Here is a 70268-nt window from a genome sequence, read left to right as displayed (position 1 = left end):
CACCTACGAGCTCCGCAAATCTCCAGCCAGCCACCTGCGAGCCCCGCAAACCCCACTGCATGCCGCCTGAGAGCCGCTGCTCCTGCAACCTGCGACCTGCCTTCCCTGCGAACAACCTGCCCTGCAAACAGCCTGCAACCCACCTGCGAGCCACCTGAGATCCCCCTTCAAGCTGTCAGAGAGCCACCTGTTCTGCCAAATGTAATCCCCACTGGCAAAAGATGAAAATCTTGGCAAGGATGGACATGATAACACTGTTGAATCTATCTATTTGACTGTCGCGAAGTTGTCTACCTTTTTTCATGCATTTCAGAAAACCTAAATGTGATTCCCACCATCTAATGCTTTTGTTCCATCTGTAGGGGGCACTAGTGCACTTGTTGCTCTGAATCCACAAATCTAAATTAAGTCTTGTCCAGTACATAAGGGAAAGGAAATGGCAAGCAAAGTGCAGAACGAGTGCGTGAGTGATTGCGCAATACGTGTGACAAGGTTGTGGTTTGTCCATAGTGACGTCATGTTGACATTGGGGTGGTGGTCACGGCTGCAGCGTGCAAAAAAGGGCATAGGTCTGATGGACTTTTCTGATCAGGAGTATCTGAAGAACATGTAAAAAAATTTTCATGCATTTCAAAGAAAGTAATGCGGTGGACCTCCATACAAAATTGCAGTTTCTTCTGTAGGGGGCGCTATTGCAGCAATCGCCATTGTTTCTCCACTTATGGATTCAGTGTAGGGGTGTTCATAAATGATTCCATTTTGGGGCAGATCGGGCAAAGCACGTGCGATTGATGGCAGGAAAGAGGACAGAAATTTTTGGTCAAACGAACGCCAAATTCAGGGGCCTCGTGTGACAAGCCCGTTGAATTGAATACGAAGCCTTCGATAACTTTGGATGCCCCATGTCTCTAGATAATGCTGAGCCATTTTGGGTTTAGTGGGTCAAATGCCCTAGGAGAAGTTCGCGCAAATACGAGGTGTCCAACAGTGCAAAATTGGCAAAAACAGAATTTCAAGCCAAGCTAGCGGATTTCCTGTGGGAATGTGGACATGGGTGTCATTGACTTTTTTGATCGTGCTGGGGTAAAGAATGTTTGTCTCGAATTGCATGCATGTCTGAGAAAGTAAATTGTTGGCTCCCCATATAAACGCAACGCACATTTGCGGTGTGGTGGCGCGTGTGGCGTGCAAAATTGGGCATAGGTCTGATTGCCTTTTCTGACCAGGAGGATCTGAGGATTGTGTACAAAAATTTTCATGCATACCAGAGAAACTAATTTTGTGGACCCCCATACAAATTTTCATTTTGTTCTGTAGGGGGCGCTATGGCATCAATCGACGTGGTTTCTGCACTTATGGATTCAGTGTAGGTGTGTTCATAAATGATTCCATTTTGGGGCAGATCGGGCAAAGCATGTGCGATTGATGGCAGGAAAGAGGACCGGAATTATTGGTCAAACGAAGGCCAACTTCAGGGGCCTAGTGTGACAAGACAATTGAAATGAATACGAAGCCTTCGATAACTTTAGATGCCCTATGTCTCTAAATGATGCTGAGCCATTTTGGTGTTTGTGGGTCAAATGCTGTAGGAGAAGTTCGCGCAAATACAAGGTGAGCGAAATTGCTGACTCGGCAAAAGCCAAATTTCAAGTGAACCTGGTGGATTTCCTGTGGGTCATGCAGGGGTGCCTCAAGAGGATTTTTTGTTTGTCCTGACATGATCTATGTGTGACGAGAATTTCATGAATCTAGGGCAAACTTGAATTTGGCCTCTCCCATAGGGGCCCGAAAAATGAAAATTCCAGGGGGCGCAGTGTAGCCGTGTTTTTGAGTTAGTTTGTGGCGACATTAAAATACGTAATTTTTCGCCAGACCTGACCACCATGCAAAAAATGGTGACTTTTCGCGCATGTTCAGGGGGTCAAAATTGGGTTCAAAGAGAGAGAAAGTATAATAATAATAAAGAAAAATAATAATAAAGAATTAAAGCCGCAAGCGGCGTTTTACGGCCCTCGCTGCCTGCGCGACCGCCAAACCCAGCGCGAGCCGCCAGTGAGCCCCCGCGAACCCCCAGCGAGCCACCTACGAGCTCCGCAAATCTCCAGCCAGCCACCTGCGAGCCCCGCAAACCCCACTGCATGCTGCCTGAGAGCCGCTGCTCCTGCAACCTGCGACCTGCCTTCCCTGCGAACAACCTGCCCTGCAAACAGCCTGCAACCCACCTGCGAGCCACCTGAGATCCCCCTTCAAGCTGTCAGAGAGCCACCTGTTCTGCCAAATGTAATCCCCACTGGCAAAAGATGAAAATCTTGGCAAGGATGGACATGATAACACTGTTGAATCTATCTATTTGACTGTCGCGAAGTTGTCTACCTTTTTTCATGCATTTCAGAAAACCTAAATGTGATTCCCACCATCTAATGCTTTTGTTCCATCTGTAGGGGGCACTAGTGCACTTGTTGCTCTGAATCCACAAATCTAAATTAAGTCTTGTCCAGTACATAAGGGAAAGGAAATGGCAAGCAAAGTGCAGAAAGAGTGCGTGAGTGATTGTGCAATACGTGTGACAAGGTTGTGGTTTCTCCATAGTGACGTCATGTTGACATTGGGGTGGTGGTCACGGCTGCAGCGTGCAAAAAAGGGCATAGGTCTGATTGACTTTTCTGATCAGGAGTATCTGAAGAACATGTAAAAAAATTTTCATGCATTTCAAAGAAAGTAATGCGGTGGACCTCCATACAAAATTGCAGTTTCTTCTGTAGGGGGCGCTATTGCAGCAATCGCCATTGTTTCTCCACTTATGGATTCAGTGTAGGTGTGTTCATAAATGATTCCATTTTGGGGGACATCGGGCAAAGCACGTGCGATTGATGGCAGGAAAGAGGACAGAAATTTTTGGTCAAACGAACGCCAAATTCAGGGGCCTCGTGTGACAAGCCCGTTGAATTGAATACGAAGCCTTCGATAACTTTGGATGCCCCATGTCTCTAGATAATGCTGAGCCATTTTGGGTTTAGTGGGTCAAATGCCCTAGGAGAAGTTCGCGCAAATACGAGGTGTCCAACAGTGCAAAATTGGCAAAAACAGAATTTCAAGCCAAGCTAGCGGATTTCCTGTGGGAATGTGGACATGGGTGTCATTGACTTTTTTGATCGTGCTGGGGTAAAGAATGTTTGTCTCGAATTGCATGCATGTCTGAGAAAGTAAATTGTTGGCTCCCCATATAAACGCAACGCACATTTGCGGTGTGGTGGCGCGTGTGGCGTGCAAAATTGGGCATAGGTCTGATTGCCTTTTCTGACCAGGAGGATCTGAGGATTGTGTACAAAAATTTTCATGCATACCAGAGAAACTAATTTTGTGGACCCCCATACAAATTTTCATTTTGTTCTGTAGGGGGCGCTATGGCATCAATCGACGTGGTTTCTGCACTTATGGATTCAGTGTAGGTGTGTTCATAAATGATTCCATTTTGGGGCAGATCGGGCAAAGCATGTGGGATTGATGGCAGGAAACAGGACCGGAATTATTGGTCAAACGAAGGCCAACTTCAGGGGCCTAGTGTGACAAGACAATTGAAATGAATACGAAGCCTTCGATAACTTTAGATGCCCTATGTCTCTAAATGATGCTGAGCCATTTTGGTGTTTGTGGGTCAAATGCTGTAGGAGGAGTTCGCGCAAATACAAGGTGAGCGAAATTGCTGACTCGGCAAAAGCCAAATTTCAAGTGAACCTGGTGGATTTCCTGTGGGTCATGCAGGGGTGCCTCAAGAGGATTTTTTGTTTGTCCTGACATGATCTATGTGTGACGAGAATTTCATGAATCTAGGGCAAACTTGAATTTGGCCTCTCCCATAGGGGCCCGAAAAATGAAATTTCCAGGGGGCGCAGTGTAGCCGTGTTTTTGAGTTAGTTTGTGGCGACATTAAAAAACGTAATTTTTCGCCAGACCTGACCACCATGCAAAAAATGGTGACTTTTCGCGCATGTTCAGGGGGTCAAAATTGGGTTCAAAGAGAGAGAAAGTATAATAATAATAATAATAATAATAATAATAATAAAGAATAATGGAGAATTCGAGCAAAAACAATTAGGCGTTTTCCCAGTCACCCCGACGCATACCTTTTCGGAAACGTCTCGACCTGACCCACGTCCCTATGAGGTCGGGGGTCACTGGCGACCGCGTCCCATGCGACTGTGGGGATTTTAACGCATTTTGGGGTATGTGGCATAGTGAATCCAATAGGCTCCTCGCCGAGACTTCGTCGGCTCGGGCCTAATAATGGAGAATTCGAGCAAAAACAATTAGGCGTTTTCCCAGTCACCCCGACGCATACCTTTTCGGAAACGTCTCGACCTGACCCACGTCCCTATGAGGTCGGGGGTCACTGGCGACCGCGTCCCATGCGACCGTGGGGATTTTAACGCATTTTGGGGTATGTGGCATAGTGAATCCAATAGGCTCCTCGCCGAGACTTCGTCGGCTCGGGCCTAATAATAATAATAATAATAATAATAATAAGAATAATGGAGAATTCGAGCAAAAACAATTAGGCGTTTTCCCAGTCACCCCGACGCATACCTTTTCGGAAACGTCTCGACCTGACCCACGTCCCTATGAGGTCGGGGGTCACTGGCGACCGCGTCCCATGCGACCGTGGGGATTTTAACGCATTTTGGGGTATGTGGCATAGTGAATCCAATAGGCTCCTCGCCGAGACTTCGTCGGCTCGGGCCTAATAAAGAATAATGGAGAATTCGAGCAAAAACAATTAGGCGTTTTCCCAGTCACCCCGACGCATACCTTTTCGGAAACGTCTCGACCTGACCCACGTCCCTATGAGGTCAGGGGTCACTGGCGACCGCGTCCCATGCGACCGTGGGGATTTTAACGCATTTTGGGGTATGTGGCATAGTGAATCCAATAGGCTCCTCGCCGAGACTTCGTCGGCTCGGGCCTAATTAAAGCCGCAAGCGGCGTTTTACGGCCCTCGCTGCCTGCGCGACCGCCAAACCCAGCGCGAGCCGCAAGTTAGCCCCCGCGAACCCCCAGCGAGCCACCTACGAGCTCCGCAAATCTCCAGCCAGCCACCTGCGAGCCCCGCAAACCCCACTGCATGCCGCCTGAGAGCCGCTGCTCCTGCAACCTGTGACCTGCCTTCCCTGCGAACAACCTGCCCTGCAAACAGCCTGCAACCCACCTGCGAGCCACCTGAGATCCCCCTTCAAGCTGTCAGAGAGCCACCTGTTCTGCCAAATGTAATCCCCACTGGCAAAAGATGAAAATCTTGGCAAGGATGGACATGATAACACTGTTGAATCTATCTATTTGACTGTCGCGAAGTTGTCTACCTTTTTTCATGCATTTCAGAAAACCTAAATGTGATTCCCACCATCTAATGCTTTTGTTCCATCTGTAGGGGGCACTAGTGCACTTGTTGCTCTGAATCCACAAATCTAAATTAAGTCTTGTCCAGTACATAAGGGAAAGGAAATGGCAAGCAAAGTGCAGAAAGAGTGCGTGAGTGATTGCGCAATACGTGTGACAAGGTTGTGGTTTCTCCATAGTGACGTCATGTTGACATTGGGGTGGTGGTCACGGCTGCAGCGTGCAAAAAAGGGCATAGGTCTGATTGACTTTTCTGATCAGGAGTATCTGAAGAACATGTAAAAAAATTTTCATGCATTTCAAAGAAAGTAATGCGGTGGACCTCCATACAAAATTGCAGTTTCTTCTGTAGGGGGCGCTATTGCAGCAATCGCCATTGTTTCTCCACTTATGGATTCAGTGTAGGTGTGTTCATAAATGATTCCATTTTGGGGCAGATCGGGCAAAGCACGTGCGATTGATGGCAGGAAAGAGGACGGGAATTTTTGGTCAAACGAACGCCAAATTCAGGGGCCTCATGTGACAAGCCCGTTGAATTGAATACGAAGCCTTCGATAACTTTGGATGCCCTATGTCTCTAGATGATGCTGAGCCATTTTGGGTTTAGTGGGTCAAATGCCCTAGGAGAAGTTCGCGCAAATACGAGGTGTCCAACAGTGCAAAATTGGCAAAAACAGAATTTCAAGCCAAGCTAGCGGATTTCCTGTGGGAATGTGGACATGGGTGTCATTGACTTTTTTGATCGTGCTGGGGTAAAGAATGTTTGTCTCGAATTGCATGCATGTCTGAGAATGTAAATTGTTGGCTCCCCATATAAACGCAACGCACATTTGCGGTGTGGTGGCGCGTGTGGCGTGCAAAATTGGGCATAGGTCTGATTGCCTTTTCTGACCAGGAGGATCTGAGGATTGTGTACAAAAATTTTCATGCATAGCAGAGAAACTAATTTTGTGGACCCCCATACAAATTTTCATTTTGTTCTGTAGGGGGCGCTATGGCATCAATCGACGTGGTTTCTGCACTTATGGATTCAGTGTAGGTGTGTTCATAAATGATTCCATTTTGGGGCAGATCGGGCAAAGCATGTGCGATTGATGGCAGGAAAGAGGACCGGAATTATTGGTCAAACGAAGGCCAACTTCAGGGGCCTAGTGTGACAAGACAATTGAATTGAATACGAAGCCTTCGATAACTTTAGATGCCCTATGTCTCTAAATGATGCTGAGCCATTTTGGTGTTTGTGGGTCAAATGCTGTAGGAGAAGTTCGCGCAAATACAAGGTGAGCGAAATTGCTGACTCGGCAAAAGCCAAATTTCAAGTCAACCTGGTGGATTTCCTGTGGGTCATGCAGGGGTGCCTCAAGAGGATTTTTTGTTTGTCCTGACATGATCTATGTGTGACGAGAATTTCATGAATCTAGGGCAAACTTGAATTTGGCCTCTCCCATAGGGGCCCGAAAAATGAAATTTCCAGGGGGCGCAGTGTAGCCGTGTTTTGGAGTTAGTTTGTGGCGACATTAAAATACGTAATTTTTCGCCAGACCTGACCACCATGCAAAAAATGGTGACTTTTCGCGCATGTTCAGGGGGTCAAAATTGGGTTCAAAGAGAGAGAAAGTATAATAATAATAATAATAATTAAAGCCGCAAGCGGCGTTTTACGGCCCTCGCTGCCTGCGCGACCGCCAAACCCAGCGAGAGCCACCAGTGAGCCCCCGCGAACCCCCAGCGAGCCACCTACGAGCTCCGCAAATCTCCAGCCAGCCACCTGCGAGCCCCGCAAACCCCACTCCATGCCACCTGAGAGCCGCTGCTCCTGCAACCGGCGACCTGCCTTCCCTGCGAACAACCTGCCCTGCAAACAGCCTGCAACCCACCTGCGAGCCACCTGAGATCCCCCTTCAAGCTGTCAGAGAGCCACCTGTTCTGCCAAATGTAATCCCCACTGGCAAAAGATGAAAATCTTGGCAAGGATGGACATGATAACACTGTTGAATCTATCTATTTGACTGTCGCGAAGTTGTCTACCTTTTTTCATGCATTTCAGAAAACCTAAATGTGATTCCCACCATCTAATGCTTTTGTTCCATCTGTAGGGGGCACTAGTGCACTTGTTGCTCTGAATCCACAAATCTAAATTAAGTGTTGTGCAGTACATAAGGGAAAGGAAATGGCGAGCAAAGTGCAGAAAGAGTGCGTGAGTGATTGCGCAATACGTGTGACAAGGTAGTGGTTTCTCCATAGTGACGTCATGTTGACATTGGGGTGGTGGTCACGGCTGCAGCGTGCAAAAAAGGGCATAGGTCTGATTGACTTTTCTGATCAGGAGTATCTGAAGAACATGTAAAAAAATTTTCATGCATTTCAAAGAAAGTAATGCGGTGGACCTCCATACAAAATTGCAGTTTCTTCTGTAGGGGGCGCTATTGCAGCAATCGCCATTGTTTCTCCACTTATGGATTCAGTGTAGGTGTGTTCATAAATGATTCCATTTTGGGGCAGATCGGGCAAAGCACGTGCGATTGATGGCAGGAAAGAGGACAGAAATTTTTGGTCAAACGAACGCCAAATTCAGGGGCCTCATGTGACAAGCCCGTTGAAGTGAATACGAAGCCTTCGATAACTTTGGATGCCCCATGTCTCTAGATAATGCTGAGCCATTTTGGGTTTAGTGGGTCAAATGCCCTAGGAGAAGTTCGCGCAAATACGAGGTGTCCAACATTGCAAAATTGGCAAAAACAGAATTTCAAGCCAAGCTAGCAGATTTCCTGTGGGAATGTGGACATGGGTGTCATTGACTTTTTTGATCGTGCTGGGGTAAAGAATGTTTGTCTCGAATTGCATGCATGTCTGAGAAAGTAAATTGTTGGCTCCCCATATAAACGCAACGCACAGTTGCGGTGTGGTGGCGCGTGTGGCGTGCAAAATTGGGCATAGGTCTGATTGCCTTTTCTGACCAGGAGGATCTGAGGATTGTGTACAAAAATTTTCATGCATACCAGAGAAACTAATTTTGTGGACCCCCATACAAATTTTCATTTTGTTCTGTAGGGGGCGCTATGGCATCAATCGACGTGGTTTCTGCACTTATGGATTCAGTGTAGGTGTGTTCATAAATGATTCCATTTTGGGGCAGATCGGGCAAAGCATGTGCGATTGATGGCAGGAAAGAGGACCGGAATTATTGGTCAAACGAAGGCCAACTTCAGGGGCCTAGTGTGACAAGACAATTGAAATGAATACGAAGCCTTCGATAACTTTAGATGCCCTATGTCTCTAAATGATGCTGAGCCATTTTGGTGTTTGTGGGTCAAATGCTGTAGGAGAAGTTCGCGCAAATACAAGGTGAGCGAAATTGCTGACTCGGCAAAAGCCAAATTTCAAGTGAACCTGGTGGATTTCCTGTGGGTCATGCAGGGGTGCCTCAAGAGGATTTATTGTTTGTCCTGACATGATCTATGTGTGACGAGAATTTCATGAATCTAGGGCAAACTTGAATTTGGCCTCTCCCATAGGGGCCCGAAAAATGAAATTTCCAGGGGGCGCAGTGTAGCCGTGTTTTTGAGTTAGTTTGTGGCGACATTAAAATACGTAATTTTTCGCCAGACCTGACCACCATGCAAAAAATGGTGACTTTTCGCGCATGTTCAGGGGGTCAAAAATGGGTTCAAAGAGAGAGAAAGTATAATAATAATAATAAAGAAAAATAATAATAATAAAGAATAATGGAGAATTCGAGCAAAAACAATTAGGCGTTTTCCCAGTCACCCCGACGCATACCTTTTCGGAAACGTCTCGTCCTGACCCACGTCCCTATGAGGTCAGGGGTCACTGGCGACCGCGTCCCATGCGACCGTGGGGATTTTAACGCATTTTGGGGTATGTGGCATAGTGAATCCAATAGGCTCCTCGCCGAGACTTCGTCGGCTCGGGCCTAATAATAATAATAATAAAGAATAATGGAGAATTCGAGCAAAAACAATTAGGCGTTTTCCCAGTCACCCCGACACATACCTTTTCGGAAACGTCTCGACCTGACCCACGTCCCTATGAGGTCGGGGGTCACTGGCGACCGCGTCCCATGCGACCGTGGGGATTTTAACGCATTTTGGGGTATGTGGCATAGTGAATCCAATAGGCTCCTCGCCGAGACTTCGTCGGCTCGGGCCTAATAATAAAGAAAAATAATAATAATAATAATAATAATAATAAAGAATAATGGAGAATTCGAGCAAAAACAATTAGGCGTTTTCCCAGTCACCCCGACGCATACCTTTTCGGAAACGTCTCGTCCTGACCCACGTCCCTATGAGGTCAGGGGTCACTGGCGACCGCGTCCCATGCGACCGTGGGGATTTTAACGCATTTTGGGGTATGTGGCATAGTGAATCCAATAGGCTCCTCGCCGAGACTTCGTCGGCTCGGGCCTAATTATTGGAGGATTTTCTATATATGCAAAGTTGGAGTTTTTGAGTGCACCGAAAGGGAAAAAAGTTAGGCGTCAAAAACAGGGTCAGGTGTTAGACCTTGATTATTAAGGAAGCTGCTGGAAACTGCCTTCTAAAACAAATGTGCCTATGATCAAAATTAAGAACGTATTGCGGCTCGTGAGATGAAAATTATAGTGCACGCACCAGGATTAACAGTTGCACACTGTCTCTTGAGTTTCAGCAGGCTTTGGGTTTTCTCTTTTCCTGCTCTGAAAGACTTTAAATGTAGCGTGTCGGCGCGACACCCGTGAAAACCGCTTATTCGAAAGTAAAAAGCCACCTCCTCATGGTTGAAGTGACATAATTTCTGTACAAACTTCTGAATAACAGCGCTCTGCGCAGGGCAGAGCCTTTCACCAGGCACCCTGAATCCTTTGCAAAGTCTTTTATACTGCTGTTTGAAATCAAGCCGCCTGTAATTTTGCAGGCATTTGCGGCTCGTTATCACATTTGCGTGGCGATGCACCTTACCCGACTGCCAAAAGTGCTCATTAACACAGATGATTATTTAAAACAGGTGATGCAACTCAAAGCAACCTCCCGCACGGTGCGTGCATGCTTCAGAGTAAGTAGAGAGCGCCATCTGCTGGAGCCACATTCTTTTAGTTTTCTACCTTAAATAAAAGGACAACATGGCAAACTTTGAACTGGTTTATTGACATGTGTATAGCGATTGTCTGTGCACCGGACGATTACAGAAGAATATGTTATAAAATAATACAAAATAGCTGTACACAACACAGATTATAGTTAAAGGAATGCATTGTTAACTGTGAGGTTTTATGCTGTATAATACATATCAGCTACTCACTCACCTATGATAAGGTGAGCTCATAAGTTGAGGAGGTTGAGGTTTAGCCATCTGGTTATGAAGGTCAATTAATAGACGGAACAAACAAAGTTAGGGAAGAGCTTATGGTGTTACTGGTGGTTTCAAACATACTGATGCTGAGCTAAGATACTGAGTCTGCATTTTTTTTAAAAAAACTAATACTAAAATCTAAAACCAAAAATGATTAAATATGGATGTCTAGAACCCAAAGTGGGTTATAGAAAAAAGAAAAAGGAAAATCGAAGAAAAATCAAACAAATACTGTATGTTAGTTTATAAACTAGAACCCAGTGAGGGTGCTGCAACTGTTCTCCATCCACATGCCAATGGTTTTAAATGTTGTACTATATATATATGCATATCTATATAATTTTTTTCCAAAAGCAGGATTCATTGAATTTGGCGTGATTTGTAAAGGGCAGCTAATACACATGATTTTGTTGCCTGTTTCACGAGACCCGTATGTGACTGACCTGTGGTGATCAACCCTACTGTTTGCCCTCTAGAATTTGGATATAAGATGTGACTACTCTCACACTGAATGCCTTAATCTGAAACTTCAGCTGTGACTCTAAAATCACTAATCCTGAGCAACAGTAACACATCACTCATCCACCACACTACAAATCTTGTATTTAGACTTTAAATGGGACCTATTATGCTTTTCCTTATTTTCTGCCACATACATACTTGTACAAAAGTGGATGTTCATATTAAAAACGGTCAAACTTTCAAATTATTTATGCTTATGCTTCAAACTACCCTAAATGTTTTGTTTCATAGTTTTTTCTACTTTGTACCCATATGATGTCACAGATAACAGAACACAGCTCCAGCTTTGTGGCCAGAAGCCCCGCCCACACACCCAAAGTTTAAACATTCTTTGTACGAGGGGCAGCAAATCAGAAGAGAGTTAAATTAAAAGTGTGGGTGGGTAGCTCAAATAGCTTGTTTCATACAATAAACGAGCTGAGGGGGCTGCCAGGGCCCAGCACAAGATCAACAAGGATTATTCTGAACTGCAAATCGTGCAAAGCTACTTGAGAAGAGTCCAAGAATGAAAACACAGAGCTGGAAATGAGCATAATAGGTCCCGCTGAAAATGGAAAATACGCTGACTTTCATTAGCTTTAAATGCTCCACGAGGGGGTCTAAATACAAAATGTAAACAAGTATTGATGCGAACATCTTTCTCCAACGAATGGGTTTGGTGGAATATATTAGCATAGTAGTACAAAGTGGGATTCAAGAGGTCTCATTCACAAAGATTGTGGCTCTATCAAGTATGAGGATCCCTTTAGGCTCTCTTTTTTTTCTTGCTTCAAACCCCCCCCCCCCCCAAAAAAAAAAAAAAAAGAAAGAAAAGAAAAACAGAAATGCTGCAGTTTTAACAATTGAGGACTCGGAAGACAGCTCTGTCTACGACAAACGCTCTCAGCATGAATAGCAAGTTGGCAATCCACCGTGCAAAGTTTTTCGAGTAAGTGTACGTGTAGTGTACATACTGTATGTGTACGTTCAGCACATGCAAGCTAGACACAATTTTTCACGTGAGTGTATTTTTTATCAGTTATGTCTTCCATACTTGAGGCTATTATTGAATTTACTTGTTGAGCTAGTTCACCAAGCTACACCTAATATTCAGTTACAAAAATAGTATCACAATATAGACCATTCAATATGAGCACCAGGGAAGGCTAAATATAGCCCAAGTATTTGGCTACATTCATTGTCTGGGCAATGTTTTACGGTAGCAGAGTGTGTGAAGTGTGTGTTTGTTGGACACAGTGTTGGCAATGTTTTCTCACTCACAAGCTCTCCTACATCTACCACACAATTATATTTGGAAACACACACAACTTGCTTACACTGAGTAACAACAGTTAACTAAAACCAGTTGTCAGATAGAAAAATAGTTGTTGTATTTTTTTTTTTAAACACTGAACATCTAAAACAATTTCTCCCAATTCCCCAAATAAAGCCCTCCCCATTTCCTAACAAAATAGTTTTCTTTGAAACAAAAAAAAACTTTTGAGGTTATACAAGGTCAAACCTACTGACATTCCATCACACCTACCATAGACCCTGTTTAACATAATTCAAAAACCAGAAGTGTGTTCAAATTAACAAGGAAAGAGCCAAACTGGATAGTTTTGCAGCATTACCAGCACAGTACGGATAGAATGAGTAATTAAATATGTATCAGGCATTAAGTCTTTCAATTCTGCTGCTTTGGTGGCATCACACATAATCTCTGGGGCCTATTCCAGGAAGCAGGTTTTGCTAACAGCTCTCTAAAGTCGCTGCAAAGCGATCAGAGGAGTCAATTCATCTGCAGACGTTTATGTTTCTACAAGCACTGAAATCCCAGCTAAACGTTAGTTCATTATTTTTGTATGTAACATGAAGCTTTTACAGTCGTTCACTCGTCAACATGCTGTAAGGACGGAGACAGCGATGATGTCACGGATTTATAATGAGCGCAGCTGCAGTTGTCAGGCAGTTCCTCTGAAACATTTACTGTAGTTACTGTAGCATCACTGTTACATCACACTGATGTGCATGAAGCTTTAGACAGAACACACTTTGAATGGAAAAAATGTCTGGATCTGAAGACGTGCGTAATTCAGAGTATGTATCTCAACATATTTTCCATTGAAAATCACCTAAATCAGCGAGGGTCTATAACGGATCTGCAAACCGTGTCCGAGTCCACCTGCATTCTCCATTAAAAGAACGAATAAAGTGAGGGTGCTATTCCATCAAGATTTAATTTTTCCTGTATGATTATTTAAACAATTAAATGGTCATAAACTGAACTGTCATAAACTGCAGCAAAAACAGTTTTTATTAAATAAAAACTGACCTGAGATCAGCTCTGTTGCTGTCTCAGTCTCTAACACGGAGGTCGGTCAGTAAACTCAGTCTGAGCTGTTTCTCCACATTTTTATCTTCACTTTCTGTCTCCTGCAGTTTGTCCGTCAGGCTGCAGCTGAATATTTAGATTTTATAAATCAAATGTGAAATTCGGCTTCATCTGATGGAGATTCAAGTTGTGTAAATGATGACGGCAGATATTATAAAAGAAATGATCTATTTTATAACAAACTTTTATTCTGTCTATGATGATGACAGACTGGGTCAGGCTGATTAAAGTGACTCGTCATGTTCCACACTGACACGTGTGATCCTCCATCCATCGGATTAAAAGGGAGGCTCCGCTCTTTATTTACCCGTTGCCATGGTGACTCCTGGTACCAGAGCTCCATTGACGATGGCTTTCTTTCCTTACTCACGCACGCGCTAACTCAGGGTGAACATATTCAGAGTTGATGGAACTAACTCTGATCAGCTGTTCTGGAACGGGAAACTCACAGTTGCCGATCTCAGAGTTGATCAACTCAGAGTTTGTTTTTAAACTCAGAGTTTGTTGAACATGCTTCCTGGAATAAGCCCCTGGTCTATGACCCCCCCCCCAATTTGGAAATAAATCATGGGATTGAACACGCCTCTGGTCGAGCCCTTAACCTGGAAACCATTTCAGCCACATTAGAATTGGACTGCTGACCTAACACTTGGCTAAACATAGCATAACATCTAGCTTATCTATGGGAGTGCTTATTGCTTCAGAGTTGTGAAGTGGAGTTTATACCCGGTTTCATTCCCAGCCTTTGTTTATCCTCATTCTGCTTCATAATCAGGAAAAGATCTGCTGTATGCACTGTTCCCTCTGGTGCTTCAGAGCTAATCAAAGAATCTGCAGCTTTCTGTCCAACCAAATACAACACAAGGTCTCTCTCATTTATGGGCAGTCTGTGCATAGATTTTACACTACAGTGATATGTAAAGGAAAACGATTCTAACCCCATATACTCCAAATATCCTGATTTAAAACATGGTTGTGAAATTTTCCTTCATGGATCAGGAAGAATTTGAAATGCTGCATGGAAGCACAAGCCTCTTGATCCCACACTGTAATCTCATACATTTACAATATGTAGCTTACAAAACCCACTGAGAATACATCTAGAATGATACAACAGTTTCTATTTCAGGAAGGAAAACCAGTATTTCAGAATAAAAATCTATAAAGTTGATGTCAAATAAGGTGAAAGTGTTTTTCGCAGAAATTGAGGCTAGAAGCGTTAAGTTGTTTTGTGATGAAAGTGCTGCCACAACCAATAAAATAATATAAAAAAATATATATTCCACAGCAGCAGAAGTAGTCAGACTTCAGGTCAAAGGGTGCAAAGCATCATTTTCCATCAAGTAAAGAACATACTGAGAAAGATGGCCATTCTGTTCATAAGTGCAAAGGTTACTTGCATTTTATATAATGCAAGTGTTTAAGCCTGATGATATTTATGTGACTGTGTCATTTCATAATATAGTAAAAATGCAGCATCGTAGTTTAAGCTGTGTACATGCAGCATCACTTCTGAGAGCTTTGTCTCACTGAAGTACGGGTAATGACTGAAATCAACTGCCACTCTACTTGGCTGGAAACTGTTTAAAATTTAGAGGAAACTGATAATTCTGTCACATTTTTCCACTTATTCTCTTGATCTTATACCAATCAGCAAGCACTGAAGGATAAACAAAGGGAAGGATTCGTCAGCACTGAGCTACATTCAGTAACATAGAGTGTTACTACACACTCATAATGTGAGTAAAGAACACACGTGCTTATCAACATTTGCGACATGAACGCAGCTCAGGTAGCTTCCTGTTAATGTGATAGTTGCTGTGGCGACTGAGTGGCGATTAGTCGATGGGGCCCTGGAAGATGAGCCGTGTCCAGCCGGGGGAGCTGAGGGCAGTGGAGCAGAAGGGGCAGACGGGCCTGAAGGCGTGCGTCCCATGGGGCAGAGGTGTCTCAGCCCAGTACCTGGCTGTCCTCTCTGAGCAGACGTGGCCACACGGCACAAAAGCATGAGTGGGAGCTCCGGCATCCACGTACACCGCAGGCTCAGAACCCAGCCACAGCGGCACGTAGGGACCCACGCTCCTGCACAGGGGACATTCTCGACGGGCGGTGGAGCTTTCACCCTCTCTCGGTTCCTCCTCTCCCTCCGATCTCTGGCCCCAATCATGGCGTCCATGGACATGGCCGCAGGCGAGGTAGACCCAGGGCTGACGCTCTTCAAGGCTGAAGGTAGACATAGTGAGCCAATATATTCAAGAACATTTTTATAGGTCCATGTGTGTAACAAAGTACAAAAGACTAAAATAGGTAATCAGAAATAATGAGCATTTTTAAATAACAAGATCTTAATTTAACCATCATTGCTGCCCTGACCTGTGACTGCGTGGTAGGCTGGGGAAGGCCAATGTGCTGAGGCCCACGGGACACTGGGGCCGGGACGCATTAAGCTCCTGACGAAGTGCCTCCAGGTGACGCAGAGTGGGAGAACGCATGAGCCCCTCACCTGTGCGCCACAGTAGGGTGGCACCACAGAGATCGACGAGGGACCCGTCACGTAGTGCGCTGCTCTCCCCCTCCGCCTCAAGGTGACAAACAGACAGTTGTGTTTACAATACAAGAAAATGCAGACCCCCACAAGCTCAATGCAACAATGTAGATATGGCAACTAAACCAGCAGCAACTCACCAGCTTCCCCCTGCTGGGTCCAGACCGTGTCTCCCGCAGGGCATAAACATCTCCACAGACAGAGATCTCCCTCCACAGACCTTGCTTGGGGTCCTCTGGGAAACCACGTGGGTGCATCACTAGCACCCCATTAGTGGTGAGGCCATCCATGTGCCCATCAGGATTTTTCCATTTGGTTGCTTTCTCCTGTGGCAGCAAAGACATTTAAGAAAATATTTTTATTGTGTTACGCTATTATTATGCCCAGCCTGTAGATTGCTGCTCTTTTATTCTTTTGCAATTAAATCTACAGTGCATCACTTTCTACAACAGAATTCATGCAGTTGTCTTCAGGAATAGTTCTCCAGGCTTCTTGAAGGATATTCAAAGCTCTTCTTTGGATACTGGCTGCCTTTTGCTCTGTCAAAATGATCCCACACACATGGGGAATGAACAGGTACTTATATAGCGCTTTTTATTAAAAGCCTCACTCACTCAGCCTCAAACACTTTTCTCTGTACCTAAGCGCCTTGTCTAACAATCGCGCACACATTTGCACACACTGGATGGATCCATTAGGGTTCAGTATCTTGCCCAAGGATACTTCGACATGCAGACTGGAGACGCTGGGAATTGAGCCACTGACCTTCCAATTAGTAGAGGACCCACTCTACCTCCTGAGCCACAGCCATCCCCATACTGCTTTAGTAATGTTGAAGTCCGGGCTCTGGGGAGACCAGTTCATGGCTGATAGTGTTCCACTGTGTGCTTTTCTTTCCAGATGGTACTGTTCTGTGTTCATAATCCCAACAATTTTGACAAGATCCCAAACAACCAAACCTTGACACTCACTGAAATTTCTAATTTTGATTCATCACTCTATAAGCCTGTTTGGGGGATTAGGGTAACTGATTTTTCAATTAAATTTTATTTATATTGAGCCAAATCACAAAAAATAGTCACCTCAGACAGCCACCCTTCCACGATGATCATTTCTGATGAGGCTTAAATGAACAACTGAAGGTCCAGGCCCTCAGGAAGGTGTCAGGTCTTTGCTGGATTTTTTTCTTGTTTCTTAAGGACATGACTCTCAGATACTGTTCGTCTGGTGTAGACACTTGTTCTTTTGTCCCCCACTTTTCCACTTTCCTCAGATTTTTTTAAGGACACACTGCACACCATGAGGAGATATGCCAAGTTTCCAGCTAATAGCTCTTTGGGATTCACCTTGTTTATGCAAAAAATACTATTTTATGCCTGTCAAACTGTGTTATCTTTGGCATTTTTATAGATTAAACTAAAGAAATGGGAACAGATGATGTGTTCTTGTGACAGGCTGCTAGTAACAAAGTGCCTAAAGATACAATTTAAAATTGGCTCTTTGCCAAGTTGTCTGCTATGTGTATTCATAACACTGTTTCGTCCCTTGAGTTAGGTGCCTTTTTATGGTTGAATGATTCACAGATCAGTGTTATGTAGCTTAAAATATAAAACAATGCTCTCAAAATGGTCAGGTACAAGAACTGGACTGAAAATGAGTGAAAAAGCAACCCATGTCAGCACATGACTAAACAGTGTTGGATAAATAAGAGCAAATATAACATGAATAATCTATTAGGCCTTTATTCCAGGCTTTTGGGCTAAAAGTTTCTTCAGTTTATGGCTAGTCATACACCAAAATTTTTGTCAGACTGTTTCATGGAATGGACTCAATGAGATTCTTCAATTACTCAAAATCTAAAATATTCTTTTATTAGAAACCTTTGTTGCTGGATTATGAATCTACTCACCCCTAAGAAGATATTTTTAGAGGAGTCAAAGCCTGCAGCATAGATGCGTGCAGTGTAAGGCGGGTTGCGCTCACACACTATTCTGCAGGCAAAACGGGAGATGGTGCTGGGAGCAATGGAAGGATCTTCGCCCTCCTTTCCTCCACCAGAGGTGTCTGTCACCACAAAGTCAATGGGACTTTCTGTGGAGCGTCCAATCTGCAGGGGACAGCACAGAAAAATACTGACTAACTGAAACAAATGCATCATTAAAATGTTGTTGGTAAGCAGCGTTTTTTGGGGGTGTTTTTTGTTCATGCTGTTATGGCTTTGAGGTATGTGGGCAAGACGGTTCATCATTTGTTGAAAAAAAAAATCTATGACACTAATATAAGAGCAGAAGCTTGTGCATAAAAATAGACTTTCTTGGAGCTATGATGCAAAAGACTTTATTTTTAATATTTAACGGTCACAGTTCTGAACCAAAATAATCTACCTACTGTAGAAATTACTTTGATGGCATTACATAACAGTATATTTTGGGAGAAACTTGCACATGATCATAGTTCTAGACTTATTTTTGTTGTAAATCCTCTCATTATTCAAAAGAAAAAAAAAGTTGACCTTATTTTCTTGGTGTGTTACCTGGAACATGTCTGTGTTGTTGTCATGGCAGTACTCCACCACCACGGTCTGGTTACGGGACAGTGTGAAAGAGATGCTGTGCTGCCCCCTGCTGTGCACCGCCTGCAACAACAGCAGCAGCAACAATTTGTGGTAAAGGACTAATTTTTTAGAAGCTTCTTTCATTTTCTTAACCAGCCATATTCTTAAGTGAAACACATGGTTACTCAAAAGACAATAATGATTGCAAAGATGTCAGTAAATTAAAACGGTGGGAATGGACCAGCATTTTTATGGTACTTTTCCAGTCTTACCACTCCAAGCATTTTAGACTACAGGCCACATATATGATACTATGCTAGCCACTGTACCACTGCACCATAAACCAGCAGCATTTAACAATGATGCGACGGTGATCTATTAAGAGCCAGACGGACAGATCCGCCAGCAGATACTGACCTATTAGAGATACTTCATGACATGTGTGCTGATATGAAAACCTCTTTTTGTTCTTTTTTTTACAAAAAAACATGATGAATGATGAATAGGAGTGTAACGGTACAAAATTCCATGGTTTGGTTCATATTGTGGTACAGAAGCCACAGTTCAGTTCATTCATATATGGAATAGTTTCCGAATCAGTTATTAAAACAATAATTTCCAATGAACATGACTAGAAAACAAATGAAAATTGAGTAAAAAAAATAACTGATGATCAATTGATCAGTGTCTACTTAATATCACCTCAGAGATCTGTTATTGTTTCACACAATGCAACACAATATTCCTCAGAAAATAAAGCTGAAAAAATAATCATCTTCTAATGAGATTCATGGGAACAAAATAAACACTATCTTATCTTATCTTAATAAGTATCTACATCTCACAGAGAGGTAAATCTACATATCAAGTTATTACCTATCACCTCAGGCTTATTTATTCCCAATATTGCCGCAATAAATGATTTTCAGCAGATCACACCTGCTGCGACCCTCCTGTTTATGGATAGGTGACAGGAGCCAGCTAATCAACGGCAGCTGGTTATAAGCTAACATTTTGCCAGCTAATGTTAGGCTTGGGTGTCCTAAAAAAAACTAACAAAAAAAAAGAAAAAACACTTTCCCTCTGATAAACAGTTTGATTACATTTTCACATCATATGAGAGTTTATTTGCTAAGTGTCTGAATTCGTCCACAACATTAGATCCATCTGGAAGAAAGTTTCAGTAAACCGGGCTAACAGCGGCCAAATCAGCAGCGCTTACTAAAATAGCAGCAGTTACCGACAGAGAAGTCCTGGAAATCCTCAACAACTCACCTCAGTATCCCTGTCATCGGACAGAAGTGAGCTTCTCTGACTCATCAACTCGTTTCGGACTCTTTTCACAAAACTTTACAGCCTCTTCCAGAGTAAACATATGTGGATGCTTCATGAGGCAAACGGTGATCTTACAGTCTGCACTGTAAACAGTGGCCAGAATTTTGAGGTGACTTGGGAGTAAAAACTTAAAATATTTAATTAACGCATATCTGTTTATATTCCTGATTTGTTGATAGGTGTTGATATTATGAAAATATGCCAAAATATAGTGTGCACAAAAATGTTCTTATACACCAACAGTAGAAACACGGCGGCAGCCGCAGCCGTTATGGGGAAACACGGGGCGGGGCGGCCGGTGGCTTCTATGGGACAGAACTCTAATTTATTTAGATCTATTTATTTATTTATTTTCGGTACAATAACCCTGTGATCCATGGCTTCTATACTGTTCACATTAGGTGGTGGTTTACATGACAGCATTAATTTTAGGTGGTCCTGATATATTCCCATGTAATCAGTATTGGCCATCTCTGGATAAAATAGTAATTTGTCTCAAGCTTATTGCATGCACCATCTTTCAGTAATCAGACAACCTTATGTAGGATGACACGCACACACGGACAGACCACATAAACCTATCTTCATGATTAGTCATCCTTCCTCTGGCACACAACAGGGGTCACAGGAAGGAAATTCATGTTACACAATGATGAAGAATATAGCGCACAGACACGCATGCACACGTACCTTGCTGTCCTGTGGTGTGTTGAGGATGTGCACAGCACTGGGCTTGACACCGTTGGCCTTGGCCCTTCGGTACAGAGCGAAGCGGCTCTTTCTGCGCCCACGGTCTCCGTTTGGAAGGGAGCCATTGTAGCTGGAGGAAGAGAAACAAACACAAGAACATGAAGCAAAACATCTATTGTAGCAAACAAGTCATGTTTAGGTAATCTAGACTGGGCTGGAATACAACTCAGACGACATCTAGTTTATTGAGAAAGTCTAATTGTGTTAAAAACACAATTATCTTGTTTGCATACGGTATTTATCATATGTCATCACTTAAATGCCACCGAAGCTGCCAAGATGTCAGGAAAGATAATTGCAGATAAAGCGCGAGCTCAATTAATTATATGCATCTTTATAGCAATACCGCTGCACATCCCTTTGAAATGAATCAGAGCAGCACATTCGGGCCACTTGTGATTCATATTAAACTGCTGAACCTCAGTGAGAAAGATAACCTGCACTTGATCTGACTCACTCGGCTTGTACTTAAGGCCCACATTCACTAAAGAGGAGCTCGCTCTTCATCTAACCTCTTACAACATAAAGCATCTTCGGCAGGACAGATTTATTTTCAACACACCGATGCCCATTAACCATAAAGACCTGAGTGAGTGGTCTGGAGAGGATTCAAAATTCTACTTTGAAGCTTTGTGTTCATTAATAGAGGCATATATGATTCTTCTTATTCCTCTTTAATAATGTAGTCCAGATCATGACTGTTTTATATTTCAGTGTCAACCTTTTAATGAAAATCTTGACATGTTAAGATATCAAATTTGTCCTCAATATTTTCCTAAAGCTGAGCCGAATATCATTTTCACAGTTGAGTTCACAAAGGAGGCAGTGTGTAAGGTTTTTCACTAATGAGTAGGACATGTTCCTTATTAAAAGCATTCAGAGGAAACCCTGCAGGCAAGACTCACAATTTTGACAATAACCATCTTCACTGGTCTTCAAATTTGAGATCAGAGGCCATCTGGTCCTTTTTTCTTCTTACCTTTGGCCTTGCATTGAGTGCAAAAGGAACCACTGCCTAGTTTTTGAGTGTTCTGATATGGCGATGGATTAACAAAAGGAATGAAGAAAGGCGATTTGAGGGACACTGATCATGGGATAGTAGATGGTGCCAGATGGACTGGGCTAAACGTATTTCAGAAAGTGTTGATCTACTAGAATTTTCCCACACAACCATCTCTAGGGTTTACAGAAAATGCTCTGAAAACAATATCCAGTAAGCAGCAGTTCTCTGGGATGAACTGTAGGCGGTGGAAAAGGTGAAAATGCCTCGTTGATGTCAGAGGTCAGAGGAGACTAGCCAGACTGCTACAATAACTCAAATAACTCATTATAACCAAGGTATGCAGAAAAGCATCTCTGCATGCATAACACATTGAGCCTTGAAGCAGGAGCAGAAGACTACACTGGGTGCAACTCCAGTCAGCTAAGAACGCTTTGTGGTCTGATCCATTCATTTCACTTCTATGTTTTCTGTGTTTACGTCATCACTTGACAGTAGCCACTAGCACTAACATAGCATGGAGGAAGCTAACAGCAGAATGTCAGCAGCCTGCTACACCAACAGCTTCTAAGTTTTTTTCTTTTCACTTAACAGCAAACTGGGGTCAAAGTGACATTATTGAAAATACCTGACAATGAAGATGCTGTCTCTCTCATTTACTTCTACTCTCATTAGATTCTGTCACAGACCATATCTAAGAAGCTAGAAGGTTTAGTGTTACACTTGTTCATAAGCGTCTATTATACTTTTGGTAATATGACATCCCCTGTCAGCTCCACAGCTGTGTGTGAGGAGGAAAAACAAAGTTAGGAAAGCTGTTTAAGTTAATGATCCCAGTCGCTTCCTCACAGTTAGAAACACAGCTTATGAATTTTACACTCGCACTGGATTGATTCTCAGAGGCCATCCCTACCTTGGACATGACAATGAAACAAATTCAATTTTATTTATATAGCGCCAAATCAGAACAGCAGTCGTCTCAAGTCGCTTTACTCAAACAGCCTCCACAGTCACCAGAACTCAATCCAATCCAAAGAGCACCTTAGGGATGTGGTGGGAAAGGAGAGTCAGATCGTGGATGTGCAGCCAAAAAATCTGCAGGAACAGTGTGATGATATCATGTCAACATGGACCAAAATCTCTGAGGACTGTTTACAGTACCTTGTTAAATCTGTGCCATGAAGAATTAAGACCGGTCTGAAAGCAAAGGGGGCCCAAGCAGGTACTAGCAAGATGTAACTAAAAGTAACTAAAAGATGTAACTAAAAGAATAGCCAGTGAATGTATATTCATACAACTTTTGGTCTTTACTTGCATACAAAAACCTGGGAAACTGCATTTGTTCAAAAAGCTGTGTTTTTCTGTTCTGTTTGAAATCAGTTCAAATTCTTATAAAATTAAGTTCAGCGGGCCACTTGTCTAGTGATGGTTTAGTTACTGAAAAGGTAAAATTAGTTTTGGTATTGAATTTAATATCAAAACCCTCACAAATATCAACATTTATGAGCTGATTACTGGAAAAATTAAAGTCAAAAACTTCAAAATGCCTATTTGCCTGTATTTAATTTGTTGGAAAAAAGAAATGTAAAAAAAGAATGTAAACTGTCGTTGATGGTTAAATCTGTCAAAGACAGTTTACATTACTGAGTTTATCTAAGAGTTTATCTTAGGGGAAGTTTGTTGACATTACACATTTCTAATGAGTTATACTTCCATAAATCTCAGAACATAAATTTTCTGTTGGCAATAATTCTCATGTTAGAGCAGGGAAAGAAGCCAGCATGGTGTTGCTGAGAAGCTCAGGTATGTCACCTGGAACTAATTCAAACAGGGCACATTCACTTTTGATTTTTTTTTTTTTATGTTAAATGCAATCATGGAACATGACTCAATGCTAACCTGCACTCTTCCCAGCCTGCTCTGTCAGTTCAAACTAAACTGTGACTAACAAGACAAAAACTGGCAGAGGAAACATGGACACACGAGGACAAAGCTTTGAGGGGTTTGGCCAAAAGGCAGACCACATACAACAGGGCAAAGGATAAGGGGGCGCAGGAGACAGAGAAAAGGTAGCAGGTTGACAAAAATGGAGACAGAAAAGCAGTCAGAAGCTATCACGGGTATTAGAGACAGAAACAAATAAAATAAAGAATGGGGCAAGGACGGGCGATTGAGAAAGGAAGGCTAAAAGATCACGCAAAGCAGAAGGTTGAGGGGAAAGGCCAGAGGCAGAGCTGCTCTTTAAGATACTTTTGTGGGCAGTTCAGACCTGCATCGCAAATGTGCACACATCATAAAGCACTATATGAAATATTCACTCCTTCTGCCCCCCAACACAGGGTTTATTTTCGTTGAGGGCAAGCCACCAAGGAGGCCCGCCTCTGTGAAAATCAGCACTCAGCAAAACACTGAAAGGCCGGGTAGAGTAGGGGCTGGGTGAGAGACAGAGGAATGCGACAGAGACCATACTGAGATAAGTTAAGGAGAAGAATAGAGAGGTGTGAGGTAAATGCACAGAGAGGACAAGTGGGTCTTCACATAGTGATTAGAGTGGGCTGCTGGACGGGGCAGCACAGTACATGGTGTCCAGGATAACTAAGGTGACGAGCGATAGCAGGCAACCAGCCCCTGCAAAGATCACATGGCCTGCAGTGAAGTAGGCATCGACCACATGGGGCATGGGATCATCAAAGCTGACAGATGCAAAGCGAAACCACAGCTGCATAAAGCAGGCCAGAAAATTATGAAATCTGACAGGAAGCAATAAAAGATATAACCTGTTCTCACACCTCCTGCCTGCAGGCAACATTACTTGCTGTATGTTTGAGAGCAACAAATCTGACCAATCCAGATATTATACTCCTATTATCACCCATGTAATAAAACAAATATTCACAATATTATTGTACCATCTACAACTGATTGTGGCAGTCTGTCAGTTATATCTGTCATCCCTTATTCAAAACCAGAGAGGCCATCACTCCTACAGGGCACGATCAAAACCAGCCCTCAGTCACTACAATTTTGAAAGTGAGCTAATACAAATGCATTTTCAGCCCCCATGGAGGCACATTTCAGCACACGCTGCAGAGCACACTGGTGTCCAAGTTCCAGAGCCAGGAAAAAAAAAAATCTCAAAATAGGCATTCAGTTCTCACATCCTTACTCTGATGTGAGCGCGTAAAGGGCTGCTGTGTTCAAACAGACGCTAATCAGTATTCTGATGCAGGCGGTCTACAGCCTCCTCGCTCCGTGTTCAGCTGGAGGGGAAGAGATAGGCCATTAGGTCAGTTATCTCTGGCATACACAGGAAGCTCTGCAGGGCAAAAGGGAGGCCTGTGTAAGCCTGTACATATATATGATTGTATGTGTGTGTTGTGATATTTCTGGTCCTTGCAGACCACGCAGAGTGGAGCTGTAGGACTGGAAATGCTGTGGAAGCTGGTGGCTGTCATCAGCACATCCTGCCCACTGTGTACTTGTGTGCGCTGGTGATGTAGAAGGGCTTTTCTCCTGCTGCTGCTCCTCCTCCTCCTCCTCCTCCCTTCCTCCCTCCCTCCCTCCCTGGCATGGACGGTCATCTGGCTGAGACGTTTTATTAATTAGTAATACCAGACGAGAGAGAAACTATGACTGTGAATGTGAGCAAAACGCATTTTTCAGACGATGCTGTTCTCCTCCGTGCTACTTTTAGCAAGCACTGATCCAGCAAAGTATGACATCATTGGGATTTTCAGGTCTGAGCAATCCAGCGCTGCCACTACAACCATTGATGAAAAAGCGGCTACATCCGTAGTAGCCTTATGTACTATGGCCACAGCAGATGTTGCACCTTAACACTTACACATGATGGGGAACCTATGCGGTGCCATAGTTGCAGATAATATGCTTTAAAAACTTACTTTTTAACATTACTACACAGCTAGGCTGGCGGTGAAAACGACGGGCAACGTACCACAAATGAGAAATACGCTAAAATGCTTTACTACTATCGATTTAATATCCCTGAAACAACTGTAAGGGCGATATATCTTGTAAAAGCAGTGGATTTAAGCTGAACTCGCACGTCATCTGTTGGGTTATTGTGCTGATGGAACCGTTACATATTTAAATGTTAATTTGCCGCTTGGAGCTGTTCTCGAAACGATATTTTACTCTAGCTTAAGGTTTTAAAAGACTTACCCCAAAATGACCAATTCGCCGTATTTTACCGGGTCTTTAACGGGCACATCATCATCTCCGTCTTTTTTCGGTGAATTCATCAGACTGGACTGGTCCAGAAGGGGGGAGAAAAGGCGTCCAATTGCAATAGTGGTGAGATAAAATAATGCTAACACACTCGAAACTGTAAGGAAGTGGTTTTGGCTGTAGTCTACCAAAGTTTGGGTACTGTTGGGCAAAGTTTTTCCAGACTTCTAGATGTTTTTTTCATTGTTTTAATCCGGTGAAGGGGCATCTTTTCGTGGCTTTAATGCCTGTGTGTAGCTAGTTTGTATCGCGACAAATCTGTTCAGTAGCAGTGGATACAACAACGGCTAACGGTAGGGAGTGGGGCGTACCATAAATTGCGGGGAGGGGGCATCATTCAGAACATATGTCGAACAATTTGATAAAATTTACTTCTCTTGGGAAGAATGTGCGACTGCTCAATTTTTAAATATCGTTAAACACGCGATAAACACTTTATGTACAATTATGAGAAAAATAAATCAAGTTCATCATTTAAAATGTAAAAGTACTATGGACGCACCCTCCTGTGGAACAAGAAATGGATGCATCCGGGATGTGAAGCTGGCTCCCCCCGATAGAATAAAATTAGGCATTTCGAAATTCACAGGAAGTACCCGCATCCCCTTGCCATTCTGAGGGGTTAGTGTATTTAAAGTAATATACTACCTCACTGGATTTTTTATTTTTATTTTTGTTATGGTATGGTCATCCAAAATGCTGATCTAATAGGTCATTATTCAGTCTGACGTAAGGAGGAGCTCCGGGGGGTGTGGTGGTGTAGCTAAGATGTGGGTCACCACTGCGCCCCAGACGACGCGCCCCCCCCCCCTCGCTCCCTGCATTTCATGTGGGAGTCGGGAGACGGATGTAGGCCGGCTGGAACCCACGCGTGCATCTCTTTCATTCTGTAGTAAGGCATCATGTTGTGACCACATGAGGGCAGTGCACTTGCTAAATACAACTTTCCAGTCAGTGAAGTTTACAGGTTTCATTTTTTTGGGACTAATTTTTATCTTTAAATATAAGTTCTACTTGTCTGTTTACACTTACTGTATCAAGTAATAATACATGAACAGCTGAGGTTAGATGTGACACATTTTCCCCCAACACATGAAAGCAAAACCTTTGCTGCAAGGTTTTTGAGCTAAAGCCAGATTTGGTGTTTCACTGACACAGCCTCCACAGCAGCAGGGCTGTGTGTGTCCCTTTTTATGTTCTGGCTGACCGGTGTAACATGTAGCAGCTTGCAGGCACATTGCAAGGAGACACTATAGCACTCTCCATGACTCTGCACTGTGCTGCAATGTTGGCCCTTGTGACTGGGTATGTGGGGATGGCAGTAAAACATTTGCATGTACAAATTTACAGATCTTAACCTGTTTGCTATGATAATCGTTTCAAAATGGAAATGATCGTGCACTCAGTTACACATTGCAGTACCACATGCTGTTGATGACTCTCTAAGGGATAATGACTCGTGAATGAGCTTCGGAATGAACCAACTCAAACAGCCACACCCTTATTTCAGAAATGACAGCCCACTACAGTCACGGGGTAACTTATCAACTAACTTGGAATACTGAGTCATCTCTTGTATACTCTGTATGAGTATAACCTCCAGCATACTTTTCTTCTGAGATACAAAGTAGAAACTGGATAGACCAGATGTGCATGCCTCTCTCACTCTATGTGTGTGTGTGTGTGTGTGTGTGTGTGTGTTTGTGCATGTTTCAGTAAGTGTGGGTTTCTGTCTTTCCTATCCTTGGGATTAAGGTCACACCCTCCTCAGTGTCTCCTGCCATCTCTCCCAAATTCCCCACCTTTTCCTTCTGCTTTCTCCTTTCTGTCTGCCTGTCCCTGTCCTTGTTTGGCTAAGTTTCAGTATTAAACTAGAAAATATTTTTCTACTGATCCTCACTGCTCCTTTTAATTTACATAGTTTGTGGTTGTAATAATCCAGTAGCGGGACAAAGATCCAATTTGGGCTGTCAAGATTATTTACTTGTCATCTTTTAACTAGGAATTTAAGGAATGCTCTGAATGAATATAACCCCAATCCACGTCTGGTAGGCTGTATGTGTTTAATGATTATGTAGCAATCCCCATCTGAGTGTTTTATCTTTTCATTGAAGTCTTACAACAATTTCAGCAACAGAACAGTAGGAGGGATTCATTAGTGTTAAAGGATACTGCAAAACAGATGTCTGTTGTCACGTAGAGAGCTGAAAAGGGACTCTGTTAGTTAACTGTCTCGTTCACGCCATCATCCTGCTTCCACAAATAGAGGAGGAAACAGCAGAGGCTGTCTGTCCATGATGTCATTAGTTCTGTCACAGTCGATCTAGACAGACTGAACTAATTTGACAGATTGGACATGGCACTTTTGACTGACAGCCACTTTGCATCATCAGTCAAACAAATTGTCATGGGTTATTCACAGTGTGCAGTCTCGCCTCCTGTTTTTTTATTTATAAACTCACAAAATATAAAGACAAAGTCCAATATAACAATATAATTTGTGTCAACTACATTGGGGATATTTTTCTGTGTTGTATGTGTAACACCATGTTAGCGGGCAGACTTGTTGCTTTACGCAAGTTACCAGACACCATATTTGGTAAGCAAATCACAGGTCAGCCTAATTGTGAACATGTGAAGTGTATTACTCCTGCTATTATTCTTTAGCTTTTGGCACGCTCCATTTTCAAGTGAGGCAAATAGAAGGGGAGGCCGCTGAATATTTAGAAGTGGATATTTGTGTAGAAGAGACACCATTATGAACCATTTTGGATAACTTTACTGTTCTGTGTTCCAAATATCAGTGACTCTCAAACTAAGCACATAATAACCAATAATAGATAAATGGTTATAAGTACAAGGATAAATCACATTATTAAAAAAAGTCTAGAGAAATAGATTAGAAAAATCCCCATTTAAATCCCCATTTATACTCAGAGGCCACTTTATGTATATTTGTTCGACTGCTTGTTAAAGCAGATATCTAATCAGCTAATCACATGGCAGCAACTCAATGCATTTAGGCATGTAGATGTAGTCAAAATGTACTGTTGAAGTTCAAACTGAGCATCAGAATGGGGAAGAAAGGTGATTTAAGTGACTTTGATTATGGCATGGTTGTTGGTGCCTGATGGGGTGGTTTGAGCATTTACTGGAATTTTCCCATACAACCATCTGTAGGGTTTATAGAGAATGGTCTGAAAAGGAGAAAATTTCCAGTGAGCAGCAGTTCTCTGGGTAAAAATGCCTTGCTGATGCCAGAGGAGAATACCCAGACTGCTTCAAGCTGATGGGAGGGCAACAGTAACTCCAATAACCATGCATTACACCCAAGGCATGCAGAAGAGCATCTCTGAACATACAAAGCAGCAGGAGACCACACTGGGTGTCAACTAATAACAGGAAACTGAGGCTACAATTAACACAGTCTCACCAAAATTGGACAACAGAAGACTGAAAAAACACTGCCTGGTTTGATGAGTTTCAGTTTCTGCTGCGACATTCAGATGGTAGGGTCAGAATTTGGCATAAACAACCTGAAAGCATGGGTCCATCCTGCCTTCTAAGAATAGTTAATGCTGTTCCTGGTGGTGTAATGGTGTGGAGGATATTTTCTTGGCACACATTCAGCATTGCTTAAATGCAGCAGCCTACCTGAGAACTGTTGCTGAAGGTAAAAGGGGGCCCAAACCAGCACGATGTACCTAACAAAGTGTCCAGCAAGTGTATATATGTAGAAAAATATACTTGTGTTTTGAATCAGGAGTCCAATTCTCAGAACTCAGGATGTGACTTATGTTTCCATGATTTATACCCAGCATGCATTTAGTTGGTGCTGATCTAAAAAAATAGTTAAAGCAGTATTAGAAGAATGGTAAGTAAGAGATGGAAGTCAAGACAATTTAGACAATTAGACCACTTAGATGTGCTCCAGCCATCTGCTGCTGAGTCTCTTTGTCAATGTTGCCATAGCGATGTGAGCAAACAAAGGAAAGGTATTTCTGTCATTAAGCGACCCTGTCTTCCCGGTGTGCCGTAAAAACTTAGAGGAACTGGTGAAGCAGAGCCCAAAGCACCTGAAGCATTTGGAAATAATGCACACCAAACACAGTGACCACAATTCTTAATACAATTGCAGTAAATTAATCCTTTGGTGAGCTGTTAAATATATTTATGTGTGCTTGTCGTCCTTTGTAACAGTGTCCTACCTGTGATGCACAAGTGCACACGTGCCTGCTGGGTGTGTGTGTGTGTGTATGTGTGTGTGTGTGTATGCGTCTGTGTGAGAGAGACACTGCACTCCCTTCACTTGATGAGGAGGCCATTTCCAGCACAGAGCTGACATGATACTGCAGATGGCTCAGCATATTCCTGTTCTCTGTGAGAGCACAAATACACACCAGGCAGAGCTGGTGATTTTGGCACCCCCCCTGAGCAAGACTAATTTCATACACAAGCAGGTTTGTTGCAAAATAGTGAAAGCAAACATAATTATAAAGCTTGATATATGCTGTATGAAATAGCTTTAACAGGCTGTCATACATATGTGCAGTTAGTTTAAAACAAATGCAGATTTTTTTAAGGCAGCTGGTTCACAGCGTTAAATTGAGCAAGACAAAGAAAGATTATGCAGGATCATGTGACAAGCAAGAGATAAGGAAGTCATTGAAGACCTTCATAGAAACAAATCATAGCTAAAGATGGACCAAATAAATCTGCTATGCATGTGACAGGATTAACCTTTGAAGTCAGTGGGTTAGGCAATCCACATTCCAGCATTTTAGTCAGAGTATTTTATTAAATCACGACATGCAAAAGGGAAAAAACAAATGCAACATTTGCAAGAACCATAATGTTAACCCAAATAAGAAGAGCAGTGAAATACTTGCAATAGACACAGCCACAACAATTAAACCACCAACCAAATATTGTGTCTGGCACCATGTACCGCTATAAACTAGATCTGTCGTGTGAGGTTCCATTTGTGTTAAAACTATTTACAAAGCATTTCTTTAGGTCTTTTCAACCTTAAATTGTACTTCAGTTGTGACAACTGTATTTTTGGGAAACAGACAGCTTGTATCAGATGCACATCTGACACCAGGGTCATTGCAACTTTACCACAATCATCTTGTTGCACTTCCTCTCATTTGGCTACGTGGTTCCAATGTGTCATTTGACTAAAAACGCACAGATAACATCTTGTCACATGTTCTGCTAACATAGACAGAGGGCGTGTGAACAGAATTTTAGCACAAATGGAAGCTCACCTGTCAGTGTCAGACATGCACTCGGGACCTCTGGGGTTGCCCTTTGTTGCCTGTCACAGTTTGCAACAGATCCTTTGCATTTCGTTGGTTGTATGCCCATATCGACATGTCATGTGCTTGCTCAGTCTGGCAGGTGTAGAGGCAGGAGCAATTCTTCGTGCACTTACTGAACAATTTTTGTATACACTGTAGTGTTGGGGAGGCTGCAGCCATCAGGGAGTGATGTCACCATACGTGGTTTGCTTTGCCTCAAACATTGTTTAGATGCGTGTCTATGCCCATGTAACATCTTAAAAACCAGAACCCGGCTGAACTTTGTATTGTGATGACAATAATCAATACTGTTCACTTATCTGGCAGTGGTTTTAATGTTGGGGCTGATCCATGTACATACTCAGTGAGTCACAGAGCTATAATACTGCACTTATGCTGCAACTTTAACACTGACAGGTGAGCCGAGACAGCAGCTTTCAGCACACTGACTCCTTAAAAAAAAAAAAAAATCACAGAGCACCTGCCAACAACCTGCCATACATGTACATGACCCAAGCACACAGACTAAACACACAGCTGCTGGTGTGTGAGTTATGCTGAGTGCTCCACATGAAAGGAGGTGGCTCTTCAGACAGATCATTATTAAGAGTCAGTGGGGGAGGCTGTGTGTGGTGGGTTTATTTTGGGATTTAGTGCTGGGTGTTATTTAGGGATGAACATTGTATTGGTGACTCTACTTCTGTGTTTGCATAAGTGGGTGGTTGACAACATGCACCAGAAAGAGTGAGTAAGAGAGAGAGCGACATTTAGCGTAATTGGCTCCCTGTTCGGTGTGTGACAGTAACCTGGGATTATTATGTCTCATTACCACAGTTTTTAGAGGACGCGCGAAGGCTTGTCGATTGTTTGATCAATTCTTAAAAAGCAGTAGCAGGAGAGAATTAGGTCAGAGGGAAACTGCTGGTTACATTTTTGTGCCCAAACTCAGATTCAAAACAATCAGGGTTTCACAACAGCAAGACAGCCCGGGTAATTGCAGTGCTGTTTAACAGACGCATCATTTAGTTCATAATAACAATAATTTGATGCTGCATTAAGTGTTTTATTTATAGAACTTGCAGCCACGTCCGTTGTTATCGCCTCTACACTACTCTACTACTCTTTTTCTTTATCAGAATTTGTCCATCTGTTGCTGTGGTGTGCCATGTGTCACACAGGAAGGTTGCAGCATGTCAGTTCCTGTCACAAACGAAAACGCAAACCTACGTTTACCCATCAGTTCATCTGTCTTAATCTATGGAGGCAACATTTTTTTGTTCTGTCATTAGAAAATCACTTCCTGTTATGCATTTGACACTATTTTATCTGCTGAAATGAGACAAGCAGTAATCAGATTGGTTTTCATTGATGTATTTAAAAAAAATAATAACTTTGAACACAATTGCAACAATGAAATATTAAAATCTAGAGTGAATATGCTGTGAACAAGATTGGCAGATTGGTTATTTAGGCTGGTTTTTCACGGTTTTAGTAAAAAATAAGTTTCTCTACCTCTGCTTATTTCTCTATTTCACAGGATTCAGTGAGAAAAAAAAAAAAAGCCTACATTAATTACATCTGTGAGCTTGAATCTTTGCTGCAGCACAGGGTTGTAGCAGCTCACATCCCTCCCACTGCACAGCTTCTTTGCCAAATGCAAACACAGGCCCTGGGCTCCCTATAATTATTAGCACATTGTCCAAGGCGGAGGGAAATGCAATGTGCAACAGATTCTCAAGAGCTTACAACTGCCTGGAAGCTGAATATCACTCTGCATGCTGCTTTAACAGGGCTATTTAAACAGGCCCCATGACAACCAAGACACTGACACCTTCTGAGCCTAAAGCCCCGTTTGGTGTGTCGGGATTTGGGGATTTTGTTCTGCAGGAAATGCCCATCAATAGAACTGCAGGTAATAATTCAATAAAAAGACAAAGAAGACAGCTATCCAGGCTTGATACTGATCCCTGACGAGTTAGTGGTCACTGGGTGGTAAAGTCAAAGGCACTGAGTACAATGTCCTTGGCTTAAAGGAGGCACTGAAAGCTCAAGGCTCAAGGGATAGGGGTGAGAGAGCTGAACAAATGGCTGAAAAGTAGTTTCCTTACTTAAATGATCCTTGCATGTGGTGACCAGCAGCAGTGCCTTAAGAAGATGCATCATATTTTTTTAACTTAAAACCTGAATTGTTACATATATTAAAGTATAATTACACCCCACATTCCTGCACGCATCTATACCTAGACAATCAAAACACATTTGGCCAATCACAAAGAGAAACAGCTGAAGTGCTTTACTTGGCCTCTGACTCTTTAAGCAAAGTGAGCATACCCTTGTCAAAGCTCCCCAGCTCTATGGAAACAGCTGTGGGAGGATACAGACAGTGAGCGCCTGAGGTGTGAGTGCAACAACATGTCGGCTCAGAACTTGTGTAGCACGAGTGTGTGTCACATGAAATTAACTTAAACATAACCCACTCCTGTACTGCAGTTAGCAAGCTGGGCAAGAATTACAGCGGCATGCAACGCACTGACTGCCGAATCAGCACTGAACAAGCAGGTGAATACATCTTAGAAAGCACAAGACTGTTTGTTGATCATGTAAGTTCACGAGCTACAGACCTGTCAGTGATGGCACGTGTATTTGATGGTTTCTTGCTCTGTGGAATGAAGTACTGAAGTGTGATTGAAATCAAAGAGGAACGCCTGAATAAACAAATGACAGAGGAACTGCCAATGAGCTCTGTTTTAAAGTATTGCTTGAAACCACCCCCTTCTCAGGCGTACAATAGTCTAGTCAAACCCCCCCACCCTGTAACGTACAATGGCAGTGCTCCGGACAAAACAACTGAACGCACAAGAAAACGAAACGGGACTGCAGGGCGGTATGAGCGTACGAAGGCTGTGTGAGTGCAGCTGTTCTCACTAAGGCAGGAACAGCCAGGAAGAAGAAAAAAAAATGAAATCATTGAATTAATTTAAATAACAGTCTTAAAGCCTGTCCTTTAAGTGAGTGCCACAGGTGAGTCTGACAGCATTTGACACCAGCCAATATGTGCAGTGCATCTGCTGCTGAGTGCTGTGACAGCTGTACAAAAGGCCCGTGACATGTGCAGCACAATTAACTGCCTCGGCGCTGATGTAACATCAGGAACTATTTCAAAACTCTCTCTCCCCCCCCCCTCCACATTTCCTCCCATTGAGAAAGACATTTTGCGGATTTCACTTTATAAGGTCCACAATGAGAGTCATGAATGGAAAAATCATAAGCAAACAAGATCATGCTTGACAGTGCCGGGGCACTGCCCTCGAATGTTCAAACAAAGTGGTTTCAGTACAACAGCGTGCTCTAAAAGGCCAGAGCATGGCAGCGGTTTCAGGAGAGATAGACACACAAATGGGACAGACTATCTCACTGTCCTTCGTGCTGGACACGTCACGTGTATGCTTTCGACACAGCAACAGGTCAAACTTCAAATCAACAGTCGCAGAACAAACAGCTCATGAGCAAACAGAGCAAATGCAGATAAATAGCCAAAATTCCTGCACAGGAATTCCTGGAATCACTTCTCTGAATATTTTTACAGTGACATAGTTGGGAATACCAGAATACCTTCACTATACCAGCTTTTAAGGAAGTTACTCTCCTCCTGATATTTAGAAACTTTAAAAATATATCTTTCCACCAGTTGCAGGATTTGTTGTTGCAGTTCAACCTGTTTTCATTCAGACATTCACTCCTCAACCACCAATTTCCATGACAACAGTCTTCTTCTTTCAAAGCGTTTCCTGACTTCACACAGTGATGTCACTGCCCACAATTCACACCCTCCTCTTTTGGTGCGTTGAGAGGAACCTGACCTTACAGACGCAGCCATATCCCTTCTTTCTATGCAGTGGAAACACACGTGAAGGTCTCTGCTGCGATACACAGCGAACAGGTGAAAGCGTGGCTTTGAAATGGTGACCTGATCTCAGATGCGTGCCTCGGGGCAGCTCGCTTACTCAAGGCAAAATGCCAGGGTGGTAAAGATCCTTTTGTGAGGCTGACTGAGTAACCTCAGTAGTTGAAAGACACTGCCCATTAAAAAAAAAAAAAAAAAGCAGCATCAAAAATAAATAAATCACTGTACTTGTGGGAAATTTTTCACCAGAATCTTGAGTGGAAAATATGTAATTTCCTCATTAAAGTGATCCAGATTCTGAGTATTGCTCACCTTTGTGAATCCAGCACCCTGATGACCAAAAGGAAACTTTAAGACTCGTGGCAAAGCATGGTTCACCTGACAATCACTTCTCTGAAACTAGAGATCTCATCATTTATTCACAGCAAATGACTCACACACACACGCACGCAAGAGGAGAAAGGAAACGGGCTGAGCTTCACTTCACTTCACATTCGTTCTAGTTTCTTTTAGTCACTATAACGCTCAGAAGCTCTCGTTTCCTCTTTTATGAACTTTTTTTTTTTGTTTGGTTTTTTTTAACCCCTGTGAGTGAAATATTACTTTTGCTACGGCAGCAGCTGCTCATTGAAAAGTCACCACTTCTGTACTGATCTGGATATATTTTTTTTATTATTTCATCAGCATAGCAAAAGAAAAGGAAAAGAAATAAAACAGTGGCATCTGAGAAGCGTTAACAGAATAGTCGATCGGTGTTTGCAGGACCACATGGGCTGATGATGATTTGAAAAAAAAAAAAAAAATAAGAAAAGAAGAAGAAGGAGAAGAAGGGGTTGCAGTCACTGAAGCACCTGCACTGGAGGTGGTGATGGTGGAGGGGGGAGTGGACTTGGTCAACACTTGCTGGGGTCCAAAAGTCAGTCACAGAGAGTAAAAATGTGCACAGCCAGCTCGCTGCTAACCAACCCCCTCCCTCCCTCCGCGCCTCTCTCCCACAGTGCAAACTCAGCGGCCGATAAAACCTTCTGCTGTCTCGATTTCGGGGACACCTGTAAACCCAGGTCCCTTCCTAAGGCGGCCGAAAAAACTACAAATACTCAACAGTAACGGAAGCTCGAGAGGAAATGATAAGACTGGTGGTAACAGATTCTGACCCTGAAACAACAAAAATATATATATCCATATCACAGTGTGTGTGAATGTCGAGCGTCCGCATAGTGTCTTTCAAACAAACCGCCACAGTAGACATTATGGATGGAATCACTGCACATGAAATAAGCACTAACACGTGTCCTCATTCATCCGATACAATCAATTATGAAAGGAGGTCCAAACATATCCATAATACACATTCTTACACATTATAGAGGCGGCTTCAGCCACGAAAATGATATGCTGATGTGGTAGGCAATGCTTTTTCCTTTTTTTTTTTTTTTTGGACTTTCCCCCCCATCCTTTGGATATGTAGCCAGGGTCATGACTGAGAGAATACTGAAAGAGAGCTAAGCATGGGACGAAACTATAAATGTGTGTCCCATAGTCCCCTAAAAAGGAAATTATACAAAAAGGAGGTAAAAAATAAAGAATTTGCAGTAAAAGAAAGCTTACTGTATATTTAAACAGTGCTGGTTATACAGAGTGTGAACCAAAGCAAGCTACAAAAAAAGCCAAGAAATGGGTTTTTTTTTTTGTTTTGTTTTGTTTAAATGAAATCTGTGGTTATAGTGACATCATTATCAAAAAAAAAAAAAAAAAAAAAAAGAAAAACTAGAAGTAATTGCTACCCTCTTTGATACATACTCAGCAGAGAGGTCATGGTATTAATTGCTTCTGATTGCATGTTTTTTTACTTATTTTTTTTTTCATTCTCAGCTACTTCTGTTGCCTCCAAGTGTCCAGGCTGGTGAGAAGGGAGGGGAACATTAAGACTTATAATTTGAGGTAAGCCAGGTCAGGCCCTCGTAAAGTCCATCCCCTGTCGTCGCACACGAAGGCTGAACGTACCAATTCCTATCTCTGATCCGGGTCAGGCCCAGCTTCTCCTGGATCTCGTGGGGTTTCATGGCATCTGGGAGGTCTTGCTTGTTGGCAAAGATCAGGATGATGGCGTCCCTCATCTCCCGGTCGTTGATGATTCGGTGGAGCTCCTGCCTGGCCTCGTCGATCCTGTCCCTGTCGGCACAGTCCACCACAAAAATGAGGCCCTGGGTGCCTGTGTAGTAATGTCTCCAGAGCGGCCTGATCTTATCTTGTCCTCCCACATCCCAGACGTTGAACTTCACATTCTTATAGGTGACAGTCTCCACGTTGAAACCGACGGTGGGGATGGTGGTGACCGACTGTCCTAACTTCAGCTTGTACAGGATGGTAGTTTTCCCAGCAGCATCAAGTCCAAGCATCAATATTCTCATCTCCTTGTTGCCAAAGATCTTTGAAAGCATTTTCCCCATCTTGTTTTATGTTCATAAATACTTCTTTAGAAGATATAGTGAAACTTCTCCAATGAGAAGAAAAATAGGAGTACCACTGAGGAGTTACAGTTTCACTGTGTTGCTACAAAAAGTCCCCCACGTGATGGCAGCGGTGGGCTGACACAAGTGTCAATGTACAAAAGGTGGTGACTTTCAAGTTTGTACAGTACAGTTAGCTGGTCTATGGTGATCTGACCTGAGCATTCAGCAGAAGCAGTACATATGGAGCCCTCACAGACTTGAGGGGGGGTCTATTTTCATGATCCAATGGCCTCCAAAAAAAAAAGAAAAAAAAAAAAAAGATGTTTCAAAGTCGCCTTTGAGCACAGACTTCCGTCAAAAACCGCATTTCGAGCTCTTTTTCTCCTTTCGAAATCCTGTTGCTCTCAGCGGAGCCGGACCTGACACAAAGTAGTGCCTTCTCAACGGTAAGCGGACTATACAAATCAGGCCCAGTTCAAAGCCCGGGGGTTCCCACTTCCTCCTTGGCTGCCGGCTGTCCACAATTGGCCTTAGCTAATTCCAGGCGGTGAATTTTCAAAGCACGGCGATTTTCTTATTAAACCGCCTAAATTAAACCTCTCCGGTCCGTTTCTGCGCCGGGACATCCAGAGGAAGAGCTCTCAAAAGGTCATTGATTCATCCGACTTTCTTCTCTTCCCCCTGTGACACAGGAGCGGTCCAGAGAAGGGAGGGGTGTTAGTACAGAGGACAACTTTGGATCCGAAAAAAATACTCTCTCTGCACACAGAAAAGCAATATGATACGGATAAAATGAAGAAGGCGGTAAATACTTACGTCTGCGGCAATCACCCCCCTGTCCCCGGACCGTTTCTCCCCGCTCTTGCCGCTCTCCGTCTCTCTCTTCCTCCCTCTCTCTCCAGCCGTTCAGTCACAGCGGTGGCGGTGCTGTGTTACCGGAAAAGGTGCGGACCCAGATCAGCCGCCACTTCCTCTACACCGCTCACACACACTAGTGATGCATTTGGGGACTGCCTCGGAGCTCAGAATTCTGAATATATTAAAAACAAAAGAACACAAGGGTGGTGCACAGAGACTCAGCGGGAATAAATCTGAACTGGCCGGACGCCTACTCACGCATAACAGTGACCCAGTAATTAAATTAGGTAATTAAGATACAAATAATAATCATCTCTCTTTATTAGCTAACTTAAAAAGTGCCAGTTTATTGATTTATTAAAGTTATACACTGACGCTGTAAACGTCTTAAATCCACGCTCCATACAAACCGCCGTGGACGTTGGACATATACACACCCTTCGCTTGGATTTAAAAAATCCGACTGCATATAAAGGCACCGCACGCCATTTCGCATGCGCGCTCAGAAAAAAAGAACTGCAGGCCGGTCCATTAGGCGGTAACGCTGACGCCATTTGGGCGTTCATTATGGATATAATCACCTCTAGTTTAACGTACCGCAATGAAAATACACAAGACTGCACATATGAAATGTCATGATTTAGCGGGCCCAGTGGTCTCAGGAGAGGGTTTAGGGTTTAGGGCCTTTCTAACATGTCTTGTCATTCATTTAAATAGTTCCTGTATTATTAGTCTGTGACGTGGATTATGTGAGTTAGCAGGGCGGGGGGGGGGGGGGGGGGGGGGGGGGGGGGGGGGAAGCGTTACTTGACACCAGCTTATTAATTTAGACTGTCTAAAGAAGGACAGGTCAGTATACTAAGTGAACTCGTGTATATTGCGATAGGATATTATGACAGGTGATTCTAATATCATAAACTAGTCATGTTGGTAGACACAAGCCTTACGCACAAAGAAGGTTATAAGAGCCTATTTGAAAGAGGTTTAAACGTGAGATTTTACCAAGTCACCTCACCTTTTGTTTTGTTGTTGTGCCTACCAATTTAAAAATCTATTTATACTGTTCTTGGTTTCTTAGAAGTTACAGAAATTTTAAAAAAGTCAGTAAGCTGATTAAAATGTATGCCTGTATAAAAGTAAAAGCCATAGTTGTCGAAGATTTAGCCAAATCTAGGATATCAAATACCGTTCTGAGGCACAAACATTCATGATAAGGATCTCTGAAGTTGTTGTGTAATTCCAACTGAGGCGAGGCAGTTGAATAACAAACATGCCAATGTGCAGCACAAACTGGCAACACATGCTGATCTGCCGCAATAATATAACCACTGAGAGATTAAAATGGTAATATTACAGGACAGGGTCATGGCACGTTCAATACGGCAGGTCACTTTGGATCTGTGAAGTCTACAAATCCCAAAATAAAGTACCAAACGTAGCTCATTCTGCAAGCAGCAGAAGCTCCAGTGATATATTTAATAAAAGTAAATCCTTTAATAAATACAACAGAAGCAAAATGCAAAACGTAATTCTGTACTTTGTTGGAGGTTGTTTTGGGATTTGGTGTATGGAAGCATAAATGAGTATGAAGCTCAGTTGATTGGAAATGTATGTTGTTTTATTAATAAAGTTAAAGATGTTTACTTGTAATATATTCTACAAAAGACAAAGAGGTTGAGACCTGATATTTAATATTCAGTTTTGTGGTGTTTGGTTGGGGTGGGGGGGTGGGGGTGGGGGGCAAGACGTCATCTATTCTTTGTCAGTTTTTTGTGTGAATTCTTATGTCAGTGTATACACACAAATATATTTAGGGTTTATGCGCAGCACTTTATGCAGGAAACATGGGCAGATGGACAATGGAAAAACATAGTTTTTGTAAAAATCTATTTGTTACTATTAGAGGAATTCATAAAAAACTCTAAGAAGCCTGCAAACCTTTTTTTTATTTCAAGACATCAAGAATTAAGAATAAAACAAAAACTATGAAATAAATTAAATGAACTGTTTCTTTCTTGATTAAGCCTCTTGTTCTAATCTCGCGACCTTTGCACGTTAAAAATGAAAAAACAAACAAACAAAAAACATAAATTATAATAAAAAAAAAAAATCTTTGAGAAAAGTATCTGTAGCGCGCGCAGCAAGCCGCTGGTGGGTGGTGTTCGAGTGGGCATGCGCATACGCTCCCTGTCTTCTTCCTCCAAGTTAAGAATGGTGAGCGAAACGCGCCCGCTCGCAGTCCTGTAGATAAAGTGAATCCAAAAAGCTGCAATCAAGTCCACGGGGGTGAGTAAATTTACGTGAAAGATACTGATAAGGTTTTCAAACGTATTATTATTCGTGAATTTTGTATGACCTGATTAGTAATGAATTCAACATTTGCTTGAAACGCTGGTGTTGAAACAGCCAGCATTAGCTGGTTAGCTAACGTGGCGCTGCTGGTACAGACTATTACCTGGAGGTGGAACCAAATGCATTGCATGCAGTGGCTCTAGTTACGGGGTATTTAGCAGTTTTGTAATCGCTGTTGTGTACACTTTGCTAAAAACGTATAGAATATGTGAAAAATGTAGCTGCTTTGAGTTTACCTTAGGACGTATTCGACAAGAAGGGCTTACACGAAACAAAGTCCGACCTCTGCTCACGGCAGTGCGGTTATAGACGGGCGCAAGGCCCAACTTGTGATTGAACTTTGGCCATGGAAACAACCTCTCGGCAACAACATGGCCTCAAGATGCAAACGAGGCTAAATGTATTCGATTTTGAGGGAAATATAACAAGATTTTTTTTAACTGTAATATAGTATTAAGGTAGCTAAGCTAGCAGGTTATGCGTAAGCAACCGAGCATGCGGGCGAATTATTTTTAGTAGGTAAATCAGGACTTAAGCTCAAGCTGGCACCGGTTTAATGTTAGCACAAGGAAGTATCCTGTTGCACTAGCTGCTGCTTCCACCAGGAGTTACCTGTTTTAGTTGTTAAGGAAGTAAATTTTTTTAAAATGTCAGAAACTAAAATCACGCCTCATGTTACATCAGATTTATAAAGGTATCACTTTATTTATTAAGGTTTCATGGCAAGTTTTTTTCGAGAAAGTCTAGCACGCCGTCAAAGCGGTTTTGGAAAATTCGTTATCAGAGCTAAGCTGTGTCACATAGTGAGTTCTCATTTAAAAGCTTATCACACGTTTGTGTTTAATTGTTCTTCGTGTAACCACAGCTCATACTGTGATATTTCTTATGCTTGATTTATGACTGTTAACTTTAAATTGTATTTTGTGCTGTCCTAACTGGAATTTATTTTAATAATCTGATACTCAGTAGGTTATAAATGGTGGAAAAATGCTATTTTGCCCCCTTTTTTTTCCCAGAGCAAACCTTATTAGTTTTTTTTATTTATTTTTTTTAACCCTGTTAAGTAGTATAAACCATAAAGGTTTCAGTAAACTGTAATAGATTTGTTTTTGCTTGGCAAAAAGGACAGAAATTGATGAATCTTCTTTTGTTTGACACAATTTTTTCCTAGTGATAATTCTGTCTATTTTTCAACAGGCCTGAAACTGTCAGAGGGCACATTTCCTGGAATGCTGGACACTGAGTCCCCTGCCATGGAGAGCAATGGGGATGCCTTTATTCCAGACCTTCCTGTCTTAGGCCAGGCGGCTGACTGGTCACTAGACCAGGTTGCTCCAGAGCCTCTTGCCAACATCTTGCCTGAGGACTCAGATGTGTCTCAGGATGCTATGGGGCAAGAGCAGCAACCGGACCAGCAAATTAATTCCACAGATTTGGGGTCTGTGGAGAAAGCTGTAGAGCAATTTCAACTTGCCAGTGCTCAACTTTTCCAAGAACAGCCGCCACCGCCACCTCCACCTCCTCCACAACCCACAGAAGATGCACAGCAAGCAACAGAGTCTGTAGGGTCTGAGCAGTGCAGCCAGGAGATGATTATAGAGTCTGAATCTGCTGGACAGGGTGACAGTCAAGGTAACTTAAAACTTGGTTTTGTGTTGGTTCCATGTATGTGGTAATATGTACTTGTTATGAAGTTGAATGTCTCTAATTGAACTCACTTGATGACTACTTGTTAACTTACCCAGATGGGACTGAGGCTACACAGATGGCCGAGGATGTCATGGAGCTAGAAGACCCATCCAAAGAAACGACAGAAGAATCGGCTGTTCCTACAGAACCCGAACTGCCTTCAGAGTTTGAAAAGCTTTTTAAAGGAGTTGAGGAAAACCCAGAAGACTTCAATGCCTGGGTCTACCTGCTGCAGTATGTAGAACAAGAGGTAAAGAAAATATATGTAAACTTACAGAATTGAGTATGTCATATTCTGATATCAAGAAATCTGACCCTAACTCACTTGTAAAACTAAAAGGAGATGCTAATACTGTTGTTGTTTGCTCTTATTGCTACCTTGCAGAATGTCCTTACAGCTGTGAGAAAGGCATTTGATGTGTTCTTCCTACGTTATCCCTATTGCTATGGCTACTGGAAGAAGTATGCAGATATTGAGAAAAAGCATGGCAATATACAGGTTGCTGAAGAGGTAAGAAGAGGTGTTTCTTGTACACAAATTTGTTGCTTTCTTAGGTTTTCTAGCTTGGTGTGTCTGCTTTTCTGTCTCGTCAAAAACTGACCAGCTAGGATGTTCTGCCATTGTTTTCTCATGCATCACATTATATTAGCTGAGAGACTATATAAGGCCAAAAAGCAGGGGTATAAAAACAGACTTTTTTTTTTTTTTGAACAAACTAATTTCATTTATTTAACAGGTCTACAGAAGAGGCTTGCAGGCCATCCCTCTCAGTGTCGACCTGTGGATCCACTACCTGACCTTCATTAAAGAGAACTCCGATTCTACTGACCCAGAGACGGAGGGACGCATTCGAGCGTGAGTGAAGGTTTTTATATATGACTCAATATCGCTCTCTATATAGATACCTACTTATGTAATACTTAGACTTTCCTTTCTAAATGATTAGTTATTAATAGTTATTTCTTTGAGTTAATGAGACTTAACTCAGCAAGCTGCCACTTTTTTATTTCCCCCATTAGCTCCTATGAGCATGCAGTGCTTGCAGCAGGCACAGACTTTCGCTCAGATCGTTTGTGGGAATCCTTCATAAACTGGGAGACGGAGCAGCAGAAGCTGGCTAACGTCACCGCCATCTACGACCGCATCTTGGGCATTCCAACCCAGCTGTATTCCCAGCACTTCCAGAGGTACAGTAAAAGAACAATATTCAGATTTATTTGAAAGTGCACACGCGTTTTTTTTTACAATATAAAACTTTATCATAAAATGCAGAAATAAAATGTCTTAAAAATTACAATTACCATCAATGTCCTGTTCTGCAGTCTGAAAGGAGTTGGTGCAATTACAAAGGAGACTTGGCATTGCACCAATAATGGTTTCCACCTTTTGCCTATATGCTCTACTTTTCCAAGTTTTTGCTTGGATATTTTTGCTTAATCTTGTGTCTTGAAAATACTGAAAGTTTATTTCAAAAGTCTATCATTGAAAGTTTGTTTCATTCCTTGGTAGACGACTAAATAGTCATGGGGCATTTAATTTTGAAAATAACACACACTTTCCAGTAAAGTGACATTTTTATTATCTGTGCAGGTTCAAAGACCATGTGCAGAGTAACCACCCCAGGCACTTCCTGTCAGAAGAGGAGTTTGTTCAGCTGAGGCTCGAGCTCTCTAAAGCCAGCCTGTCTGGAATGGTCGGTGACAGCGGAGAGTCACAAGTTGCTCAGGAGGAGCTGCCACCTGGTACGGAGGATCTTGCGGATCCTGCTAAGGTAAAAACCTCTTTGTCACTCCTGTAGGGGAAACAAATTTACAAAATTGCTGCTTGCAGGGTTAGCAGGAGCTTAGATGTTGTCCATGATGAAAGGGAAAAGGATCATTTGCAGAGGTTTGAAGAGGTGTCTTTATGTCAGCAGCCAGGCCAATCAATGCCAGGTGGGATTCACGTTGGCATCCAGTCAGGGACTCGCCTTAAAACTTACAGGATCACCCGGGAACCATTGATCCCAGCACCTGTATCCAGAGGCTGATATGCAGGGTGCATAAATACTTCTCCTCTCTGCAGGCTTCTTATCTCTGGTGATGTAACTCCCTTGGCTGCAGGAATAGAAGTTTTTACATCAAGTGGAGAATGTGATACGGAGAAGCACAAATGAGGGTACTAACCTTGTCTTTATCTGTGTTTATATGTAGAGGGTGACTGAGATCGAGAACATGCGCCACAAGGTGATTGAGGTGCGGCAGGAAGTGTTCAACCACAATGAACACGAAGTCAGCAAGCGTTGGGCCTTTGAAGAAGGGGTGGGTCTTGTTTTCTCCTTACTGGTGTTGATTGTTTCAACCCCTCCCACCCAAAAAAAATATTAACAAACTAATTAATAGATATTTTTTTTTTTTTTTTAGATTAAGAGACCATACTTCCACGTCAAAGCCTTAGAGAAGACGCAGCTGAACAACTGGAAGGAGTACCTGGACTTCGAAATTGAGAATGGGACTCCGGAGCGTGTGGTGGTTCTCTTCGAAAGATGCCTCATCGCCTGTGCTCTCTACGAGGAATTCTGGATCAAGGTAAATTGACCTTGAGCCGCTTCCTCACTCCTGCTACCTCCCTGCACTTCCCCATCAACGATGATATCACATCGACACAGTCCTGCACTCTCTTTGCGTGTAACGTTGATATGTGACTGTATCTGTTGTATTAGGGGATGGCCAGCTTGCCACACAAGATTTGACTGCAGCATATGCCAACTACTACGTTGCATCTTCTTCGTCTCCCACTACCTTACAGAAACTTATCTAATTGGTTCCATGAAGGTGCTGATGGGTTTACACAGAAAATTTCTAAAAACGATCTTGTCAATGAAGAAATTAACTTCCTGAGAACTCAAAATGTAGTTTAAAAATGTTTTGTCTCTTTTGCCTTTCTTTCTTTTCTGTTCTTTTTTCTCTGTCCTCTCCTGCCTTTCTTCCAACTTGCTTTCTCTTTTTCACTCTGAAGTATGCAAAATATCTAGAGGGCTACAGCACTGAGGGTGTGAGACATATCTACAAGAAGGCATGCACCGTCCACCTGCCCAAGAAACCAGCCATCCACTTGCTGTGGGCAGCCTTTGAGGAGCAGCAAGGTGAGCACCTCCAATCAACGTAACTTGCAAATTGAATGCAAAAGCCAAATAAAGTATTGAGATCAGGAATAATATAGAAACAAATGCCATTTTAATTCCAAGTTAAGCCTTGGCTGACATATTCCCTTTATTTATTTTTAACTCAGGCAGCATAGAGGACGCTCGCGGCATCCTGAAGTCCCTGGAGGCAGCGATCCCAGGTCTCGCCATGGTGCGACTTCGGAGGGTCAGTCTGGAGCGTCGCCACGATAACTTGGAGGAAGCAGAGGCGCTGTTGAGGGAGGCAATGGAGTCTGCGAAAAATGCTACTGAGGCATCGTTCTATGCTGTGAAGCTGGCCAGGCAGCTGATGAAGGTACAGAGGAGTCTGGGCAAGGCGAGGAAGGTGCTGCTGGATGCTATTGAAAAAGACCAGGTGAGAGCTAGTTGACAGATGCATTTGTAAATGGTCAACATACAGTTACATATTTTAACACTGGCATGCAAATCTGTTCACATGATAAAGAAATAACAGTGCTGCACTAGTTGTGAAGTAAACAGTGTTTTTTTGTGGCTTTGTAGACGAGTCCAAAACTCTACCTAAACCTGCTTGAGCTGGAATACAGCAGAGATGTGACCCAGAATGAAGCAGAGATCTTGGCCTGTTTTGACCGAGCCCTGAGGAGCCCGCTGCCTCTTGAATCCCGTCTCCTCTTTTCCCAGCGCAAAGTCGAGTTCCTGGAAGACTTTGGCAGCGATATTAACGCGTGAGTTGTTTTGCATCTTACAATGCAACGAGGGAGCAGTAGGTTTTTTTTTTTTTTTTTTTTTTTTTTTTTTTAACAGAGCCATGTTCATTCTTTTACATCTTTCAGGCTTGTGGCTGCCTATGAAGAACAACAGAAATTACAAAAAGAAAGTGAATCGACAAAGAGGAAAGCCGAGAACGGGTATGACAGGTGGATAATGAAACGCAGCCTCATCACATCAACACAAACATTTTCATAAAATTTTCAGGCACCTTTCTGAGAAGGGAGATGAGCTGTTAAACATGGGTATCTTAGATTTCTTCATATCTCAGTGAAGAGCGAATGCATTTGCTGTGTTCTGAAAATGTACAAATGCATTTGCACAACAGTAAATGACACTAAACTCAGATGCAAATACTGTTGTTTTTGACAACTGTAAAGTGGATCTTACTAATTTGAGCTTACTTCTCCAGCTCTCAGGAACCTGATGCCAAGAGGCAGCGTGTGGATGACGACTCTGCTGCTGTAGCAAACACAATGACTGACATGCAGGCAAATGCCTCTGCGTACAACTATAACTGGTACCAGGTAGGTTATAGATCTGTCAGGTTTACAGCACTAAAAAATTAGTACTTGCAAATACACAAAGTATGTCTGGTCATTTACAGCTGTTTTTACTTTTAACTTTTGTTTTTTCTGTTCTCTTTAGCAACAGTATGGTGGCTGGGGACAAAACTCCTGGGGGCAGTACAACCAGTATGCCCAGTATAACCAGTACTATCCCCCTCCTTCTACATGATGGACAAAATCCTGATCTGAAGATAGTGGCCTCTCATCCCATTTGATCTTTTATCGTGGAACAGGGCTTCTTACCACGGTGTCATGGAAATTTCACAAAGCTATTTTTTGTTTTTCCCCTTTGCTCTGGTTTACAGTGTGCTAATCAGCTCAACCACATATTGTAGCCCTAGGTAGGAGTATATTTGGCCCACCATAATCAGTTATGTTTAATTGTTATAGTCATCTTCTCCAGCAGCGGCTTCTTTTGGGTTCTTGAATGCATGTTATTTGTGAAGGCAGATTTATTTTTCCCTGTGTGACACAAGCTTTTTAATTTCTAGATCAGATGAGTTGGTTTTCCCGCTTTCTTTGTTGGAGATTTGAGTTTGTGAGAGGAAGCATTCAGTAATGTCTGTCATGATCCTTCTCCCCAATCACAAAGACTTTTAATATCTCATGGTTATGTTTCCCTAAAGAGCAATGAAGAGTTCCTTTTTTATTTTGACCTGATTTCATAATAAAGAGATTGATATCCTGAGATGTCTCATTTTGATTTTTCCCCATTATGATTCATAAAGGGTAATTATAAATATTAATGATTTCATGAATTTTTTAGGTTTTAATTGTACAATCTTCTTCCAATAAAGTATGTAAATTAACATAAAACAACTTTTTGCTTCCACTGTGGCAGTAGCAAATGTAAATTGTCAGCAGGAATTTTTTAATATACTATATTGAGTTATTGACTTATAGTGACAGCAAACATTTCTAAATGTGACACTTTTTTTTTTGTTGTTTTTTTAAGGTTTGCACTTTGTGCTTAAAATGAAATCATTCTATAATTACTATTTTTCAAAAAAAAATTTTTTGCTAAACAAGTTCCACAACATTCCAATAATGTGCAAAATCCATGAATGGCCAAGCTTAAGCTCATTTATTCATTATCAACTGTGTAAGGCTAGAAATGTCCAACATCACTTTGTAGCAGTTCAAACATTTAAAATTTGTATTGGGAGAGAGAGAAACCTTTATTGAAGATAAATGTAAATACAATCTAAAAGATGAATTATGCCACTTCTGTGTTTCTGTAAATATGAAGCCCTTCTTTCAGCCTCACATGAGCCTCTGTACTGATGCTGCTTCTCAGCAGAAGATAAGCCATACTTCATGAAATCATTGCTTTCTTGCTGAAGGTATTGCTGAAAGGCTCCAGAATGATAATCATGTAGGAAAAGCCTGGTTAGAGTGTAATTTATTTGTATTTCTTCAGTGTAATATATCTCTACACAGTATGGTAGTGTTTAGATCAGTTAAGATAATCCCTTCTGTTCATATTTTACCATGTGAGGTCAATCAAAAATGCTCAATGTATGCACAAACCATAACAATAAACCCTGACACATGGGTAACACAGCTGACATTTCTTTTTAGGCCTTTGTACTAACTGCTAGGTGCTGAAATGCCCCCTCATGACCTCAGTCAGCTCATATTTAAACAAACTTTGTTTACATTTTTTTTGTAAAAATAAAAACAGAAATATGTTGAGTAATTAACACTGTCCACGCGAAGTCAGTAATAGTGAAGAAATACTGAAGAGGAGGAGAAAAATCTTTCCACACTGCATTTTAAGGAATTTATTTTATTTGGCGTTGGTTTTGTGTCTCGTGTCTTGGGCACAAACCAAATGGGTGACAGATTCATCTGCGTCGCTACCAAAGTACAAAGGGCGTGGCCACCACGTCCGATGAGCGTTACGTAAATCCGCACATGCGCTGTGCAGACCCTTAAACAGTCCTTTTTATGCCTAGCGTTGAACGACTAGCATCAAACGAGGTACGACGTATGTGTTTTTATTGAAATTCTCCCAGTTAGGCACTACCATTACAAGTTTAACTTTGAGATTGGTGCACATATATCATCCGTAACGGTAAACGAGGCTTTATATTGAAGAGAGAAGGCGTATTTCATGTGTTTTACAAGACTTTATGAAACGCGTGCTCCATGTGGCTAGCTAAGCTAGCATAGCTTTCGCTATAGCCCTGGAGATGGTTCAGTTCAGTTCCCGGCAGCTGGCAGTGCATTAGTTCTCTACAGCTTTAATAATTTACAAGTTAACCACACGGAACACTAATTTGGGGTGTTAATTTGGTTTAATAATCTTCGATATGAAGATAGAGCGGGGGTTTGGAAGTCGGGGTTTGATATAAATAATTTTAACGCCGCAGTTGGTTTCCGCAACTGCGTAGACATTTTTACTTGTCACAGCAAAGAAAGCACAGCTTCATTTAAGGATGTCTGTTTTAATTAGCAAATATTATGATAAAGACTAAGAAATTCTTGTTACATAACCAAGTCGCGTAACATAAATTAGTTTTTATTGTTAAGACGTTACAGTTATGCTTTATGATAGCAGATAAAATTTTCGTCTGATTTAATCTGCTTGGCCCTTCCTTTTTCTTCCAGCATAAAGATGCAGCTCTTCTTGCGTGGCCAGAACACTCACACCCTTGAGGTGACTGGAGAGGAGACTGTTGGCCAGATCAAGGTAAAACCACAAGTTTAAAAGTGTAAAAGACCTGATATGCATGTAAATAAGACCAAAAAACTAAACAAACCCTTTGGTGTTAGTCTTATTGATGGCAGACAGGATCGTGAAATATCTATTTGTTGTCTCCCAGGCACATGTCCAGACTCTGGAAGGTCTCCTGGTTGAGGATCAGGTGCTGCTGCTTGCTGGGTGTCCTCTGGAGGATGATGCCTCCCTGGTGTCTTGCGGTGTCTCAGAGCACTGCACCCTGGAGGTAGCTGGCAGGCTCCTGGGAGGTATGTGTACACGGGCACAACACACAGTTCTGCAAATATTTGAATGCTTCTTGTTGTCTTTAAGAAAAATAATGCGGAATGAATATTGTATGTGGTCTTTTCAATATTGAGTATTTGGTCACTCCACCACCAAAGATATGTATGCGAAGCTGGCTTTTAAGCCAGTATAAAAGTTATGTCAGTGTTCCTTGTTGGTCATAAAAACTTGGCACACTGAGTGCAGCTCTAACTTTGTTTGGCTCATAAAACCAGACTAGATATCACGATTAACCTTTGTTTGTCTTCCACTACACCAGGTAAGGTTCACGGCTCTCTGGCCCGTGCCGGAAAAGTGAGGGGACAGACTCCCAAGGTAAGAATTTAATTTTGTTCCAGGACGCTGCCTTCCACTGTACTAACTACATTTACTTTTGCTCAAATGATATTCCTTTTTTCCCCCTCCAGGTTGACAAGCAGGAAAAGAAGAAAAAGAAGACTGGCCGTGCTAAGCGCCGCATCCAGTACAACAGGCGCTTTGTGAACGTTGTCCCCACCTTCGGAAAGAAGAAGGGACCCAATGCCAACTCCTAGATGATCCAAAGGAGAAATGGCATACCAAGTTAAATGTTATCCTGTACAAAATAAAAAAGATTTGGCTTGGTTTAAATGTGTCATTTGTCCTGCAGTGTAAATCTAGATCTTTGGCAAATCAGTTTTTGCAGTTTCTTAATAAAGACATTCGTCCTGCATTGGAGTCAATATTCATTCTATCACTATGGATTAATGTGACCTACAATTGGTTGGCAACCTTAGCTTTGAAGTTAAACTTCATCAGCTGCTCTTATTGTTTCCCTAATAATGTTTGCAAATGTGGTAAAACTGGATGCTTTGGACCTACAGCGGTACATCACTGAACACCAAAAACAACTTCAGGGTTTCTTTTGTAGTTCTTGTTAAACAGTATTATCAGGCATACCAGAAAAAACTTGTTCTCTTAATATAACTGACCTCAGCCTAAATGGATACTAAACATAACACAATGCAGATGGGTGTAGTTTGCATAGAGTGCTTAATTAAACTCATTGCTATTATAATTTGGGGAAAAAGTTTATTTGACATTGTACATGCAAAAGAACAAACCATCTCGTGATCTCTTGTATGTACATTATTAACAAGACATTTAACTTGATCTCAAACCTAAAATACTGTAATGTAACTGTTTTAAATCCAGTCTGTTTATATGGAATAAGCTAATACAAAGACATCCTGGGAACATCACAATCCAAGACGCATGCTTATGTCCTCTACCTCAAGGCCTTCAAATATGTGTTGTTGAAATGTAGTGCATGCTTTCAGCTAATCCACGGATACCAGCTCGACCTCGAAAATCAGCTTTGCATTGGGGGGAATTCTGGTAGAGTCAAGAGTTAAGGAAAATGGATGTTAATTCAGTTAAGCTGCAGCTAAAACAACAGGCATAGGGCACTCATAAGAATCAGACCCATGCTGGAACGAGGGAATGAGCTCTGCCCTCATAGGTAGACAGGTTGTGTAGTTTTCTCTGAAATCAGCTTGAGTCCCATCATTTTATAAACATATACACATATTTATGAAGCATGCACGTAGAGCACAAAATACCAAAGAAAAAGGATACTTGGACTCTGGGAGGCCCTTCTTTCCGTAAGCCCATTCTGGTTCAATCTCCAATCGCGCTGTTTCACCCTTACTCATTGTTAGTAGGGCCTCATCCCACTGTGATGATGATAGAGTTAAAAAAAAAAAAAAAAAAAGTCACGAATATAGTGCATGAAAAAAATAAAATAAAAAAAGACTTACTCCTCTGATGACTTTGCCCATGCCAACTTTGAAGCTGAGAGGTTTGGCCTGCTTCTTCTTTCTCGCCCCTGCAGATGAAAGAACATTTCAAACCCAAGGCCAGATCCTTCACATAAACTGATTTTATCTGCATAACCACGAATGACAAGCGGCGCAGTTTAATGTTTTCTGGTAACGTAGAAGCGTGACCGGTGACTTGCAGAGCATCACCTTACAGTGCAGCGGTCATACCTGCGGGAACATTGGTGTCAAAGACAGTTCCATCCTCCAAGGTACCGGTGTACCAGCAGCTCACAGTGTCGCCCTTCTTTGGGAAGTTTGTCTTGTCGCCTTTCTTCAGCACTGATTTGGTGTACTTTGGAGGACCCTGAGAGGAGTAATGAAGCAGTAAATGTAAGTGATCAATCAGTGCTTCCCACCCGACCCCTGCAGAATCAGCTTTCTGGACAAAAACTTTAGCATATTAGATGGAGGCACGAAACAATTTACCAGTACATTATGAATATTTTCCAGTTTTTGAGCATCAGTATCAACTAAATTGCAGATTCAATAGCCACTTATCCCCATGTGGAATAAGTGGCTGGTCAGATTAAGTTACAGCATGTTAAAGGGCTCCTTTTTAACCTACATTTTGATACCAGGCTCACCTCCTAGCTGTGATTTCTTCTATTTCTGAAAGGTGTCAGGTGGAAACGTCTTCAGATTTGGTTGGCTTTACATGTGTTAACAGTTTGGAAATGTCCAATGTCAAAAAAAAAAAATTATATTAAACATTCTGCACCGGTACCTCATCCACGACTTCTGTCTTGACTTCTTTGGCTTTATCTTCAACTTTCACAGCTTTGACCTTCTCAGTCACTTCTTCCACTGCTTCTGTGCCTTTAAACCTCTGCAAAAAGCACGTTTCACACATTTTACACCAACACTGCCTGCCGAGTGGATGACACTGCGTTACTAAGTTCATTATCACGGCTAATAATAATAATCGCGACTTACTTTGCTCTCAAAGAGCTGATTGTAGGCAATAACCAGTTGGTCTTTCTTTGCAGTTTTGGCAACATTTTTGATGTTTCCCAGCAGCTTGTGCTCATTGAGGAACTGAAAGACAACAGGCAGACAGAAGGAGAAAGTTCAACTCATTTGGGCTCATGTCAGGAGGAGCCGCACATGTCAAACCATAAGAGCGGCTGTTTCTACTCTGATTAATGTGCAGCTGATGTTGGACATTAAGCTGAAACACAGCATCCTTCCACAGCTAGCCACACTGCCTGCTGCACTTCACACTGAGAATTCAGACTGTAACCTGCACATACTCCAGCTGGAATCCCGAGGAGACTGAAGGCAGAAACATACCGAGTGGGCCGCATTGTCCTGGAGGAACTTTATTATGTCTTTTTTGGGTAAATCATCACTTTTGAGCTGCTCATCGCTCCAATCCCGTGTGGGTTCAGCCGCCATTTTGAGAGGCGAACTACTGAACTTTGACCTCCGCGCGCATAATAAAATCGCAATACTGACGTTTTAATACAAAATTATTGTTTGATAGATTTTTAAAATTTATCTGTGTTTTGCCCGGTGGTCTTTATTGCGAAATTGGCAAAAAAAAAAAAAAAAAAAGTGGCGTGCATACGGAAAACACGCATTTCTACTCATGTCATAGTGAATGCTGAATGTAAAATGTAATAAATAAATATTATATACATCTATATTGCTTGATATGCAATTTTAAAACGCCACTCGGCTCACGTACACATATATGGCTAAATTAAGGGAGACATTATCCTTCTGATGCGTGTACTGCCGCCTAGTGGACGACCAGTAGGCTGCACTTAGCTATATACAGAACAAACTACATGCATGTCTGCTCCACGCAGCACAATCACATTAACAACACACTATACAAAGACCATTTCAGGCATGCGTAGTTCATTTGGGTGTGTTAAGCATTTCTTATCTTTAGACCCGTTTGCATTGGATTGAATGTATTACAGTCTACAAACCACAATCTATTTATGGCCCTACTTAAAGTTTCTGTGCATTAGGACCCCTCTTGCTCGGAATTTTTTGGGAAGTTGATCTCGTTTATGTTCCATTTTCAAAGTGACCCCCTAATAGCGGGAGCCACTGCCAGTAAATGTAGACTTCCTGTGGGAAATGCAGCCACAAACAGGTTTAATTTATCTGTTTATCTGTATCCCTACTGGCTACTTTAAAAGCAACAACTGCTCTTCCTGGGGTCCACACAACTAATCACGACATTGTTATGCAACTGGGAGCATTTTACTGGCACGGTTTGGGGTCACTTGTCCCTGTAGAGAGAATGGTCAATACAAATCAATATAAAGTTGTTCTGGTTAGTCAGCCTTTAATGAAACATCAATACTGGATAAATGATGGAAGGTTTTTACTTCCGTAAGGGGTCACCGAATGATTTGATGAGTATATAAATGATGTATGTCACATACTGTGACATAGATGACTTTACAGTCATCTGAATCCATATGAACACCTACGGGAGATTTTGGGCTAAAGTGTTGGACAGCGCTCTCCATCACCATCAAAACATCTAATGAGGAGTGTTCTCCATCTTTTGGAAGAATAGTGCTCCTTACGTTGACCCTTGTGTTACTCCCCATGAGGAGTCAGCTGTAGGCGACTTATAGCAAAGCCCTCCTTGTGTTTTGTCTCTTTGCAGCTGCCTCCCGATCGCTCTCTCAGAGTGAACATGTCGACCTCATCTATTACACCCTGCCCGTACGCCTAGAAATCACCTTCACAGTGAGAACACAGCTTCAAAAAAGGCCTCACACGCGTCCTCACGCCGTCCTTGCTGTCTTCTATTTATCAACAACCCTGAAAAGCAGTGAGATGATAACGATTTGCCACCATCATATTCAGCTGGAGAACAGAGTCTTTAACCCGGTTGGTTTCCTGGCAACAAGAGGGACACTGGATGAAAAGCTCACGAGGAAGAGGAGAGGGATAATTATCTCTTTAGAGGAAACCTCCCAGGTCTCATTGCTTCCCCTTTATTGCCCGGGAGGGAAGGATTGTTACAATGGTGCAAACTGTGGAGATAAGTTGGCATAAAAAAAGAACGGAAATCTACAAAACAAGAAAAAAAAAAAATCCAGAATAAATTAGTCTTACTTGCCTTTTGATTCTGTGATGCTTTTTTTTTTTTTTTTCTTCAGGTGACATCCTGAATATCAGTCATGCACAGCTCTCACTTGGCCACTCTCTGCTTTTCATCCTGGGGTAATGTTTGTTTTCCTTTTTTTTTTTTTTTTTTGCATTATTCAGTGATCTCAGAGTTTAGAAGTATGTGGATGAAACTTTTACTGCAGGAAGTTTTAGGGTGAAAAAAAAAGAAAAGAAGAGGCGATTGAGGTTCACTTCTGTTGAGCTGCTTTTTGCTGAAGCACTTTTATTTATCTTTCTTTTGTTTTTTTTGCAAATGCAAAGCCGAGCAGCTTAAATGAACTCACATATCAAGCGAGGGACGAATTTAATTTGATGCAGCTCCTGAGAGCTCTTCACATCTACAGGTTATAGAGACAAGTGATACACATTCTCTTGGGTGTGCCCCTCAGCACGGAGATGACAAACAATATAATCCTGCAGTAATATTTGCAGAAGTATGTCCTTAGTTAAACTCACATTAACACATGCGCGGTCAGATTGTGAACAAGCTTTTCCACCTTGTGGTTTTTTTGTTTGTTTTTGTCTAACATAACATGAAATTGATTAGAAATGCTTTAAATTACAGTAATTGGTTAATGGCGTCTACACTCGAGCAGCATGCTGGATAATGCCAGTTAGTCATGCTACACGCACACTACGGAGTGAAGCCTTTGTGGGCTCAGTTATACCCTCAAACAGTAAAAAAAAAAAAGGACTTTCTTCTAAACTTGTCAGAGTGTTCCTGTTATTGTACAACTTACAACTATTCTTTGCTGGAAATCGCTGAAAAATTCAAGATGTCATTCAACTGTGCGTTACATTTCCTTACAGAACAGTGTGAACGGGCTCATGCAGGTGTTATTTAATAAAGGTGACAACTGAGAACCCGTGAGACGTCTGTTTCCTAAACTAGAGATTAATATGTACTTGTCCTCTTGCTCAGTTTTGTTCCACAGTCTAACATTTCCCTTCTGAGTCTGAATTGGAGCCGGTTTGCGCGTGTTCTCTCAGGGGGAGTAGAACAAACCGTTGTCTGAAATCTTTTTTTTGGACAGAGAAAAACCTTCATTTCTTGGAACAAGTACATTTTTGGCAAGTTTTAGAAGAAAGTTTCTTTTTCTTTTTGGTTTCATTCAGAGTACAACCAAAACCATAAAGGCTGCAGCAGAGACTCAACTAACTGAATTTTTGCTTCTTTAATCAGACCAGTTTTCAGCTATTGTAATTTTTAAAAAAAGGGGTGTCATGTGGGATGCTTTTATTCACGTTAGGTTACACAAATGCTCTAAACTTAGTACAAAAAGTAGGGAAATTTGTGTTTGGTGGATTATTTCTTCAGTGTAACAATGCTTCTTGGCAATAAATCTTATACTGTTGGAAAGGCTGTTTATTGTCCCTTAAACGGTGCCACATTTGAAAGGAAAATGCATTTGTGGGTTGAGCAGTAGAGTTGAGTATGTGGGTTGTGCCTATGAAAAAAATTGCCTGGAGAAAGAAGACATATTGGCAATTTAACAGTTTATTAATTTAACAAACAGGGGCCTCAGCAGCCTGTGGAAGTACCACACACACACAGCCACAACAGTCTGGCACCTCCTCCTCATTCTGGTCACACATTGCTGTGGGATGGCACCCCATTCACCAACCAGCACCAACTCTGGCACGAACAGCACGCCACAGCCGATCGTAAAAGTTTTCAGTGGGGTTGAGGTCTGGACTGCAGGCAGGCCATTCCATCCTCTCCACTCCCAAATTCTGGAGGTAGTCTCTGATGAATCCGGCTCTGTGGCGTTGTCATCTTGGAGGATTGAGTTCAGTCCCAGACTGTGGAGCAACAGGATTGCCACTGGTTGCAGAATCTCATCTCGATATCTCTCTATATTGAGATCGCCTCCAATGATGACGAACCTGACTGTCAGCGCCTGGAGTACCAGAAGCTCAAAACAAGAGTCAGTAGTAGAATAGCTGTTTTGCATTGTTACAACAAAGAAATAATCAACCAAACACAAATCTTTTTGTGCCAAGTTTTTATCCCAATAGAACACTTCACCCTCAGACTGCAGGCTCACCTGGTTTTCCTGGAGCTTCCAAAAGTAGAACAGGAGGCAGAACATCCGGTTATGAAAAACTGCGCATTTATTTAGAAAATAGCAACACAGCCTAAACTTTTAAAAGCATTTTGATCACATCAGGGAGAAACCTTTTCAATGCAGAAATATTTTGACATATTTAGGTTCTCCTTTCATTATAAGTATAGTGCAGTAATTAATGCTGTGGTCACAGAGATGCTTAAATGGAGCGGCACCATCATTACTGTTGCTGCTTTAGCTGCCAGCACAAGTCGCAAAACACTAAATCTGTCTTCCTCACTGCATTCGCCTGAGTTCAGTCTGAGTGTAGTTCCAGCACTGAACCTCAAGGGGTCACTATGGATACAGTATTGATGTGGGTGAAGCAGATTTAGCTCCACATTTACACACAAACACACACACACAAAAAAAAGGTAGTTTCAGGATATAAGGTTTATAATGAGGCTTGGCAGGAGGGAAAATGATTCAGCCAGTTGAAAAGCACAACAATAATAAGTGCCATAAAAAAGTGTAAATAAGTAACATAGTGAGGGGAAAACACTGCAACAGAGTCAACAAATCACTGTCTGGCTGGATGGTGTTCATTCTCTGTTTGTGTTATAAATGCCTCGTGTTGATGTTTTGTTTTTATTGCGGGGTCAGTTTTTAATTTGTGGAATTTCTTGGAGTGATAATATGACAGAGACAGAGAGAGGAGAGGAGTTGGGTCAGCTGGAGAGTCTTTTGTTTATATCTACAATATAATAACTTACAGAAGTGCGCTCAGATAATTAATCACATTTCACCTTCACTGCCAGTCATCCATCCCTGCACGAGCCATGCGGCCAGAGTGCGGCTGAAACAATTTTTTTTTCTCCCTCTGCATTTCCACCCCCACACCCCCTTCTCCTACTCATACTGACAGAATTAAAAGCTTTCATAATGGAAATCATCCCTAGGTGGCCTTGGTCCACTGTGGATAATGTGTTTTCTGCCTCAGAGCCTAATAAGCTCACCTCTAAGCCATATGGCATGCTGAGTTCACCTGCCTCACTCGGGGCTGTGAGAAGCTTTAGCTTCATATAGAACATGATTCATATGCTGCTGCTTGTGAGGTCGGCAGCGCTCCTCTAGGGTGCTCTGTCTGAGCGGAAGGTGGGATAGGTTAGCAGTTGAAACTTCCACCAACATCTGGCGGTGAGGAAGCTGAACCCCACGAAACAAACAGAGAAAAAGAAACCCTTACAATTATAACTGCGTCACTGGGGAGAAGAGTAAAGGAGGAGGTTCCTCAGTAGAGAGCGTGGGCTTTCTCCTAGTCATGCTTCTGGTATCATCATGCAACACAGAGCTCTCCATTCAACTAGCTGCTCCATGCTTTGGAACATTTCCAATCCAGAGCTTAGCTGCAGATCTGTAGTCTCAGTACTAACCCACGCCTGCCCTGTCAGATCTAATCTCTTGGCCGCATGCCGTGAAATGGGTCTTATTAAGAGTTTAACTGAGAGCAGCCCAACCCTGATCTGAGCCATGCAAGGGAAAGGGGAAATCACTCACCTGAAAAAAATCCCCCCCCAGATCACAAGAACTGGGTGGCATAAGGGGTTGATGCCAGTCACCAGAAGCTTTGGTGTACACTGGAACACGTGCTCTCCCTTCTGTCTCCGGGATGCATCATCTGTTCTCCGCTAATTAGAAACCAAAGAGAAAAGATGGATTTGAAGTTTTAGTTGGAACTGGTCCCGGTATGATATCACACCAGGCTTAAAGGGACAGACTTCTGAGCCACATGCTCCCAAAACTCTTGTCTCCTCATATTACTCTTGCGCTGGGAGTTTGCATCAAAACAAAGAGATTCAGGACAGCATCCTCGGTGCGGATTTTAACATTAAAAGCACTGCGTCACAGCTTCGTCATTAGGTTTGTCTGGGAAAACGGCAGCTCATACTTTCTCTCTTGCATCTCAAGAAATATGGTTTATTATAACTGCTGTGCAAGTGGAAGGACGGCTGTGACATTTTTTTCTTGCTTTTCAGCTGCTGACGTTTGTATGAAGGCTGCTGTATGAACAAGGATGCAGTGGAGCTGTTAGATTGTCAGCCCTATTCTCTACAAAATCACATTCTTATAGTTGTAGTTTGCAAAGGGGCTACACAAGGGTGCTATGTTTGGCAGTGTGTCCTCGCAGCGAGAAGGTTCTGCTTGGTTGGGGCCTGTCTGTGTGGATTTCCTGTGCTGGTTTCCTCCCAGTACTCTGAGTGCTACTCCAATATTCCAAAGACATGCAGGTGGGGTTACTGGCAATTCTAAATAGATTGTAGGTGTGTGTTCAAGTTTGTTTGCCTAAATCGGCTGTGTTGTTGATTCCAAATTCCCAACTTGGGCTCCTTTTGGCACCTGCAGCGCTGATAAATGTTGTGTGGGGCAGATGTGGCCCCACAACTGACTGATGAGGTGGACCTGTGGCTGAGCTGGAGCAGCAGGGCTCACCTGGAACATCAGTCAAGGAGAACTGTAGATGTGAACCAAACATTCATTGCTCTGTGGGTCTACTTTTCCTGCCTTCAAAATGCCCGCAGTCAAAATGCCTGCTGTGAAACGGGTTTGTGCTGTGCTCTTTGTAAATTTCCACTGATTTTGCAGGGAATACCTGTACCTGCATTTCCCACCAAGGTGTAAGTGCACGTACAGTTCATCTTACAACATAAATGAGTACATTCTATGTGCACACAAGCCCTCCCTCCCAGCTCAGCTGGCTGAAAAGCCTAACATCAAGGCCCTATCTTCTACAAACACACATCACCCAGTCTCTCTGCCTTCGCCTTAAACACCCATCAATAAACAGAGCTTTAATATTTATTTACCAACCTTCAGATGAGGCACGTAGGCCGTGTGTGCCTGTTTCATGCTGCAATTCTCAATACAGATCCGCACGACGGAGATGCTCGATGGATCGTGATGGTGAAGGGAATGCTGATTGCAGAAGGATTTTGAGTCAGAAGCAGAACTAAGTGACACTGAAAGGCGTATGTCAAGACCGTGGGGTTTGGAAGATAAGCTTTATTTTCCACAGCTTAATTCAATTTCGATGCGACATGTGCGCATCATCAAAGCTGGTGTTTTTCTTTTTAATTTCAGGAAACAGAAAATGAGGAGCGGCGTTTGTTGCAGTGATTCATAACGCTGAAATTATTGTTTTCAATAATAGTTTTGTGGCTAAATATATTTTAAAAAGATACATTGGCGATACCCAGTTTATTCTAGAAGCGTTCGCCCAAAAGTGAATCCCTGCCTGTATCTATTAAAATCCATGCCCGGGTACTCGGCTTGGCCTGGCGCTAACCTCCTGTTGCACTCATAAAACATTCAAACCTTCAGATAACATTCGAACAAAATATTTTTTCCCCTCTGTTTTAAAAACAGATGGTATACCTTTCCTTATCAGGCTGTCAAGTAAAACACACAGCAATTTTACTCTACTTACTAAGGAGAATGTGCTTTGAAACTTGGGATGTAGCAACTTCTTTTTCTCATTTGTTCAAAGATTGGATTGCATTTTAGAACAATCCCTTTCTTTTAACACACACACACACACACACACACACACACACACACACACACACACACACACACACACACACACACACACACACACACACACTGGGGGGGCTTTTTTGTAATTGAAAATGGGTTTGCGTTCAGTAGATGGAATTCCATCTTCCCCCTTTCAGATCCATCACCAGGATGAAGCAGGTCTCACTGTGCCTGCCATGTAAAATGCATCATGCCTGTGGAGACAAGGCGACTTACTGATAACACTGAGAACACGTTTCTAATACTTAGTATGTATGAAACACCTCCTATGGGTTATTTTCCAAGGCTGATCTTTTCTCTTTTAGGGAAAGGCATAAATAGGAAAGATGCGTGAACATGAGACAAGAGCTATTACAGTGTTTGCAAATAAAATCACTACCCTCCACGGGCAGCTCAGACCCTCGAATGTCACCTCTTCTTTATTTTTTTCCCTCCCTCATGCTTCCATCCACGGGCTCTGGTGCACTTGGAGGAAGATGAGACGATGTAGTGGAGAAAGGGCAGGTGAGAAATGAAGGGCCATGTGCTAAATCTCGTGCATTCTCAGGGTATGCACCTGGAGCAAAGAAAAAAAAAGAAAAAAAAAAAAAGGACATTAAAGCACAAAAACAATGAAAGCGGTGACCAGTCTTCTTCTTTTTTTTTTTTTTTGATGTGCAGCTTTCCTGCTCTGTCCCCTCCAGCCAGCTGAGCCACTCAGGCTCAGAGTTTGATCAGCATGTGGAGCCTGACATGGACAAGGCACCATGCAGTGAACATGAAAGGCTATGCAAACACCCAGACACTGACTCAGTCACACACTCTCACACAAACACATGCACAACCCCCTCCACATTGCACTTGTCCTTTTGTGTCTGTCTCTCATGCACTTATTGCTCCATTTTGACCAAGGAGGACTGGAAACACAAAAACTAACAATCTGCACGCTGCAGCTTCCTCCCACACTGCACTCCTTCTTTGCTCTAAAAACTCAACTCATCTCAATAATGGAGAAGAGGAAAGTGCCAGTACTAGATTGTCTGTGGCACCTCTACCACTGTGCATTTTTGAAGGTGCCAACCAGGCTGTCTGTCTGACAAAATTCATGCAGGTACCACTTTTGAAGAGGAAGAGGAAGAAGAAAGGTCATGTTTGAATAATGAATCTGTGCAGGGAATGAACTTCAGTCTCAGTGTCTCGCTCTCTCTCACTTTTTTTTTTTAGTAAGATTATTTTTTTCCAGACAGTGACCATGGGATCAGTGTCTGTCAGAGACGGATTAAAAATGTCCATCTTAGAGAATACTTTGCTGAAACAAGGAAACAGGGTAGAGTCTGAATCTAAAACAAAACACAGCAAAACTATAGAAATATATAACTTATGTACTCCAAATGCCTACATGATACTAAATAAAGAGATGGGAGTAATGATGGTGATGATGACTGTGATATTATGGCATTGTTCTCTGGCATGAGCAGAAGGTCAGACTCTGTTCTGACAAAAAAGCCATTATCGGGAAGTGTGAGGTGGTCCGCTGGGGGTTTTGGGCTCGTAATTGTAAAGGACAGAGAGCGAGGCTGCAGACGGCAGATACAGTAGGCACAGCAAGGCAGCCAAAGATGGTAATAATAACCCACACAGGTGGAAATAAATGCCATTAGAAGCCGCAAGCGCTATCTGGCATCCTGTTTTCTGACACAGAGTGTGATCATACAATTAAATTAGTCCTGTGCCAGAAGCTGGCCCTCAAAATCTTTTAATGAAGCTGCAGTGAAGTGAGTTTAATGGGCAAACCTTAACTAACTTTAAAAGTACTGAACTGTGCTATTCAGGAAAACTGAGACAGTTTTCTTAAAGAAGGCCGCATTGAAACATAGAAAACTCCAGAAAACACCCCCAAAAAACAAAAAACTATATATATATATATATATATATTCAAGTACAAAAAGACTTAGCTTGTTATGTTATATAAGTCACTCATCAGAGCTCTTTTACACTGGCTTCACCCCTTTAGTTTTTGTTTTGTCACTTTGTACCTCTTGTTCGTGAGTCATGCAGGTACGCTGGAGTTTAATAAACAGCACAGTGCTGCAGGCATCTAAGTATGGAAATGGATTTAATCAGCAATCTGCAGAATTGAGTGGTGGCCTCCAGTGGACAAGAGCATCTGCTGAAGAATGAGTGATTCTCTACAAAATGAATGAAAAAGAGAAGCAGAGGGAAGGTGAACATGTGCGTGTGTGCGTGTGTGTGTGTGTCTGTGTGTGCGTGTGTGCGTGCGTGCGTGCGTGCGTGCGTGCGTGCGTTTGATGATGCCTTTAGGCTTAATGCTGAACACAGTGACAGGAGTTATATATTGTGTGGATTATCTGTGATGTTATGTTTGATCAGGACGAGGGCTGAACACTGATTTATCTGGAAATAACTGCTTAATACAGTTTCTGCAAAGTAGCAGCAAGTTAAAAACAGGTTCTTGACTGGAACTGCTCTTCTTTGACTGTGCAGAGGTATCAAAGGAATAAAGCGGAATGATACAACTGAACGCGCGAACCCCTCTTCTTGTCGGAATATGAAGTAAAAGCTGGTTGGAGTTCTGCTTTTAAGGCTTGACCCTGCTCCCTTGTAATACTGCATTCAGTAAGACAAGACTACAGCTCATCCTAATTATTTCTAACTGATGGGCTAATCCATCAAGAGAGACAGCCTGAAAGAGTGGAGGAGGAGGAAGTGGAGGGGGAACAGGGAAGGACGGTAAGTGCTCATGCTGAGTTCTGCTCTTCCCATGTAAGATCTCTCCTTTGTGTTTCTTTTTCTCTTCTTCTTCCTTTTTAGACCTTGCGCATCTCTCCTATTACTGCTCGTTGTTGCCTGCTTTTCACACAAAAACGTGCCCTTCCTTTATTTGGTGCAGAGTAAGTCAATAACACAAGTACACAGAGCTGTCATAGTCATAGTTTATAATGCACAAGCAAACAATCTCCTGTCAGAATGAGTCAATGCGAATTCAGGGAACCTATTTAGCTTGATTCCTCATATGAGGAATGCATGACAAATGTCCGCAGTCCAGCCACATCGGGTCATTAAATTCAGATTTATAAGATTGATATCAATACTTATCAAAACACTAACGCCCCCTTACGCCATCAAAGGCCCCAGGCACCTATTCTGCACTCATGAAGAGAGGGAGATGGATAGGTGGAGAGAATGGGCGAGAGAGCAAGAAACAGAGAGGGGAGAGACAGAGAGAAGCACTTCCTCAGCCACAGCGGCGGTGCGATTCACCATCACAGCATTAGCTGACATCTCCTGATAACAATAGTAAGGGATTAATCAGTATTCTGTGCATAGCTTAGGGCTGCACTAGTCCTTTATCACAGCAGTAACTGCGGCCTTCCTCTAAAGGTAAGGTTAAAATGGAGATTACGCTTTGTTCCCGCGCACCTCCTCTAATGAACCTTATCTCCCTTCACTACCCATCTCTTCATTCTGTCTCACTCACACAGAATAACACACCTTCTGCCCTCTTTTCTCCTCTCTGGAGGAAATTGGGGGAAAAAAAAAAAGGCTCTCTGTTTTCTGTGTCTTTTTTCGAGTGCAATGGGGCAGTCACCCTGTTGTCTACTTCATTTCTGCACCGAGTCATTCATGAGGTGCTGTTTATTCTTCTTGACTGTTTCGAGGCAGTCCCAGCCATGAAAATAAGTCAGAATTCTTTTTAACTACTTCATGCAAGATCCAAAAGTAAAACAGGCATGTGCACAACAATGGACGATGAAAAAAAGTGCCATGTTTTACATATTTATGTTTCATATTTATACAGTATAACAATCATACCCGTACTTTCCCAGTTAGCTGTATTTGCTAGTGAAGATGAAAAAGCTGTCAGCATGAGAGGGCAGAAGAGGAAGATGACAGATTATTCTTAAGTGTAAAAACTGCTCAGCAAATGGCATTTGATAAACAGGAAGACATTCCAAGCTTGCAGATGTCATATCATGTATTATTATTATTTTTAAAATCAGACATGCATTAGTATATGATGTGTCTTTGAAGCTATTGCAATAATTCATACTTTAAATGGTCTTTAAACATTATAAAATAATCATTTTTGTGCTATGCAGGTAGAGACATTGATGGAAGGTTGAAACAATGGGAAGAGGAAAGAGGGTAGCAGTCATCAGTCTGAATTTAAGCTGATGATGCCAAACTTCACTTTCATAGCTTACTGTGGCTTGATGGTTGGAAAGCAGCTACACTGTACTGCCAAAATTATTTGCTCGTCTGCCTTTACACGCATATGAACCTGAGTGGCAAGTACTGTTCTCCTGGCAACTGCCCAGACTCATCCATCAGATTGCCAGATGGAGAAGTGTGATTCGTCACACGTCTCCACCACTGCATCCGATGCTTTGCATTGTGCTTGGTGATGCAAGGCTTGGATGCAGCCCATTCCATGAAGCTCTCTACACACTGTTCTTGCACTGATCTGAAGGCCACAAGAAATTTGGAGGTCTGTAGTGATCGACTCTGCACACTGTGTGCCTCAGCATCCTCTGACCCTGCTCTGTGAGCCTACCACTTTGTGGCTGAGTTGCTGTCGAACCCAATCACTTCCACTTTGTTATACCACTAACAGCTGACTGTGGAATATTTACTATTAATGAAATTTCAGGACTGGACTTGCTGCACAGGTGGCATCCTATCACGGTACCACGGTGGAATTCACTGAGCTCCTGAGAGCGACCCATTCTTTCACAAATGTTTGTAGAAGCAGTCTGCATGCCTAGGTGCTTGGTTTATACACCTGTGGCCATGAAAGTGATTGAAACACCTGAGAAAATGCAGGACACTGTCGGCAAAACTTAATAACAAAAATGAGCCTTTTATTTTGGCAATAACAAAGTCCAAGATGTCTAATAAACACAAATACAAAACCACAGGAGACCATGGAGGATAACAGACAGGGAAGTATAGCAGAACATAACAGACACTGTGACGAAGACTAAGGGGAGGACAGGACTATTTATGCACAAAGGGCTGTTTGGGAACAAGAAACAGGAGGCAAATGGGACACAAGGAAAATGAATTACACACAAGTGAAAACAATTATCATCTCACAGCAGGAAGTAAGACTAAAAGACGTAAAAGAAAGCCAACCTTCAAAGTAAAGCAGGAAATAAACTAATACAGACATGAATATAAACACCTAACAAGAAGTCAGACTAGGGCAGGGATCCTGAAATCCAGGCCTCGAGGTCCAGTGTCCTGCAGGTTTTAGATGTGTCCCTGAGCCAACACACGTGAATCAAATATAGAAGTCACTGGCAGGACTCTGGAGAACTTGACTGCATACTGAGGAGGTAATTCAGTCATTTGAATCAGGTGTGTTGGATCAGGGACCCTGACCTCGAGGCCTGGATTTGAGGATCCCTGGACTAGGGGAATAAAACATCAAAACAGAGATGAGACAGAAGGAAGAACAGGCAATGAAATAAACATGTAAAATAATCAGCTCACAGCAGGAACTGGAGCTAAATAGCAATCATTGCAAATTCAAAACAGAAAACATCTAAACAGGAATCCAAACCTCCATAAAAATCAGAAATCAAATAACACAAGAAAGCTAAAGTGCAAATCACTAGGATGACAAAGAAACCTGGAACCATAACACAGGACTGCAAAAATCAGAAGCTATGAGCTCACAAAACCATTGCTGGTCAGTTCTGGTCACAGAACTGGACAACATTTATTGTGATGTTGGTGATGTTGCAGGAACAACATTAGGTCATATTAAATTCCTCTAACTGGAATAGCCAAAGCTCATTTCCTGGGTGTGCTGCATGCAATGACCTCTCAAAAAAGTCATCTTAAAAAAAAAAAATGCTTTACCACAAATTTCTTTTTGAACAATGTTGGCATCACAGTGGCAATTAAAAGTGTTCCCTCTTGAACCACATGCTGGAGAGATAACAGCAGTCTCTACGCCTCAGCAAGAGGTAGAAACACGGTGAAGGCGCATCATGTCATTCAACCAGAAGAGCTTCACAGTGCTGTTTGTACATAAAATTGGCAACATTCAGCACGTCACCTCTGATCCTCTCTACCATTCACAGTCTGATTAAGAGGAGCTGCGAATCACTCTGAAGCTGTTTATCAGGGTTCCCTTTGAGAGGAACAGTGACAAGCCTGGGTACCAACATATATACAGACAAAATCCCATCTGTGTTAACAGGTTGCTCCTCTGAATTCTTTGGCACGTAAGTGCCCACTTTCAGAATGCACAACACATTTGAGTGATGGGTGCACTTATTGTAATTATGTGATTACCTTGTGTGCGTATCTCCCCACACAAACTGCCTATCTTGATGAGGCAGGCTTTAAACCGACAAAGTGAAAAGAAACAACCTGTCCCCCAGTATTAGAAAAATGTTGTAATTTCCCTAATTTCTATCATTGCACTCTAAGATACAAACCTCACCTTTTTTTTGAGCCTTCTTTTTTTCCCCCTCCTCACAATGAGAGTGCTGGTGCAGACACTTAATGGGTGATTTGGTGGTTTGCGACAATTTCGGCTTTTACCTGTCTGTTTTTAAGAGGCAGTGATTTCCGTTGCAAGAGTATAGTGTATTTTTTGTTTCTCCCTTCAGCTGAGGAATTTTCTTCATTAGCCCCTAAAGTGCATAAATGATTTTAGGGAGCAGCTGTAGAGTCAATGCACCACAAGCCACAGCATCAAGTGTGATGTGACCAACAAGAGAAGAGAAAAGAAGGGAGTACTTTTTACTTTTATTACTAGCCTTTCATATTAAGTTTATTGAAATATATCTGCAGCAAATTCTAAAATTTAGCAGGTCTTAAAATTAAGGATTGACCTAATAGTTACGATAGTCTTTGTTCTTGGTTGTTTTTGTACAGCTTTTGACACTAAAGGAATTGTTCTACACTACACATTCTGTTTGCAATGAGCAAACAGAATGTGTAGTGTGGACTCACTTAGAAAGAAGTCATATAATAATTTCTGTTGTGAGCTCCAAGAAACCTTTGCTGCTGGTTCTGAGGTTTACTGCTCTTTGTGGATTTATAATCCCATCCATCCATCCATCCATCCATCTTCCACTTATCATTTGTTCTTTTGTTTTTGGTGTATTGTTGCTCCACTCACTGGTGCAAGGAAAAAAGCAGCAGACGAGAGCGAGCAGGAAATTGTCAAAGTCAAAGTCAAAGTCTCTTTATCGTCAGTACCACTTATGTGCAGGACACACAGAGGATTGAAATAGGGTTACTCTCAGACCCGAGGTGGAATGGTGTAAACAACTAGATGTTGGAATACACCGACTAACTTTATTAGCATCTGCAGCATGAATGTCATGTCCTGGGCCGTTGGCCCAGCGTTTTGTGTTAATAGTTTATTTCCTGAGTTTGTCCTCCCTGTATGTTTGTCATGTTCCCAGTGTTGGGACTTGTCTGCGTGTTCCTTGGTTTATCACTTCCTGTTTTATTTTGCCAATGTGATTTCCTTGTGCTTTGTGTTTAGCTTTGCTTCCCCTGTGTATTTAGTTTCATTTGCCTCACCTGTTGTTCCCTGCTGTTTCCTCTTGCCCTGATTACCCATTGTGTATTTAAGCCCTCAGTTTTCATTTGTTCTCTGTCGCGTCGTTGATGTTTTGTGCCCGCATGTTCCTGTGTTCCCTGTGCCTGCCCTTCGTCTCCCTGTGCCTCCCTTCCAAGGTTTTTGTATTTGTGTTTCCCCGTTGAAATAAATCCCCTTTTTAGTTATGTTTGCTTCTGGAGTCCTTCATGTGAGTCCTTCCTCGTCCGTTTCCTCCCCGGCCATGACAGAACGACGCGACCATTACAAAACCCCCTCCGGCTCCAATTTTTTCGACGGCACTCGTCTAGCGCTGGGGGGCCCGGCGTCTTTGAACAGTCCCCGTCATCGTCACTCACCTGCCTCCCCTTTCGCTGATCCCTCCCTTCCTCGGCAGCCGCGGAGGAGAGGGAGTTCCCGGCAGCAACGGCGGAAGGCACCCCGAGACCCGAGCGGTATAACGCCGCGGACCGCTTCACCACTTCACACCCAATCCTCCGTTTCCGTGAGTAACACTGGCTTCAACGCTACTATGCCTGCGGACAATTATTCCCGTCACCCCCCTGCCTTTCCCCTCCCTGAGGTGGCAAAGCAGACCATTATCTGTTGGGTGGATTCACTGGTTATGGACCTTCTGGCTGACCCATGTGAGCAGGAACAGCAACAGCTCACGGCCCAGCTGCAAGGGCTAGTCGATGATTACCCTTGGTTATTTGGCTCTCTGCATGGGTTAGTGCAGGATTTCTTAACCTCCACCCTTCACCTACAGCAGTCCCCAGTGTCAGCTCATTCTCAGTCCCCAGTGTCAGCGCATTCTCAGTGCCCGGTGTCAGCTGTGGCTCAGTCTCAGTCTCCCCAGTCAGCTGTGCCTCAGGCTGCTTCCACGCAGTCAGCTCCTCTCCCTAGCTCGCAGTCAGTCTCCTCGCAGTCAGTCTCCTCGCAGTCAGTCTCCTCGCAGTCAGTCTCCTCGCAGTCAGTCTCCCCTAGCTCGCAGTTAGCTCTAACGCCCTTAGCTCCTGCTCTCTCTAGCTCGCAGTCTGCTCTTTCTGTCTCCCGGCCTGCTTCCACGCGGCCAGTTTTGACGTACTCAGGCCCCTCTAGCCTTCAGTCGGTTTCCCTAATGTCTGTTCACCCTAGCACTCTGTCAGTTCCTCCAGTGTCAGTTCCTCCAGTGTCAGTTCCTCCAGAGTCAGCTCCTCCAGTGTCAGCTCCTCCAGTGTCAGCTCCTCCAGTGTCAGCTCCTCCAGTGTCAGCTCCTCCAGTGTCAGCTCCTCCAGTGTCAGCTCCTCCTCAGTCGCAGTGTTCCCAGTCAGCTGTAGCTCCAGCTCCTCCTCAGTCGCAGTGTTCCCAGTCAGCTGTAGCTCCAGCTCCTCCTCAGTCGCAGTGTTCCCAGTCAGCTGTAGCTCCAGCTCCTCCTCAGTCGCAGTGTTCCCAGTCAGCTGTAGCTCCAGCTCCTCCTCAGTCGCAGTGTTCCCAGTCAGCTGTAGCTCCAGCTCCTCCTCAGTCGCAGTGTTCCCAGTCAGCTGTAGCTCCAGCTCCTCCTCAGTCGCAGTCTCAGACCCCTCAGTTAGCTCCAGCTCCCTCTGCTCACCCTGCTCCCGCTCCCTTGGCTCCAGCTCCCCCTGCACCCGTACCTGTTCCGCGGGTGGGGGCAGCCACGGACGGGCTGACCTCTGCACCCGTACCTGTTCCGCGGGTGGGGGCAGCCACGGACGGGCTGACCTCTGCACCCGTACCTGTTCCGCGGGTGGGGGCAGCCACGGACGGGCTGACCTCTGCACCCGTACCTGTTCCGCGGGGGGGGGCAGCCACGGACGGGCTGACCTCTGCACCCGTACCTGTTCCGCGGGTGGGGGCAGCCACGGACGGGCTGACCGCTGCACCCGTACCTGTTCCGCGGGTGGGGGCAGCCACGGACGGGGTGACCTCTGCACCCGTACCTGTTCCGCGGGGG

At 42.8% G+C, this 70268-nt stretch overlaps 5 protein-coding genes across 6 annotated transcripts; 2 read left to right on the top strand and 3 right to left on the bottom strand.

The window, feature by feature from the left end:
* Nucleotides 1-13854: 13854 nt before the first annotated feature.
* LOC115774268 (E3 ubiquitin-protein ligase pellino homolog 2) lies at nt 13855-26326 on the bottom strand. Its single transcript, XM_030721460.1, has 7 exons — nt 26006-26326; nt 20764-20893; nt 18718-18819; nt 18094-18291; nt 16325-16510; nt 16013-16218; nt 13855-15862 (listed from the first exon to the last, which is right to left on the bottom strand). Exons 1-7 carry the CDS (start codon nt 26083-26085, stop codon nt 15478-15480), a joined length of 1287 nt encoding a protein of 428 aa, XP_030577320.1. The 5' UTR covers nt 26086-26326; the 3' UTR covers nt 13855-15477.
* A 9602-nt stretch (nt 26327-35928) lies between these two features.
* On the bottom strand, nt 35929-38679 carry arf6a (ADP-ribosylation factor 6a). Its single transcript, XM_030720938.1, has 2 exons — nt 38548-38679; nt 35929-38412 (listed from the first exon to the last, which is right to left on the bottom strand). Exon 2 carries the CDS (start codon nt 37726-37728, stop codon nt 37201-37203), a length of 528 nt encoding a protein of 175 aa, XP_030576798.1. The 5' UTR covers nt 37729-38412; nt 38548-38679; the 3' UTR covers nt 35929-37200.
* Nucleotides 38680-40776: 2097 nt separating this feature from the next.
* prpf39 (PRP39 pre-mRNA processing factor 39 homolog (yeast)) lies at nt 40777-47801 on the top strand. 2 transcript variants are annotated; one of them, XM_030720937.1, is made up of 15 exons: nt 40777-40875; nt 42139-42573; nt 42687-42880; nt 43016-43141; nt 43368-43486; nt 43651-43818; nt 44222-44402; nt 44824-44931; nt 45034-45198; nt 45629-45755; nt 45902-46170; nt 46317-46501; nt 46610-46684; nt 46957-47071; nt 47193-47801. In XM_030720937.1, exons 2-15 carry the CDS (start codon nt 42171-42173, stop codon nt 47280-47282), a joined length of 2325 nt encoding a protein of 774 aa, XP_030576797.1. In that variant the 5' UTR covers nt 40777-40875; nt 42139-42170; the 3' UTR covers nt 47283-47801. The 2 variants fall into 2 exon arrangements, with proteins under 2 accessions (XP_030576797.1, XP_030576796.1); XM_030720936.1 differs by having other exon boundaries at nt 46610-46693.
* A 1216-nt stretch (nt 47802-49017) lies between these two features.
* Nucleotides 49018-50814, top strand: faua (FAU ubiquitin like and ribosomal protein S30 fusion a). The gene is made up of 5 exons (XM_030721191.1): nt 49018-49096; nt 49727-49808; nt 49942-50086; nt 50383-50438; nt 50531-50814. Exons 2-5 carry the CDS (start codon nt 49734-49736, stop codon nt 50654-50656), a joined length of 402 nt encoding a protein of 133 aa, XP_030577051.1. The 5' UTR covers nt 49018-49096; nt 49727-49733; the 3' UTR covers nt 50657-50814.
* A 345-nt stretch (nt 50815-51159) lies between these two features.
* On the bottom strand, nt 51160-53373 carry fkbp3 (FKBP prolyl isomerase 3). Its single transcript, XM_030721190.1, has 7 exons — nt 53255-53373; nt 52898-52999; nt 52689-52790; nt 52133-52268; nt 51902-51969; nt 51720-51817; nt 51160-51476 (listed from the first exon to the last, which is right to left on the bottom strand). The coding sequence occupies exons 1-7, from the start codon at nt 53357-53359 to the stop codon at nt 51422-51424; spliced, it is 666 nt and encodes a 221-aa protein (XP_030577050.1). The 5' UTR covers nt 53360-53373; the 3' UTR covers nt 51160-51421.
* Between the last annotated feature and the right edge of the window lie 16895 nt (nt 53374-70268).

The sequence above is a fragment of the Archocentrus centrarchus genome, chromosome 24 (genome assembly GCF_007364275.1).
Source record: "Archocentrus centrarchus isolate MPI-CPG fArcCen1 chromosome 24, fArcCen1, whole genome shotgun sequence".
Classification (NCBI taxonomy): Eukaryota; Metazoa; Chordata; class Actinopteri; order Cichliformes; family Cichlidae; genus Archocentrus; species Archocentrus centrarchus.
This window is presented reverse-complemented; position numbering and strand designations above follow the sequence as displayed.

Excerpts from the sequence above, each read along its gene's own strand:
- LOC115774268 (XM_030721460.1), bottom strand. The coding sequence starts at position 26,085 with ATGAATTCACCGAAAAAAGACGGAGATGATGATGTGCCCGTTAAAGAC. Across the intron at positions 20,894-26,005 it reads GGCGAATTGGTCATTTTGGG|CTACAATGGCTCCCTTCCAA; the intron begins GTAAGTCTTTTA and ends CTCTTCCTCCAG. Across the intron at positions 18,820-20,763 it reads ACACACCACAGGACAGCAAG|GCGGTGCACAGCAGGGGGCA; the intron begins GTACGTGTGCAT and ends CTGTTGTTGCAG.
- arf6a (XM_030720938.1), bottom strand. The coding sequence starts at position 37,728 with ATGGGGAAAATGCTTTCAAAGATCTTTGGCAACAAGGAGATGAGAATA.
- prpf39 (XM_030720936.1), top strand. The coding sequence starts at position 42,171 with ATGCTGGACACTGAGTCCCCTGCCATGGAGAGCAATGGGGATGCCTTT. Across the intron at positions 44,403-44,823 it reads ATCTTGCGGATCCTGCTAAG|AGGGTGACTGAGATCGAGAA; the intron begins GTAAAAACCTCT and ends GTTTATATGTAG. Across the intron at positions 46,502-46,609 it reads TTTGGCAGCGATATTAACGC|GCTTGTGGCTGCCTATGAAG; the intron begins GTGAGTTGTTTT and ends TACATCTTTCAG.
- faua (XM_030721191.1), top strand. The coding sequence starts at position 49,734 with ATGCAGCTCTTCTTGCGTGGCCAGAACACTCACACCCTTGAGGTGACT. Across the intron at positions 50,087-50,382 it reads AGCTGGCAGGCTCCTGGGAG|GTAAGGTTCACGGCTCTCTG; the intron begins GTATGTGTACAC and ends CCACTACACCAG. Across the intron at positions 50,439-50,530 it reads TGAGGGGACAGACTCCCAAG|GTTGACAAGCAGGAAAAGAA; the intron begins GTAAGAATTTAA and ends TTCCCCCTCCAG.
- fkbp3 (XM_030721190.1), bottom strand. The coding sequence starts at position 53,359 with ATGGCGGCTGAACCCACACGGGATTGGAGCGATGAGCAGCTCAAAAGT. Across the intron at positions 53,000-53,254 it reads AGGACAATGCGGCCCACTCG|TTCCTCAATGAGCACAAGCT; the intron begins GTATGTTTCTGC and ends GTTGTCTTTCAG. Across the intron at positions 52,269-52,688 it reads AGACAGAAGTCGTGGATGAG|GGTCCTCCAAAGTACACCAA; the intron begins GTACCGGTGCAG and ends TACTCCTCTCAG.